A 66,024-nucleotide genomic window follows, 5' to 3' on the forward strand; every position below is an offset into this window, starting at 1 on the left:
CCATCCGTACCAGTGCATTCCTGTACAGTGGAATAACAAGAGGAGTGCATTTGGGTAACATAGCTACAACTCTGGGGACATTTTCCAGGAATACCATTATTGGATGGTATAATTTTTGGTTTATTGATGCATATCCATTCTTTTTTCTAAAACCTCCTGCATTACTAGGCTCCATCTGAAGGTATGCAGTGCTAGTGCCACAGTCAACAACATTAGTATATCGTTTAGGAATGGTCTTAAATCGTCCTCCCTGACACTCACATGGGGGACCAAAAAGGGCTTTAAGCAATTCTTGTTTGTTTATCGGGGCCCCCAATCCAGCATGAGTTGTGAAGGGCAGGGCCAACAGGATTGTTGTTATAAAGGTCCAGGTCATCATTGTTATTCCTGAAAAAGAAAAAGGTGTTCTCAGGGGATCATGTTTCCCTGGAAGATAGGTTATGATCAACAGGTTTAATCAAGCGTTCAGGAAGCCAGCGTGCTGCACCTTCTTTGTTGTCAAATATACAAGCAGACCCTCGACCCCAGATTAATACAGGGTCCGGGCCTTTCCATTGAAAGGTCAGTGGATCTTTCCACATAACAGTAGCATAATTATGAATTGTTTGTGGATGCCAGAGACGATCGGCTGCAGATTTTCCATTAGCGTCTAAAGTTAAGAAATTAATGACAAACAAGGCATGATGAAGAATATTTTTGGGGGATCCTTTTGTGGGGTAAAATTCCCCCGTTTTTAATTTCTGAAGAGTATTTTTAAGAGCTTGGTGAGCTCGTTCAACAATTCCTTGGCCTTGAGGGTTGTAGGGAATGCCAGTAATATGTTTTATTTGTAATTGGCCACAAAACTGTTGAAAGTTTTTCCCTGTATACCCAGGGCCATTATCAGTCTTAATAAGTTTGGGCCTTCCCATGACTGTTAGACAATTAAGTACATGGGCAATAACGTTTTTAGAGGCCTCTCCAGTGTGGAGGCTGGCAAAAATAAAGCCACTAAAAGTGTCAATAGTGACGTGAAGATATTTAAGATTACCAAAAGAAGGGACGTGGGTAACGTCCATTTGCCAAATTTCATTAGGGACCAATCCTCTGGGGTTGACACCTAAGTGAGGGATTGGTAAAAAGGTGACACAATTGTGACATTGTTTGACAATTTGTCGTGCCTGCTCCCTGGTAATGTTATAGAGGAGGCGCAGGGTTTGGGCATTAAGGTGATGCAGAGAGTGAGCTTCTTTTGCTCGAGCTATAGGGTCACATTCGATCAAAAGGGCAAGTTGAGTTGCTTGATCAGTTACTTTATTGCCTGCTGTCAAGGGCCCTGGGAGACCAGAGTGAGCACGAATATGTCCTATATAAAAGGGACAATGTCTAATTAAAATATGTTGTTGGATTAAGGAAAACAATGGAGTGGCATTTGTAGTTGGTTTAATATAGGATACTGTTTCAAGTAAGGGGATGGAGTGGGCAATATAAGAGCTATCTGTATACAAATTAAAAGGAGTATTAGGTAACTGAATAAACACTTGTAAAACAGCAAAAAGCTCAACCATTTGTGCAGAGCGATAAGGGGATTGTAGGGAAGTGGTTTGGTTGTCAATAGTAAAGGCTGCCATTCCATTTGAGGACCCATCAGTAAACACCAGGGAAGCGTGGGAAAGAGGTTGACGAGAAGTTTGAGTGGGGAAAACAAGGGATTGGTATTTTAAAAATTGGAGGAGTTTATCAGCAGGGTAATGATTATCAAAGATTCCTTGAAAAGAAATGCAAGACACCGTCCAAGTGTCATCATTTTGCATTAGCCACTGAATCTGAGTGGGGGAATATGGCAATATTATTTTATCAGGGTCTCTGCCAAACATTTTTCTGCTATGTTCTCTTCCAACTTTAATTAGTTCTGCCACCCAGGTGGCATAAGGGGTGAGAACTTTAAGCGGGGAGGCAGGTAAATGTACCCAAAAGAGGGGTCCGTCTTGCCAGAAAACTCCAGTAGGTGTAAAGCTGGTGGCACAAATAATAAGTTGGAGGGGTTTATTGTAAGAAATAAAAGTTACTTGTTGATTTGTGATGGCCGTTTCCACTATCTTTAATGCCTCTTGGGCAGGGGCAGTTAGTGACCGACTAGAGGTTGGATTTGGGTCTCCTTTAAGGATGTCAAATAAAGGCTTAAGTTCACCAGTGGTTAGTTTAAAGTATGGCCGAAGCCAATTAATGTCTCCTAAAAGTTTTTGAAAATCATGCAAGGTACACAAATGAGAAGTCTTAATCTGTAATTTTTGACTAGTAAAATAACAATGACCTAAATAAGACCAACAAATACTTGCCAGAGTTCTGCTGTAACACTTAGAAAACAGCAGACTGAATGAGATCCATGTGCCATTAAATCAAATCAAATTATTTAACCTTACCTTACCAGCAGGTGGAAGAGAACACAAATGAATAACAATCAAGAGGGCAAAGGATCAGGACAATGTAAAAGTCTCAGCTTCAGTGGATCCCAAGTGGCTTATGTCTTACATCCGGAATCAGTAGGCCAGCAGGAGGGATGGGTTGGATCTGGGCAAGGCTGTAGTGGCATCTCTCTGAGTCCCCTGAATAGGGTTTCCTGCAAATTTCTACACAGACTGGTTAAAGACATTTGAAACCTTCCAGTATTCCTTGGTTGTTTACCCTGAGTACTCTGGCTTTTGTTGGCTGGTGCCCTACTGGTTTAAGCAGGGTGACAACTTTAAAAGATTTTAGAAGGCTTGGGCCTTTAACCATCTTTTTAGTCACAAAATCCACAAAGGCCAAATGCCAACAAAGTCTGCTCTCTGCAGCAGCCACGACAGTTTCTGAGACATGGAGGGGGGGGAAGATACCAATGCTTCCCCAATGCAACCCTGTGGCCACCAAACACAACTCTGATGCTTTTAACCTTGGAGTAAATCTTGGTTGCAACTCTGTCATGATAGGCCTGCTATAAATCCAACTCTAATCTTGGGAGGGGGTGGGGCAGAGCTGGGCCTGTCAAAATCTTTACAGGACTCATAGATTTCCTGAACAGTTTTCCATGAAAGAGAGAGAGAGTAAGGAATCAGTAAAACCAGGCAGTTTGGGAGCAGACTGTGGAGGCAGCTTCCTGTAGCCATGGACTGCCACAGTCCACACAGCTAGCACATGTGCATCTAGCACATATGTCGACCTGAATCCTATAAAGCAAAATATTAATCCTGGGTCAGGAAAATATAGGTTAGCAGCCACATTTGTATACTTGTTTTAAAATGACTCTTGTCCCTTGATCTTAAAGAGTTTATGAGAGCACAGAAAAAAAAATGGAGAAGCAAAATCTTAATCTATACCAAAGAATTGTCAGTATTAGATGTACACTTGACTTTTAACATAGATAGAAATAAAGAATAAAACACTGGCTTTACATCAAGGTACTTATATCACGTGCTGTATATTAGAACTTTTTGGAGTTTTTTTATAGATACACTTGCTTGCACCCAAACATGGGTTTAAAACCTGTTTTGTTGTTGTTGTTGTTGTTTTACTTTTACCAACAGACATACAGACAGACAGACAAACAGACATACAGACAGTTGTGCACAAGCTTTGGGGCGCGCTTAGAATTGTTTTTTAATTGGCCATGTAAATTTTCTGGAATTCCAGTAGCAAAATGATATTATTTTGCCCATATTTTAGAACCACGTGGTTAGAAAACAAAAAACTTTTTCAGCAAACAAAAATTTTCACAGATTATCTGAGAAGCCACATTTTGAGAAACCAGTTTAGCTCCAATGGGGAGCTGAAATGGGACACTGTGACCAGAGAAGGTCCAGGAGATGGGAGACAGGGCATGAACAGAAAGAACACAGACATGTGGCAAGGCATAATGGCAAAGGAGCTGGTCAGAGCCTTAGCAGGCTCACAGCAAGACAGCTTCACCTCCCAGCATTTGAATTGCAAGGCACCTTTGAATTGCAAGGCCACAGTTCCAGAGTTCAGGGTGGGCTTCCACCTCCAACCAATTCTATTGTCCACCATGTGCTGAATGCTAGAGAAAACTTAGGATTTAGCCAAACAAGCAGAATTTAATGCAATCTCCAAACTTAACAAACATCAATAACAAGAATAAAAAACCTTTCTTTGTGTCTTTCAAAACAGATGCTAAACAAACATTGGTACCTTTGGAAGCTAGCACCAGCCCATCACATATCACAAGCAGGCAGGCAGGCAGAGTTTAGAGAGAGGCAGAAAAAGAGAGAGACAGAGAGAACTTCGTCTGCCCAAGCACTCATAGAAGTTAAATAAAATATTCCAAATTTGTAAGGCTGGGCTCAAACTTGAGCAGCTTTTAGATTGTGCTCCTCCCATTGTAGAGCACTCGGTCAGGAGAAGTTACCTCAGTGGTGTTAGCACTTCCCTAGCCTCAGTAAGATGTCTGATAAAATCACTATACAGCTCATGGGGCACTTGTCGAATCTTGCCAAGGGAGGTGATAGCAGATCCCTGAGAGGGAAGGCTTTTTTAGGCTTTAAGGGCTGCATGCTGAATTTGAACAAGCAGACCCGGAGGAAATTTAGCCTGTTTTTCATTAGTATTGAATGGTTCATTGCCTAACAATTTTCCTATGGTCCAAGATTTAGAATGACCACCAGCAGACATATTGCGGCGGGCTATGTCCTGACATCTATCAGCATAATCCGCTTTCCATAGGAGGAAATCGCCTGTGTTAGGGTGGCTTTGGTCAGCATGGCCCAGTCATTAACTGTAAGCCATTCATCACTTAGCAATTCTAGAAGGGAGATGGTAAAAGGAGCAGTAGGGCCATATAAAGAAACTGCATTTTTTAGTTCCTTAACATGTCTGAATTTGAGCTCTGATCAAAGCCTCACTGTCCCGTCCCTCCTCTGAACTTTCTGACTAGGCAGGCTCTCCTGTCTCTGATACCTCTTTTTCACCCTCCTCTTCACCCTCTGCCTCAGCCTCCTCTTCCTCCCCCTCTTCAGGTTCCTGAGTTGGAGTCTCACTGGGGGTATTCTTTGTTGATTTAATTTGGGAGTGAGTCACAGGGAAGGCGTGAAGAGTTTGTTTAGATTTTGGCTTAGTTTTGCTTAAAGAGGTGGGAGGAGATGTTAACTCTAAGTCAAGGTCTCGCAACTGTTTAAGTAGCTGAGACCTTTCCTTTTTGGCTTGAAGAAGGGCTTTTAAGGACTGAGCCTCCCAGGAGAGTTTAGCTGTTGCTTGTCTGGTTATTTCCTCAAGATCGGGGGAATCGGCAAGAGTGGGAGCACAAAAGGAAGGTGCTGTATTGTAAGGAGGTGGCCGTGTGCTGGAAGCGGCCAAGGGGGGCCAGTCAGGATTATGGTATTTGGCTGCCTCCTCCCCTAAAGTGGCCCTATCTCCCGGTGGCTAAATCAGAGAGGACCAGGTAAATGGACTTTGGGCCCCTAGGCTGGGGATCACTGCTGACTTCAGGCATGGGAATGGAAACAGAAGGACAAGGAGACATAACAGAGGGAGGGCGGGGCCTTTTAGCAGGCTCCTTGTGGAGAGAAGCCTGGCTTCCTTTGAATTTTTCTTTTAGGAAAGTTTCACTATCCTCAACTACCTTGGAAACATCCGCCTGATAATGGCGGACTTGTAGAACCTCATGTATAAGATTCCAATAGGAGAAGGCCTGCACAGGTACCTTCTTGGGACCAAAAGTCTGATAATAATCTTTAAGGCAATCTCCAACACGACACCATCTTTTTTCTTCTGTCGTCCCTTCTTGTGGGAACCATGGACAAACATCTTCCAAAAATATAAAGAATTCTACTAAGTCCTTTTTCTTAACCCGTACTCCTCGTGCCTTGATAGAGGCCTTTAGCCCCCGGAGAAACAGCTCATGCTTGCTGAGTGTTTGTCCCATAATTGGGTCGCCTCTCTTACCTCACGGATCTGTATCGCAGATGGGCGTTTCTGCGGTGATCTCAGTGCGGATCTTCACTCACCGGCTGGGTGGCGATCCAATGAAGGGTGCAGCTGCTCTATGAGGTCGACGTTCAGACCAAACTCCGTTCCTCGAGCCCCACGTTGGGCGCCACTCTGCCCCGGCCTGCGGGGTTTCGTCAACAGGAGCCCGAGGGGGAATTGACCTGAATGAGAGACAAACCAGACACAAGGAGGGAGACCAAGACAGGATTCTGATCAAGGTCTCAAACTTTATTTTCGCAGGGCAGCTTATATAGTAATCAGCAAAGGGTAACTCACACAGACAGGGTCATTAGGTTGCTAGGTTACAGAACCATGGGATGGTCTTTCTCAGGACAGGGACTGGGTAAAGTTTACAAGGTTGTTAATTAAAACTAGACAAGATGTTAGGTTTAACAGGCAAGGTTGTAAAAGCATCAAACATTCTTATCAGCTAAGACATATAGTGTCTTCTTGTTAGAGCATGACAAACAGTGCCAGATTTTCTTATCAGTTAAGTTTTATAGTTTCTTTATGTTACATCCTGACAGCCATTTTGGCTCCCGGCACTCAAGTTTGGTTTGGATTTTCATGTCATATATGTTTTCATTGTGGGTTTCATTTTGCTTTCAGTTTCATGTTTGGTTCCGGGTTTGTGTTTGAGTTTCAATGAGGGTTTGCCTTTTGTTTCCTTTACAAATATGGTTTCAATTTCCGTTTTCGTGATTGCTCTCGGGTTGATTTAGGTTTCCTTTTTGGTTTTGAAACATGGTTTGGCTTTTAGGTTGCTTTGTGATTCGATTTATGTTTGCATTAATGGTTTGATTTTTATTGTGCTTTTGGTGGGTATTTGGGTTTTTACCTCCGATATGGACTTTGAATTCGGTTTTGATTCTGGTTTATGTTTCAATTTTGGCTTCGACTTCCTATTTGGAGTTAGTTTTTGGTTTTGTTTTGTTTTTGTGTGTGTGTGTGTGTGTTTGTTTGTTTTTTTTTTTTTTTTTTTTTTGGTTTGTACTTGCCATTTGGGGTTTGGTGCCAGTTTCGAATTTCTTTTCCTGTGGTAGTTTTCTTATGGTTTTGATTCTTCTTTCGGGTTTGATTGTTGGTTAGAGGTTTGGTTTCGGATTCGATTTCCACTTCCGGTTTGGAGTTTGGTTTCGATTTCCCCTTCTGATTTGGAGTTTGGTTTCAGTTTTGATTTCTGTTTCTGGGTCGGAGGTTGGTTTCTGTTTCGAATCTGGTTTCAGTTTTGACTTTTGGTTTGGAATTTGGTTTCGGTTTAGATTTCCAGTTTTGCTTTGGAATTTGGTATTGCTTTCGAATTCCAGTTAGACTTTGGAGCTTGGTATCTGTTTGGTTTTCCACCTCCAGATTTGAATTTGGATTCGATTCCGATTTTTTTCCCACTTACATTTTAACTCGTTTCAATTTCCATTTCCCATTCAGAGGTTGGTTTCGGTTTCGATTCTGGTTTCAGTTTTGCCTTCTGATTTGAGGTTTGGTTTTGGTTTTGATTTCCACTTCCAGTTTGGTTTAGTTTTAGATTCGACATCCATTTCCCATTTGTATGTTTTTTCCAATTTGATTCTGGTTTCTGTTTTGCCTTTTCATTTGAGGTTTGGTTTCTATTTCGATTTCCACTTCCGATTTGGCATTTGGTTTCAGTTCCGATTTCCATTTCCGGGTCGGACGTAGGTTTCTCTTTGATTCGTGTTTGTTTTGACTTCCGGTTTGGGGTTTGGTTTTGGTTTCGATTTCCAGGTTTGCTTTTGAATTTGGTTTGGGTTTCGAATTCCTGTTATACTTAGGAGCTTGGCTTCAATTTCAATTTCCACTCCCAGTATTGAATTTGGATTCGATTTCGATTTTTTTTCCAACTTGCCGTTTGGAGTTTCATTTCATTTTCTATATCCATTTCTCTTTCAGAGGTTGGTTTCGGTTTTGATTCTGGTTTCGGTTTTGATTTCTGGTTGTTTGGTATCGGTTTCAATTTCGACTTCCATTTTGGACTTTAGTTTCAGTTTCGATTTCCATTTCCCTTTCGGATGTTTTTTTCCATTTCGATTCTGAGTTCGGTTTCGACCTGTGGTTTGAGGTTTGGTTTCGGTTCATATTTCCACTTCTTCTTCTTTTTTTTTTTGCTAGTCCTGGGCCTTGGACTCAGGGCCTGAGCACTGTCCCTGGCTTCTTCCCGCTCAAGGCTAGCACTCTGCCACTTGAGCCACAGCGCCGCTTCTGGCCGTTTTCTGTATATGTGGTGCTGGGGAATCGAACCTAGGGCCTCGTGTATCTGAGGCAGGCACTCTTGCCACTAGGCTATATCCCCAGCCCCTATATTTCCACTTCTGATTTGGAGTTTGGTTTCAGATTCGATTTCCAGTTCCAGTTCCGATGTTGGTTTCGGTTTCAATTTTGGTTTCAGTTTTGATTTTTGGTTTCGGGTTTGGATTTGGTTTCGATTTCCATTTCCCATTTGGAGGGTTTTTTTGTTTCGATTCTGCATTAGGTTTTGACTTTTGCTTTGGCGTTTTGTTTCAGCTTTGATTTTTACTTCTGGTTTGGAGTTTGGTTTTGTATTTGATTTCAATTTTGGTTTCCATTTCCGGTTTCTGTACTGGTTTTACTTTGGATGTTGCTTTCAGATACTATTTAAATTTCTATTTACGGTATGACTTTTATTGTGGTTTCAGTTTGGATTTGGGTTTTCACTTCTGATATGTTCTTCAAATTCCGTTTTGATTCTGGTTTACATTTACAGCTGGGCTTATATAGAACTACATCCCAGCTTCTCAGCTCTGCTTCCTTAAAGAATTTTTTTTCCACCTTTAATCACCACAAAGACAATTCTTTGACTTTTTTAGAGTAGGTTATCAATTCCATAATGTAATTACCTTAAGAAGCTATAGGTGTTCTCATTCACCGCCGGGATATTCCCTTATATAGACCTAATTACCTGTTCTCGCGTATACTTTTTGAAGAAGTTTTTATCGTCTTTAATCACCACAAAGACAATTCTTTTGACTTTAATAGAGTAGTATATCATTTCCCTGAACTTATTACCTTAACAAGCTATAGCTGTTCTCCATCACCACCAGTATATTCCCTTATATAGAACTACTTACCACGTTCTCAGCTATGCTTCCTTAATTAAGGTTTTTCCATATTTAATCCCCACAAAGACAATTCTTTTGAATTTTTTAGAGTAGTTTGTCAATGCCCCAAACGAAGTCCCTTAACAAGCTACAGCTGTTCTCAATCACCGCCGGGATATTCCCTTATACAGAACTACTTACTACGTTCTCGACTATACTTACCTAAAGACGTTTTTTCCATCTATAATCACCACAAAGATAATTCTTTGACTTTTATAGTGTAGGTTATCAATTTGTGAACTAATTACCTTCACAAGCTACAGCTGTTCTCAATCACCGCCAGGATATTCCCTTATATAGTACAACTTAGCACGTTCTCGGGTATGCTTCCTTTAAGAAGTTTCTTCCGTCTTCTGATTTGAGGTTTTGTTTTGGTTTTGATTTCCACTTGCGGTTTGGATTTGGGTTTCTGTTACGATTTCCACTTCTCTTTCGGAGTTTTGTTTCAGTTCCAATTGTGGTTTCGGTTTTGACTTCTGCTTTGAGGTTTGGTAGCGGTTTCTATTTCCACTTCTGGTTTGGAGTATGCTTTCGGTTTTGATATCCATTTCCCATTCGTACGTTTTTTTCCCATATTCATTCTAGTTTCAGTTTGGACTTTTATTTTTTTATTGGACATAAATTTTTTTACAAGGTGTTGTGCAAAGAGGGTGCAGTTACATAGTAGGGCAGTATGTACATTTCTTATGATATCTTACGACCTGTTTTTCTATCCCTTGTCTAGGTCAGGTTGACATATATGCAATATACAATGTATCAAGAACATATACAGTATTCACAGACTTGGTCTCTACTGTCTCTCCGTCTCCCTTTGTTAACAGTCATATATCAGGGAGATCATGCCCCTTAGTTTTCTGTGTTCTAGGCTTGTCTCACTCAACATTATTTGTTCAAGTTCTGACCATTTCCCTGCGAATAACAGTATTTCACCATTCCTAATCGCTATGTAGTATTCCATTGTGTATAAGTACCATATTTTTTGGATCCATTCGTCTGTGGAGGGATATCTGGGTTGTTTCCATATTTTAGCTATTGTGAATTGTGCCGCGATAAACATGGAAGTACAAATGCCTTTTTGATATCTTGGATTTTGCTGTTTAGGATAGATGCCTAGGAGTGGTATGGCTGGGTCATAGGGTAGGTCTATATTGAACTTTTTGAGAAACCTCCATACTGTTCTCCAAAGTGGTTGTACTAATTTGCACTCCCACCAACAATGGAGAAGGGTTCCTCTTTCCCCACAGCCCCTCCAGCATTGGTTGTTTCCTGAGTTCAGAGTATAGGCCATTCTAACTGGGGTGAGGTGGTATCTCAGGGTTGTTTTTATTTGCATTTCCTTTACTAGCAGGGATGTTGAGCATTTCCTCATATGTTTCTTTGCCATTTTTATATCTTCTCTTGTGAAGTCTCTCTTTAGCTCTTTTGCCCATTTCCTAATAGGTTTATTGGGCTTGGAGGGGCTTAGTTTTTTGAGTTCTCTGTAGATGACAGATATCAGGCCTTTGTCTGTTGCTGTGCTGGTAAATATCCTTTCCCATATCGTTGGCTGTCATTCTATTTTGGTGGCTATGTCCTTAGCTGTGCAGAAACTTTTTATTTTGTAGTAGTCCCATTTGTCAAGTCTTTCCCCTATTTGTTGTGCCCCTGGGACTCTATTCAGGAAGTTCCTTCCTGTGCCTATAAGTTCTAGTGTCTTTCCTACTCTGTCCTTCAGTAGTTTCAAGGATTCAGGTCTGATGTTGAGGTCCTTGATCCATTTTGAGTTGATCTTGGTGCATGGTGATAGGCTAGGGTCTACTTTGAGTTTTCTGCATATGGCTGCCCAGTTCTCCCAGCACCAGTAGTTGAAGAGGCTATGTTTATTCCATTGTATGTCTTTAGCTCCTTTGTCGAATATCAGTTGGCTGTAAGAGTGCGGTTTTATTTCTGGGTCTTCAGTTCTAATCCATTGGTCTTCCGATCTGTTTTTATACCAATACCATGATGTTTTTGTTATGGTGGCCTTGTAGTAGAGCTTGAAGTCAGGTATTGTGATACCTCCTGCACTGCTTTTTTTGCCTAGAATTGCTTTGGCTATTCTAGGTTTTTTTCTGTTCCATATGAATTTATGGATTGGTTTCTCTATTACAGTGAAGAATGTGGCTGGGATTTTGATAGGTATTGCATTGAATTTGTATAACAATTTGGGCAATATGGCCATTTTCACTATATTGATTCTGCCTACCCATGAGCATGGGAGGTCTTTCCATCTCCTTGTGTCTTCTTTGATTTCCCTTATTAGATTTTTGTAGTTTTCATTGAATAGGTCCGTCACATCCTTGGTTAAGTTGATCCCTAGGTACTTTATTCTTTTTTTGGCTACTGTAAATGGAATTGTTTCCATAATTTCCTTTTCTGTTTGTCTATTGCTGGTGTACAGAAAAGCTGCTGACTTTTGTGGGTTGATTTTGTATCCTGCTACTTTGCCAAATTGGTTTATTAGGTGTAGGAGTTTGGGTACTGAGTTTGTTGGGTCCATCAGATATAAGATCATGTCGTCTGCGAATAGGGATAACTTGATTTCTTCCTTGCCGATGTGGATCCCTTTGATGTCCTCCTCTTGCCTTATTGCTATGGCTAGGGATTCCAGCACTATGTTGAACAGAAGTGGGGAGAGTGGGCATCCTTGTCTTGTTCCTGAGTTTAGGGGAAATGATTTAAGTTTCTCTCCATTTAATATGATATTAGCAGTTGGTCTGTTGTATATGGCTTTTGTTGTTTTGAGGAATGTTCCATCTATTCCTGTTCTCTCCAAAGCTTTTAATAGCTATGGATGTTGTATTTTGTCAAAGGCTTTTTGGGCATCGACTGAGATAACAATGTGATTCTTGATTTTAGTTCTGTTTATGTGGTGAATTACGTTGATTGATTTACGGATGTTGAACCATCCTTGTGACTGAGGGATGAAGCCTACTTGGTCATGATGTATGATATTCTTGATCAGTTTCTGGATCCTATTAGCTAATATTTTCTTGAGGAGCTTTGCATCTGTGTTCATTAGTGATATTGGTCTGTAGTTCTCTTTTTTTGTTGGATATTTGCCTGGTTTGGGAATGAGTATGATATTAGCTTCGTAGAATGAGTTTGGGATTTCTCCCTCCGTTTCTATTTCGCGGAAGAGTTTGAGGAGTATTGGAATTAGCTCCTCACTAGAGGTTTTGTAGAATTCGTTGGTGAATCCATCTGGGCCTTGGCTTTTCTTAGTAGGGAGGTTCTTGATTACCTCCTGTATCTCACCGTAAGTTATTGGTTTATTTAGTTGATTTATTTCTTCTTGGTTCAGTTTGGGCAGTTTGTACTTCTGTAAGAATTGATCCATTTCTGTAAAATTATTGTTTTTTGCTGAGTAGAGGTTTTGGAAATAGCTCCTTATGATTGTTTGAATATCGTGTGTACTTGTTGTAATTTTTCCTGTGAGTCCCTGATTTTACGAATATGAGTCTCATCTCTTCTTTTTTTTGTAAGTCTTGCAAGGGGTCTGTCAATTTTGTTTATTTTCTCAAAGAACCAGCTTTTAGTCTTATTTATTTGTTGAATGGTCTTTCTATTTTCAATCAGATTTATCTCTTCTTTAATCTTTGTGATCTCTCCCCTCCTAGTCGTTTTAGATTCTGTCATTTCTTGTTTCTCCAGTTGTTTTAGTTTCATCATGAGGGTATTCACCTGCTCTGCTTCCATTCTTTTAATGTGGGTGCTGAGTGCAATGATCTTGCCCCTCAGTACTGCCTTAGCTGTGTCCCATAGGTTTCTTTGTGATGTGTTTTCTTTGTCATTGTGGCTTATGAATTCGTTGATTTCATCTTTAATTTGATCTGTGGCCCAAGTGTTGGATAGCAGCGTGGGGTTTAGCCTCCAAGAGTGTGTATAGGCTCTGTGGTATCCTTTGTTGTTGAGGGTTACCTTTAATCCACTGTGATCAGATATAATACATGGGATGACGTCAATACTTTTGTATTTGCTGAGGTTCTTTGTGTGGGCTATGACGTGGTCTATTTTGGAATATGATCCATGGGATGCTGAAAAGAAGGTGTATTGGGTCTCTGTAGGGTGAAAGGTTCTATATAGGTCTGTTAGATCCATTTGGGAAATGGTGTTATTTAGGTCCTCAGCTCCCTTACTAATCCTCTGGGTGTTGGATCAGTCTCTTGGAGAGAGAGGAGTATTAAAGTCACCCACTATGATTGTGTTTGCGTCTATCTTGCTCTGTAATTCTTTGAGAATTTGCTTGACATATGTCGGGCCTCTTTTGTTTGGTGAGTATACATTTATCACCGTGATTTCTTGATTCTGGCTTTTTCCTTGTATTAATATGTAGTGTCCTTCTTTGTCTTTTTGAGTGGACTTTAAAGAGAAGTCCAGCTTGTCTGAGATCAGAATGGCTACACCTGCCATTTTGGTGGGTGCATTTCCTCGGTAGATCTTGCTCCATCCTTTCACTCGAAGCCTGTTTTTGTCCCTTGCTGTAAGGTGGGTCTCTTGTAGACAGCAGATGTCAACTTTTTGTTTGCAAATCCATTCTGCCAGTCTGCTCCTCTTTATCGGGGAGTTTAAACCATTTATATTTAAAGAGATCAAGGATAAGGGTGTTTTTTCTCCTTCCATTTTCTTGGTGGGCTGTTTTTTCTTCTTTTTTTTTTCTTGTCTTTAGTGAGCTTGTGTTTCTGCTGGACTTTGGCTATTGAAGTTTCTTTCTGATTCTGTCTGTGTGTCTTTTACGATCTCTGTTGGGTGGCGTTCCCCTCTTAATATTCGCTGTAGGGCTGGTTTTTTATTCACATACTCCTTTAGCTCCTCTTTGCTGTGGAAAAATCTGGTTCTCCCTTCGAATGTGAACTCCAATTTCGCTGGATATTTGATCCGAGGTTGTAAATTGTTATTCTGGAGTACTTGGATGGTGTTCTTCCACTCACTTCGAGCTTGGTAAGTTTGTGTGGATAAGTCGGATGTTATTCGAATCCTCTTCCCATTGAAAAAAGTTTCCTTCTTCGCTTTGGCTGAATTCAGAATTTGCTCTTTAATCTTGAGGTCTGTAGTCTTGAATATTATGTGCCTTGGGGTGGCTTTCCTGGGGTCTGGCCTGCCAGGTGTCCTATAGGCTTCGGTTACCTGGATGGGGTCCCCTGTGAGATTGGGGAAGTTTTCTGCAATAACTTTATTGAGAACATGATTAAGCCCTCTGCTCTGGTACTCGGCTCCTTCTTCTATTCCAATTATGAGCAGATTATATCTCTTGTCTTTGTCCATTAGTTCCTGGATTAGTCTTCCCTGAAGCTTCAGCTTTTCTTGGAGTGTGGTCATTTTCTGGTTGTTGTCAGCTGCTTCATCGTCCAGGCGAGAGATTCTGGATTCTATATGGTCTACTCTTTGTGTTATGGTTTCAATTGCGGAGTTTATGGATGTCAGAGAGCTATTTATGGTTGTCATATCAGCTCTGATCGTGGAGATTTCTTCCTTTAAAGAGTTGTATTTTAAATCTATTTTTTCATGCATTTCAATTCTCAGGATGTGGAGATTTTCTTTAAAGGAGTCTTGCATTGTATCCATTTTTGCTTCCATTTCTTTAAAGCAGGCTTGCATTGTATCCAGTTTTGCTTCCATTTCTTTCTTGGCTTCCTGGGTGTCCTTCCAGATTTCTGCTCTAAATTCCTGGAATTGTTTTCTGATTTCATTTCTGACGCTTTCGATCATTCCTGTTAACATGGCCTCATTTTCTTTTTTAGTCTCCATCTCCTCTTCAGTCGTGCTGCTTTTTGGAGCTGGCGAGTTGGCTTGCCCTTTGATGAACTGAGTTATGTTTCTTTGTGATTTGCGCATCTAGAGATCTGGATGGCTTCTCAGGTTTGGTTTGTAGCTCTTCCCTCTCTCCCGTGTAGACGTGTCTACGGCAGCAGGTGTGGCCGCTGTGGCCCCGCCCACCAGCGCAGAGCGGGCGCTGTCGCTGGGGGCCCCGCCCTCCTGTGCACTGTGCGTCCACTGCAACAGGCACTTTGGCGGGATATGCCTCCCAGAGCAAGTCCTGGGTTGTTGGGTTGTGCTTGCGCCCTCCCACGAGTCCGTTGTGGGGGGCGGTATGTGTGGGGTCCAGTGGGATCGACTGTCCGGGTGTGGCTTGGCACCTTCAGACCTCACCTCTGCTGTGAGTGGGGGACGTGATCAGGCTCAGGTGACCCTGCTGTGCTGGTATTGCCCACCAGCGCCTGTGGTTTTAGTTGTAAGAGTCTGCGAGGTCCAGGCGCCTCGGGTGGGGTTTGCACAACCGGCCGTCTCCCGGCCCCTGTTGGGAAGGGGGCGGGGCCGGTTCTGCCAGTTCAGGAACCTGTGGGGTGTTGGTGCTGCTGGGCCCTTCCCCTGCTAAACTGACTTCCCAGCGCCTGATGGGAGTTTCCCCGCCTGATTTGGGGGTTCTTTGTTCCCTCAGGGGTGGGGGAGGGGGAGGGAAGGCACTCACTTTTGCTGCTTTGTGTGTGTGTCCCGCGCCGCCGTTGGCCCTCCAGGGGTTGGCTAAGTGTCGTGGTGGCTTCCCTGGTTCCCGATTTCTGCCGTGTTGTGTTCCCTTGTCCGAACCCGGTGTGGACCAGAACTTCTCGTCGCTGCCGGTGTGTGTGTCTTGGTCCGCACCCTGCCTTGTGTCCGTGGGGTCTCCCCCTATATGACTTCTGCGCTTCTGGCAGCCTGTCTGCCGATCGCCGGGTTCCCCTTTCCCAGCCTGACCCTGTTTGGGCCAGGGTCAGCTGGTGGGGGGAGGGTGCCCCGGTGAATCTCCGGCTCCGTGTAGGTTTTCGGTTCTTTTTTGCTCCTTTTTGTTTTCCTGCGTTTCTCCACTGCTTCTGACTGCTGGTTTTTCTGGGTTCTTGATGGGGTGTTGGGTGTTGGAGTTCCCAGCTCACTATGCCGTTGGAGCGAGTCGGGGTGCCTCCCTATTCTATCAGCGCCATCTTTCCTCACTTCTCAGTTTGGACTTTTCGTTTGAGGTTTGGTTTCTGTTTCGATTTCCACTTCCGGTTTGGAATTTGGATTCAATTTCGATTTTGCTTTCCACTTCCGGTTTGGAGTTTGGGTTCAGTTTCCATTTCCATTTCACTTTCAGAGGTTCGTTTCGGTTTCGATTCTGATTTCGGTTGTGACTTCTGGTTTGATGTTTGGTTTCGGTTTCGATTTCCACTTCTGGATTAGAGTTTGGTTTCAGATTCGATTTGCATTTGCAGTTAGGATGTAGGTTTCGGTTTCCAATTTGGTTTCAGTTTGACTTCTGGTTTGGGGTTCGGTTCTAGTTTCGATTTCCATTTCCCATTTGGAGGTTTTTTTGGTTTTGATTCTGGGTTAGGTTTCCACTTTGGCTTTGGCATTTTGTTTCGACATCGATTTGCACTTCTGGTTTGGAATTTGGTTTTGTTTTTGATTTTGGTTTTGGTTTCCATTTTTGGTTTGGATGTTGGTTTTGCTTTGGAGGTCGCTTTCGGATAAGATTTAAATTTCCATTAACGGTTTGACTTTTATTGTGGTTTCGGTTTGGATTTGGGTTTTCATTTCCGATATTTTCTCTGAATTCCGTTTTGATTCTGGTTTACAGTTTCAATTTGGCATCAACTTCTGGTTCAGAGTTTGTTTTCTGTTTCGATTCTTGTCTCCTATTTCAATTCTTGTTTCCATTTCCACTTTCTGTTTGGACTTTGGTTTCTGTTTTGATTTCAATTTCTCATTCGGAGGTTGGTTTCGCTTTCAATTCTGGTTTTGCTTTAGACTTCCAGTTTGGGGTTAGTTTTGGTTTCAATTTCCACTTCCCTTTTGTAGTTTGCTTTTGGTTTCGATTTGCACTTCTGGTTTGGAATTTGGTTTCAGTATCGATTTCGATTTTGGTTTCCACTTCCGGTTATTAGCTTGGTTTCGGTTTTGATTCTGGTCTCAGTTTCAATTTGGGTGTCCACTTCCAGTTTCGTTTTCCATATGGGGATTCAGTGTCAATTTCAGTTTGGGTTCAGGTTCACATTCAGCTCTAAGTTCCTGCTTGCGTTTGAGGTTAGCACATGGCTTTGGTTAGAGGGACTTGTTCAGGATTGATTTCACGCTTTTGTTTGGGTTCAATTAAGGGATCAGGTTTAGTTTAGGGTTTGTGCTAGAGTGAGGTTTACTGTTTGTGTTAGGGCTAGGGTTAAGCTTAGGCTTGTGTCTGGTGTTAGGGTTAAGGTTAAGGGTTAGGTTTAGGGTTACAGTTGGGGCTTAATTTAGGTTTAGGCTTAATTTAGGTTTAGGCTTAAGGTTAAGTGTAAAGTTGGGGTTAGAGTTATTGTTAGGGTTGTGACCCACTAATTAGGCCAAGGTGGTGCAGGTAAAACAGGAATCACCTTCTAGTTATTTAGAAAGATTAATGGAAGCTCTTAACCCTGTGATTCTACTGCCAGACCCCAACCTGGAGAAGCCCTTACATGATTGTACAGAAAATTTGGCACAGGTACACAGCATCCTTGAGGTTCTCAAAGACCAACCTCTGCCTGACACTGACCTCGTATGGTTTATAGATGGGAGCACCTTCATTCAAGACAGAGGTATGCAGGGGTGGCAGTAGTGACTGAGACTGAGGTGGTTGGGCAGAGCCCCTACCTGTTGGGGCCTCTGCCCAAAGGGCCGAGTTAGTAGCACTGACCCAAGCATTAATGCTGGGGAAGGATAAGAGACTGTGTACAGTGATAGCCGCTGTGCATTTGCCACAGCCCAGGTATGTGGAGCCATCTACAAAGAGAAAGGGCTGCTAACAGTGGATGGAAAGCTTATCAAAAACAAAGAAGAAATATTAGCCCTAATTGCTGCCATATGGATACCTAAGAAATTGGCCATGGTCCACTGCCCAGGACACCCAAATCCAAAGATCCTGTAGCAACAGGCAACAACTTGGCAGAAGCACAGCTAGGGAGGTCACCCTAAAGAGAGATGGCATTTTAGCCCTCGAATTCCCGGATCCTGAACCTTGGGCATTCCCTGACGCTCCAAAATACACAAAACAAGACCTTGAGTGGATACAAAGGCTGCCTTGATGGATGCTGGCAAAACTCTAGATGTCATGTAATAGAGCCTGAAGAATTGGGAAACAGGATTCTGAGGAAAATACACTGTTCCACCCATATGGGTATGAGAAAAATGCAGGACTTACTTAGACATGCAAAAATAAGAATTAAGGATGCCAATTCAAAAATCCAACAAATTGCTACCACTTATAAGGCTTGCCAACTAACAAATACAGGTCACAACTCTGTCAACCCAGGAAACTGAATACGAGGAGACCGGCCGGGAGCCTACTGGGAAGTGGACTTTACTGAGGTAAAACCTGCAAATATGGATATAAATATTTGCTAGTTTTTGTAGGTACCTTTTCAGGATGGGTAGAAGCCTTCCCGACCAAGTGTGAGACAGCTCAGGTGGTGGCTAAGAAGCTACTTGAGGCCATTTTACCCACGTATGACTTTCCAGTTATGATAGGGTCAGACAACTGACCAGCCTTTGTGTCTAAGGTAAGTCAGGGACTAATGTCTATACTTGGGGAAAATTGGAAACTGCATTGTGTTTACAGACCCCAAACTTCAAGACAGGTAGAAAGAATGAATAGAACTCTAAAAGAGACCCTAACCAAATTGACTATGGAGACTGGTGGGGACTGGATAGCCCTCCTTCCCTACGCCCTGTATAGAGTACGGGATTTCCCTTATAAGTTAGGAGCCACTCCCTTTGAAATTATGTTTGGTATTCCCCTGCCTATCATCCCAAGCTCCTCTGAGCATTTGCTGGCAGAATTTGATGATTCTGATCTTTTACGTTCCCTACAAGCCCTGCAACAAGCCCACCAGGACGTGTGGCCCCGTTTCAAAGCCCTGTTCGAGGCAGGACCCCCTCCTCAGCCGCACAGCTTCCAGGAGATTGGGTCTACGTGAAGAGATATCAGCAGGAGTCTCTACAGCCTCGCTGGAAGGGACCATACTTGGCTATTCTCACGATGCCAACCGCTCTCAAAGTCCACAGAGTGGCCACCTGGATCCACCACGCCAAGCCAGCAGACCCTTTCGCCATGAGAAACGACTTCCTCCAGAACCCGGACTATGAGTGGAGAGTCTCGGGAGCACCGGACAACCCGCTGAAGCTAAAGCTGCACCGCAAAATCCTGTAATTATGAGTTGGGCTTTTGCCCTATTTGCTAGCTGCATGCTCTGCACTGAGACTAATGCTAAAAACTCTCATTACCCTTACAATTGGACATGGGTTATTAGTAGCCTAGAAACGGGAAAATGGCACATCCTCAAGTCACAGATCGGCCAGGACATGGGGTGGTTTCCAGACCTTGAGTTTGATCTCTGTAAAGTGTCAGGAGAAGGATGGGCAGGTAAATGTGATGGACAGACTTGGTGTACATGCCCCTCCAAGGATAGAGATTCCGGCTATGGAGGCTCAAGTGATTATTTCTGTGCCTCCTGGAGTTGTATGTCATCAATTAAGTTCTGGCCAAGATGGACCCCTCCTAAGCAAGACTTAATTAAATTCTCAAGAGTAATATATACCAATGAGCATGGGGTCCAAAAAGTTCACCCTTCCAAAATTAAAATAACCGTTACAAGTACGGAAAAAATAGGCCTGGGTGGGACAGCGGGAAGATGTGGGGACTCCAGTTTTATGAGCCCAATGGCTACCATCCTGGCCTCCTCCTTCAGTTAAGGCAATTGTGAGGTTTTTCACTACCCCTGTGGCTGTGGCCCAAATGAAGCATTAAATCCACCCCAGAAGGCGACCCTACCCCTCCCCCCCAATCCCACTTTAAGGACCCCTAATGGAAAGAAGCTAAACTCTACTCAGGCACCACCTGAGCTGCCTGCCCTGCAGTATCAACCCCTAGACCTAGAACTCATCCTAAGGGATCCATGATTGGCTCCCAAGGTACCTAAGAGAAGGGGAAAATGAAGAACCAGAGTGGTTTCATTTTGTGCATAGACTCCATTTTGTGAGAGCCCGACTAACTCCCACTTCCTTGATTTCCAGTAAAAACCGCAAAATGCTCCGGGGACAAAGAGTTCTCCCAAAGACCATAAATACTCACCAGGTCGCCAGGTGGCTGCCCCAATTGGGAGTTAGAGGAGAAAAACAATTTCTTCAGATTTGCCCTGAACCCTGAATGTAGCCCACCAATTATCTTCGCCCAACTCAATATGCTGTAAATGTTATCCAATCCTGTAACTGCCTGCTTGGAAAGCCCCTAAAATTCCTGACTTGTTTGTTTCATAGTATAAAAATGCTGTTGAACCTAGGCTTGGGGCCTCTTAGCGTCACTGGCTACTGAGTGCGCGGAGGACCGAGCTCAAACAAACGACCTTTTTGCTGCTTACACTGGTCTTGGTCTCTGGTGGTCTTGCAGGGGTCCTGAGCATATCAGAGAACACTCCATCTGATGGTGATGGGTAGGTGAATGGGCAGTGTTGTTCACAACTGAAGCACGTAAGAGAGTCTGTGAATGTGAATGTGCACCTGAGGGCAGTGGCGGGGTGCGCGGGTGGTTTCCTTCTCGCACCCCTGCCCCTGGCCTGGGAGCTTGGTGCCAAGGTCCGTGAGCGGTAGTGGGGTGCAGAGTTGAGAGGCTCCTTTGGCCCCGCTGGCGTTGGCCCTCCGCTCTCCCTCCGTGCCACTATGCACTATTCTGGGGACGCGTCTGGGTTCCCCGGCGACGTGACGGCCGCCAATGTCATGCGGAGTCATGCGGGCCGGACATGGCGGCCGGGGGACGGGAGCCCTCCCGCCTGGACCTTCCGGGCGCCCCTGCTAACCCGAGCAAGGCATCAGCGAGGCAAGCAGCTCCTCTCGGAGCCTCATCTCACAGGATGAGTGAGGACTTCGATTCTGAGGATCTGGACAGCGACTGGGGTTCAGACACCTCTGCTGGCAGTGACTCTGCAGTGGTTCTGCGGGCCAGGGCCTGGGGTTCCGCCTACCCGGGCGCACCGAGTTGCCGGGGCCAGGGGCTCCCCATCACCTGGCCAGGGCCACGGGCTGCCTGCCCCTATCCCTGTGCCCGGGCTGCAGGGCAGTGGGGCCCTGGCCCGGGGCCAGGGCTGGGGACGGGGCCAGGCGGGGTCCACCGAGCGCTGGAGCACCGGCCTGGTTGAGACTGGTTCTGTAGTAAGAGCCTTGCTTTCATAATTTTCGTCCTGTCCCTGAGCATTTTTTTTTTCCATCAAAGCTGGCGCTCCACCACTTGAACCGCAGCACCACTTCTGGCTTTTCTGGTGGTTAATTGGAGATAAGAGTCAGGGACTCCCCTGCCCAGCCAGGTTTCAAGCTGCGGTCCTCAGATTTCAGCCTTGTGAAGTTTGTTGAGTGTTTCTTTCTTGTGCTGGGGATTAAATCCAGTATTTCACATATATTAGATAGGTGCTCCACCAAAAAGCCACAAAACCCAGCCCACAGACCTTAGATTGTTTTATCTACTACAGACATGTGAAATTGATTGGAATACAGTGTGGTGGCCACACTGTGTGGTGAAAGAACCATGAAATCCCCCCTAAAACTAATAGAAGCCAATTTTAAAAATAAAGATTTGCACAGAATGAAATTCTAAATGTTTTTATTTCATGTAAAATGGAGAACAAAAAAGATCTTAACATTCCAAATATTTAAGTCACAAATATACAGGCAGAACATACATAACAGTAAAATGGTTTGAGGACATCAGCATCTTCCACAATAATCCGGAAATACAGGTTTCTAGATTATTGACATTAACACTGATTATTTTCTTAAGGAATATATCAATATATCTTCCAGCAATACATTACAGCAATCACTATCAGATTTTCCAAAATATCTTCTTTTTATAGAGAATGTAGGCAATGAGCACCCAGAAAGCAGTAGCAACTATGTTCTGAGTCAGATGCTCTTTGTGTGACTCCTTATCCTCCAGCTTCCACTGGAAGGGAAAATAATTCGCAAAAACCTCATGGCCAACATACACCAGAATAGAGTTCATTCCTTAAAGAGAGAAACAGAGTATTTTTCCTGAGGCATACTGGATTATCTATTTAAATACAGAAATGAGTTCAGTAAAGAAAACCAAAAAGCATGAACTTGCATTATTAGCAACTGCCAAAAAATAAGGAGGGTATATCTTAGATATTTAAGTGTAAACTCTATTCTTATTATCTCTTAGGATTTCATTTATACATGTCAGTTTATGAGTACAATGCATCTCAATCCATGACACCCATGACACCCCTTAGAGGGTTTGTTAGGTTGTTTTTTTGAGGGGGCCTGAGCACTCTCTCTGTCTTCTTTTTGCTCACTCTGCCACTTCAGCCACAGCACCACTTCTAGACATTTTCTATATATGTGGTGCTGAGGAATCAAACTCAGGGCTTCATGTACATGAGGCAAGCACTCTTGCCACTAGCCCGTATTCCTAGCCCGTGTCCCTGACTTCTTTTTGCTCAGTGCTAGCACTCTATCACGAGAGCAACAGTGCCACTTCTGACTTTTTCTATATATGTGGTGCTGAAGAATTGAACCCAGGGATTCATGTATGCTAGGCAAGCACTCTACCACTAGGCTACACTGTCAGCCCAGAGGTTTTATTATTTATCCTGTATCCAGACTTGAATTGTCTGATGCTTCCTCTCAAAGGCTAGTACTTACCTTCAACCCCAGTATTCTTAAACTATTAGAAAATATTCATCTACTAATGGGTTTTTGTGGTGCTGGGTATCAAATCCAGGGCTTCGTGCATGTAATGTACATGCTCTATCATTGAGATACAGTCCCATCCCAATAAATCAGAAAAGAAGATTACAACGCTTAACTCATAGTTTTTAGACAGAAAATTTAAGGTCCAAAGAATGAAACTAATATTAGACTCAAAGAGCTATAATGAGTTACTGAAAGGATCTACTCTCTCTTAGTCCTTTAGAACTGTGTCTAAACCATTCAGTTTAAACCCCAATATGATCTTTTTATTTCAAGTAGTTGTACAAAGGAGTTGCTGTTCAACAAATCAGTTTATAAACACATTATTTCTTTTTGTTTGTTGGTTGGTTTTCGTCAGTCCTGGGCCTTGAACTCAGAGCCTGAGCACTGTCTCTGGCTTCTTTTTTTTTTCTTTTTCTCAAGGCTAGCACTCTATCACATGAGATACAGCGCCCCTTCTGGCCATTTTCTATATATGTGGTGCTGAGGAATCAAACCCAGGGCTTCATGTATAGGAGGCAAGCACTCTTGCCACTAGGCCACATTCCCAGCCCGAGGCCACATTCCCAGCCCTATTATTTCTTATAAATACATTATTAAAAAATACAGTATGGGGCTAGGGATATGGCCTAGTGGCAAGAGTGCTTGCCTCGTGTACATGAGGCCAGGGACAGTGCTCAGGCCCTGAGTCCAAGGCCCAGGACTGGCCAAAACAAAAACAAAAACTGGTATTGGCCTAAAGAAGCTCATGGATATAATGATCAGGGAAACTAAATGGATAAAAAATGGGGTGGAAGGTGGGCACTGGTAGAGCATATTTATAATCTTAGCTACTCAGGAAGCTGAGATCTGTTGATTGTTGTTCAAAGCCAACCAGGCAGGAAAGTTCATGATACTCTTATCGCCAATTAACCACCAAAAAGCTGAAAGTGGAGCTGTGACTCATGTGGTAGAACACTAGCCTTGAGCAAAAAAAAAAAGAAAAACCTGAGGGACATGCCTAGACCCTGAGTTCAAGCTCAGGACTGGTACACACACACACACACACACACACACACACACACACACACACAGTTGCTTTCTGACTCAGCTTGTTCCTGGAAACATGCCACCTGTGCAGGAGCTCAAGGCCACAGCACTATGGAAGTTCAGGAGGTCTCTGGACCAGTTCACCAGGCCTCTATCACCAACTCTGCCTAAGTTTTCTAACTTACCTGGATAAATGAATGGGGCTCCTGTCCACAGTCCCCATACTTCAACAACAGGGTAGAGCACCAAGAAGATAAAGAAGGCAAAGGAGCTCAGTGTGGTGACATATGAAATGGACCTGCAAGAAGTTGAGTAAGAAGGGGTTGAAGGGCTCATAAGGAACATAGCCAATGTCAACATGAGAAACCATCAACATTAATATGATGCTGTTTAGAAAAACATCGAAATGCTTACCAAAGATTTTTGTTTATTGGAATGAAGCCTTCATTTGCAGAAACTTTTGTCAAAGCAACAGAAATAAGCCCCTGTAATGGGGAAGAGAAATATGTTAAAGTTTTACACTATAATTCCAAAACATAATTGTGTTTCAAAACGAAAAGTTAATTTCTTAGTGAGGACTGAAATTACTGCCTTTTATCTTTTAACTGGAAACGTATTTTGAGATGTGCAACTAAAATATATTCTCAGTATTCTTCTGAAGTGAAGAAGACAAATAAAATAATAAATTATAGTGAATCCAAAGAGAAAACATGATTACAAAGTTAGGGATAAAATTAAGAACTGGCCAAACTTACAATCATGTTTTATATATAAACCTGAAGTTGTTTTTATAAAGACATTATTTGCCTAGTTTTTCTAATAACGTTTCCCATTCAGAATTCATACTTCTTGAGGCATTCCTTCTTCCAATGTCCAATGCCAAACACTATCCTATTTAAAATTTGAGAACTTAGGTGTGAAGTTTTTCTTCCTTGGAGCAATGGCAGAATGAGTGTTTTGCATACATGAATTGCTGGCTTCCACCCCAGCATGCATACACATACACACATACATGCACATGCACACACACACACACACACACACACTTCTAAGACTTATTCTTCTCTGGTATTCAGTGAAAAACATTGCCTGTCACATTAGTCTTAGTGAGAAGTTACTTACTAGAATACAACACCATGCAGCAAATCTAATGAGGATGCTTTTGGTCTGATCCTTATAATACAACAGTATTTTTCCTGCCTGAAGAAGAAAACAACATGACCAAAAAAAAAAAGGTACCAGGACATACTCTTATTTCACATTCATCCATCATCCTAATCACTCAGAAATCATTTACTAGATATACTCGATTAATGGAGATTGAGAAAGAAATAGGGAACTAATGAGCTAGAATATTTACTTAGAAAAGTAGGAAGACATCAGAGAGCCACAGCATGGATAGTCAAAAGTGGAAGGGCATTCTGAACAGAATGGAACTGCACAGAAGCATATGTGAAAGGCACCACAGCACCTTGTGCTAGAGGATACGAAAGTGCCATAAAGATAGTAGACAGGTAGGCCCAATAGGTCTCATTTCATGTGAGGAATCCTTCTAAAAATGATGGGAGCCAAGGAAATTTCCCTTTAAAACCACCTCACTCTAGCCTTATAGGTCTCAGTCTGATAGCCCTATGGAAGAGGCATAGAGGCAGAATGGAACTGTCCATAAAAACACTAAAACAAGGTGTTGAATGAAATCCCACTGAAATTATGAATCCATTTTTGAAGTTATAAAACGTTAAGAAAGTATTAATAATTTATGAAAATAGCTACAATTTTGAATGTTTTCTGTGTGGTAGTATTTAAAACATTATATAAATTAATCTATTTGACCCTTACAAGGTGCTACTAAGGTGAAGAGAAGTCAAGTAGAATGCCTGAAGTCACCAAGCCAGTAAGTAAGTTAGATTCAAACGTTGGCAGTACAGATCCAGGCCTCTATCTCAACCTCTATCCTAGACTGGCCACTGCAGCAAGAAAAAATCTGAATATACATAAAAGCAGAATATAAAGTATCAAGTGTTATAAAGGCAAGATTTCTAACTAAAATAAATACTTCGTCACCAAAATGTATATGCTTTATATCTGTTCTAAATCAAGAAAACTTAAAGATTCCTCAGTCATACTATTGCCACATTCAAGTACTCAAGAGTTATCCTGGCTAGTTGATGCCTAATGACTAGAATGGATACTTTCATCATCACAGAAAATTCTATAAATACTACTGTACAAGTCTTTCCCCTTCTCAGTTTACTTCTTTCAACAGTTTCAAGCACCAATGAGAACTCTGGGAAGGAAAATACAAACCAAGATTAACCAGTATTGACTGTGGCATAAAATATGCATATCCTGAAGCCATATACAGTGTTGGTTATAATTTGAATGTCTGTGTCCCCCAAAAAAGTATAACCTAGTTGCCAAGGTGATGGTATCAGAAGCCTCTGGGATATGATAATTACATAAGGTCTATGCCCTTTGAACACATTTTATGCCCTTATAGAGAGCTGAGACAGCAAGTCTGGTATCTTTGCCCTTTCACACTTTAGTATGTAAGAACACAGCACTCCTTCCTTCTGGAAAATGAGAACTCAAGTTGCTATTTTGGAAATAGAGACTATACACTTATGAGGCAACAAACTTCCTACAATTTTGATCTTGGACTTCCCAATCTCCAGAACTATGAGAAATAAATTTCCATCTTTATAAATTACCCAGCCTCAGGTAGTTTGTCATAGCAACACAAACATACTAAAACAAGTATATGAAAAGCATGAGACAAGAGACAAGGTAAGTTTCCACAGCTACCAATATCCAAACACTGCCACCTCCAGCAGAATTTTGTTTGTTCATTTGTTCACCTGCTTGCTTGTTTGTGACAGTATCTCAAAAAAACAAAACAACAACAACAACTAAAAAAAAAAAAGCCAGGCTGACTTCAAACTCAGCACTCTTCTACCTCAGTCTTTCAATGATACAGATTATAGGTGAATCATAGGTTCACCACCATACCCATCTGGTGAAAATATTTATCCAGAAACTACTCAGTTAAAATATGTCACACAATTAGTCTTTTAATAGAGTTTGACACTGATAGTTCATGCCTGTAATCCTAAATGGAGACTGAAACCAGGAGGATGGTTCAAGACCAGCCTAGGAAGAAAAGTCCACAAGACTCCATCTCAACAGAAGAAGCTGGATCAAGTAGAACATACTTGTCATCTAAGCTACAATGGGAAACAGAAAACAGGCATGTGTAATCCTAGCTTCAGGAGGCTGAGATCTGAGGATCATCATTTGAAGGAGCCCAAGTCCGTGAGACTCTTATGTCCAAGTAACCACCAAAAAGACAGAACTAGACCTATGGATCAAGTAGTACAGCACTAGCCTGAGCAAAAATGGCTCAGGAATAGTTTCCAGGCACTGGGCACTGAGTTCAAGCTCCAAGATGGGACCAAAAATAAAATCCCCAAAACAACCATAAGAGGACTACAGTTGAGACATGCACCCAAGTAGAAAGCAAGACCTTATCTCAAAAATAACTAGCACAAATGCAGGCTAGAGATGTGGTTAAGAAGCAGAGTTCCTGTCTAGGAAGTATCATGAAACCCTGAGTTCAAACTCCAGTACTGCAAAAAACTTTTTAATAATGTAAGAATTTCATCTAATTATTTGAATGTGCTAAATTGTAGGAACTTCTATATTTGCACAGTCTGCTGAACTTAGAATTTTTATACCTAAACAGGACATACTTATTGTTTTAATGACATAGTTTTTTAATTGGCCATAAACCAATAATCACAAACTGTCAAGAAAATGCATCTTGAAGAAATGAACAAATACCTGAGCTCCTAAAAATGCCATCACAATGGAATTTATGGTCCCTAAGATTCCTTCTGGATCATAGGCCACCTCAGTGTGATAAAGCACCTTAATGAGAGAACAAAAAAGCAGCAGTCACTCAATGACCACACAAATGAACACTAGGAACTCAGAATGAATACAAATTTAAATAGATTCCATACTCAATGCGTTCTTAGTTTTTTTTGTTTTGTAGATTGCTTCTACAGATATTTATTACCAATGCATAAGACTCACAGGTAAAATACTTCTCACCACAAATGGTGAAGCATGTACAGAAAATGCAGAGCCCCAGGAATAAGCTACCATCAATCACCAGCCATTTAAACTGCAGATAGCTTAGTTAACAGTGCTGAGCCCAAAGTGCAACCAATTTTAAATACATTGCAAAATGTCTCTGTAACCTTATTCGTTCATTTTGGTCAGCCCTATTATAAGCAATAATTTCCTACCTTCTATTCAGGCAAATAACACTTAAAGATACATTTAGGATAAAAGTGTAGCTCAGTGGTAGAGCACATACTTAGCATGTACAAAGCTCATGGCTTAGTCCAAATATCCAAATAAAAATACATATGTAAATTTTTGAATTATCAAAAAATGTTAAAACTGCAGAAGTGTGGATGTTCCAATACACCATCCAGACACCCATAACACTTTCAAGAGTGACGCATTCATTCCGCCAACTGATAAAAATACGAAATACCAAAAGCACACAGCCAAATACGTATTGTAGATTGTCTTTGACTTTAGAGAACTAATAAGCTGGGGTGTGGGTCAGTAACCTCTCCTCAACTGCAAAGTAGCTATAAGTGCCACTTCCCAACAGTGACTAATCCAACAAGGACTCTGCTGTGTGCCCTGCATGTAAATTACTATCTCCAAATCTGCTGCCTAGACACTTATCTGACATACAGAAACACTGTAAATTTACTCATTTTATATGCTGGATTCTCACTTGATTATCCAAAGTAAAATTTTTGAGTGATGAACACTTAAGTTATTAACCATGTTTCCAAATAAAAACTATTTACCATAACATTCTGCTAAAAGAACATAGTTCAAAATTGACCAGGTTTCCCGCCCCCCCTCACTATATCTAAACTTCCACTTCCAAGTAAAAGCCAATCTGACTCACAGTGGAGGATGGGTGGCGGTAAAGATGATCATCTCCCAGAAGCAAGCGGTCAATGTAGCCAGCAGCTCCTCCAGTGCAATTGGGATATTTCCCCAGGTCTCCAATGCCTCCGGGACCAAGATATCCACTAGGAAAGGAGAACATATGTCAATGGCCCAACCCAAAGAACCTCAAAATGCACAAACTAAAAACAAAATATACTAGGTCATGATAAATTACACAGGTCTTTAGGCATTGTGAGACCAAAGGAGGGTATTCTTAGGAGAGGTTCACAGAGGCACAACAGCTATGTGCATCTGACCACATAAAATAATATTTATTGAAATGCTCTCCAGGAAATGGAAACAAGAGGTTTCTTTTTTCCTTTGTTGCCATTTTTGCTTTCCTTTTGTCTTGTCTTTGGGAAGGTTAAAGGGGGGATACAGAAACTGTGGAACAAAGGGTGAAAACATGCAGCAATGCTACTCACTAGATACAATGCTCACTAGATACAACTTGTGGGTGGGTACATGAGGAAAAAACTGGGAGAGAGGGAGGGAAAAGGTAACTGTTCAAAAAGAAGTGTGCTCATTGAAAATAGAAGGTAGAGCAAATATATTGAAATTGTGTGAAAAAGCAGAAGAGAGAATGAAGGATAGAGGTAAGGTTGATTTGTGTATGGAAACGTAAAAGTTCCTTTCTAAAATTAATGTGTACCAATTACAAATCTTAATTAAAAAAGGAAAAAAGATATGTACTCTTTATCTGACTATGTAACCATAACCCCTGTACATCAGCTTTACAATAACAATTATTAAAATGCAAATGTATGTATATATTACCATCAACAATTTAGACTAGAATTAATATATTGTAACGTCTTCAATAAATTAAAAAATAAAAGAACTTTTCTCACAAAAAGAAATCCCTTTATCTCCATTTACTCTTATCACTTCTTTTGACATGGCAATTTTCCCTTTACTATTAAGACAGGTGGCCCGATTTGTACTCAGACTGATTCTGAGACAACACCAAATTTCTCTCCCAATACAAAGGACACCGTAAAGGAGAATAAAAGAGAAGTCTTCTGACGTAAGAAATATGAGAGTGTTAGGCCCCCCAGAACCTCTGACTTGGCAGAAAGAGGCACGCAAAAGGCATTACTTGTTGAAGGTTCACTTACATGGGGCACCCAGGGACAGGTAATAGAAAGGTTATACCCAGCCAAACACTTTCCAGCATCAGAATGAGAAGCCACTGAAGCCAGCTGGAAGTGATGTCTTGAAAAGAAGAGCAAGTTCTCTCCTGAGTCAGGGGCAAGAAAAAAAATACAAACTAAATGCAAACAGAATGTGACTCAAATGCAATATAGTGATTAGAAAATGCCGAGTGATTATTTTGTTAAAATTTATATTGTAATTCAAAATCTTATACGGTGTTATGATGTTATCTGATTTCAATTTCTCCAAAATACTGCAGCAAAATATTAGAAATATTAGAAAGGAATCAGAAAATATTAAAAACAACTCAGAGTCAAGTGCCAGTGGCTTACACTTGTAATTCTTGTAGTTAGAATGCTGAAATCTGAGGATAATGACTTGAAGACAGCCCAGACAGCAAAGTCCATGAGACTCATATTTCCAACTAACCATCAAAAAGCCAGAAGTGAAGCTGTGGATCAAGTGGTAGAGTGCAAACCTTGAGCAAAAAAGTTCACAAATAGTGCCCAGGCCCTGAGTTAAAAGCATAGTACCAGGGGCACGGAATATGGCCTAGTGGTAGAGTGTTTGCCTAGCATATATGAAGCCCTAGGTTGGATTACCCAGCACCACATATACAGAAAAGGCCAGAAGTGGCACTGTGGTTCAAGTGGTAGAGTGCTAACCTTGAGCAAAAAGAAGCCAGGGACAGTGCTCAGGCCCTGAGTTCAAGCCCCAGGACTGGCAAAAAACAAAAACAAACAAAAGCATAGTACCAGCACAAAAAGAAAAGAAAACTACAGCATTATATTCGGAACTGAAAAAGTTCTGGTAACTTTATAGTCAAATTTTCCTCTCTCATTTTTACCAAACATAATTTCTCACCGAGGCATAATTTTCAGGTACAGGTTTAGCAAAGAGGAGCTCCAATACAGCAACCACAAAATAAGTCAACCCCAACCGTTGCAGAACACCAGGAATTCGCATCTTATCCCAGGATACTGCAGAAGATAGTTAGGTAAGACATTAGACATCATTTCACATCTTATTCCAAGGCAATAATTTCTCTGAAGGGAAATGAATACCCATATTACAAGTTTATTTGTTACTTTGTATCTTTGGAGATGGAAATAGATATGGTCAGGAGACAAGGACAAAACCCAGGCTCAAAGAACAGATCAATCCTACTCTCCAATCAGGAGACTAAAAATAAAAGTAGGGCTGGGAATAAGGCCTAGTGGCAAGAGTGCTTGCCTCCTACACATGAAGCTCTCGGTTCAATTCCCCAGCACCACATATATGGAAAACGTCCAGAAGGGGCGCTGTGGCTCAGGTGGCAGAGGGCTAGCCTTGAGCGGGAAGAAGCCAGGGACAGTGCTCAGGCCCTGAGTCCAAGGCCAAGGACTGGCAATAAATAAATAAATAATTAGATAAATAAATAAATAAATAATAAATAAAATAAAAGTATCTTTCTCAGGTATGGAGATAAAGCAAGGACATTATCCCCTCTTTTCACTGAATTCATTTCCTGGCCTCTTCCTCTCAAGAATGTAGACATAACTGACATGCCCACCAGCAACTTGTAAGACAACACAAGACACCAACTCACTCACTCTACTCTACAGGTTCCATGACTGCATCACTAAAAAATGTAATCCTCTAGCAAACCCTACATTGTCCTACAGGGACAAAGTCTAACAAATCCAATTTTATGTGACACATAGAAGTGACTGTTCTCTCCTCTTAGTGTCTTAAGTCTTTAGTAAAAGCAAGTTTGCCTGAAGCCTTGATTTGGCTATCATATAGATAATCAATCCTCTTTTGGCAATAACAGAATAAGCTTTACTGACTTCTCTAATCCTAATACTGTTACAAAGCTCAGAGTTTACACCCTTCCCTCAACTGTCCTGACTCACTACCTACAACATAAATAGTAACAAATATCTTTTCCAATCTGGCTGGCATACAGGTAATAAAAGAAGTGGATTTTTAAACTACTAGCCAATATAAAAAGGTCAATGAAACCAAATGTCAGGAGAGAAAGGTTTGAGAACAAAGTAGTGATCTGGTCAAGTCTACTCTCTCTCCCTCTCTCAATACATGTACATGATTAAGAAAAACAAACAAATAACAAAGAAACATTTCAGCCTCTCTAGGCCTAATTTCTCTTTCATATGACAGGGAAAGTCTGAATATTCACAGAGACTCTTCCCAGTTCTAAAATTCTAAGGCAATAAATGAATGCCCCAAATCATTGGTCATAATTCACAAGCATTTCTAATAATAGAGGAACTGCATTTCTTTCAAGTTATAACAAATTGTGCTGGAGTATAACTCAATAGCAGAGGGTTTTGTGAACATGTGTTCTTGCTTTGGTCTCAAGCATCACACACACACACACACACACACACACACACACACACAGTCTTTTACAGATTCCAATCTGATTATAAGCTCTAACAAAGAGTAGAAATACTTACAGGGACCAAGGCAATAATTGGGGTTCACAATGAAAATTCCTATGCAAATTAATAGGAAACTCCTCCATGTAATTTTCCCAAGCAATCTGAATTTTGAACATCCCCGTTGTAATACAGAAGTCAATGATAGAAAAATTGAAGCTCCCATAATAAATACAAACCTAAAAAAAGAAAGCAGTTAGGTGAATACTGCCAATATTTTGTCTATGTATCTTTAATATCTTACAATTATCCACTTAAAGTTGCCTATTACTGCAATAACAACAGGTAGGGATTCAACCATACTTTATTAAGCCTGAGGGGCTTGACAGTAAATCTTTGAGTCATATCTTAAGAGGAAGCTCTTTTTTATTAAATGAAACTTCCAAGGATAACCTCCCCAAACAGTTGTCAATGAGAATGATGAAAATACCACAACACAAATAACTAGACTTTAATATGTATGCCTTCAAAGCACTTGAGAAACAAAACATGTCACTCATTTATACATTTACTCCTGTTCCTGAAGGAAAAATAACAGCACATGTTTTGCTTTCCACTTAGTTGAAGACACACAGTTTGCCTCCCTGTACACATTTCACAGATACACCCAACTCCCTGGCAGAACTGACAGATCAGTAGATTTGACTCCACCAGCATCCTTGAAGCTAGCTGGCAAGTGTCAGTGAGAAAAGATCTAAAGACAAAAGGCAAAGAGCAAGTGTAAGTACAGTCTCCAAAAAGGTAGGAACAGAAGTTAGAGACGAAAGCTACAGATTGCAGAGATTTCTTGTCCAGCCAGGCTGGTCCTGTGGCAGAAATCAATAAAATCAGAGCAACCACATCACAAAAACCCCACAAAACTTAGTCCTGAAGATCAGTATATCTCTGCCACTAGTCTCACCTTCATCTAGAAATGGAGAGAGGCAGCAAATCAAGAAAACAATATAGTAGTTTCTAACACAGAATGTAACAATAGCAATCCAGAAAACAGTAAACTATAAGTTGGCAGAGGCCTGGGATGTACAGAATACAGCACATTAGGTGGGGAATATTTGGGAACTTGAGAGTTAAGAATTGAGACCCCTAAAGTCATCACAGAAGTTTGCAATCAGAAGCACAAGTCTGCTTTCATGTGCTACAGATTAGCAAAGGGCTTGGCGACACTATACTCCCCCTGAGCTAAGCATCCAACCAATTCATTCTCCACAAATGGAAGTGTCGGTCTGAAGTGGTAGAAAACCAGCCAAGCAAGAAAGCCAAGTGAGTGCAAGGCCTGGAGTTGAGAGAGAGAGAGAGAGAGAGAGAGAGAGAGAGAGAGAGAGAGAGAGAGAGAGAGAAAGAGAGAGAGAGAGAGAGAGGGACAGGGAGGGATGGGAGGGAGGAAGAAAGAAGAAAGGACAGTTTGAGAAAAAGAAAAGGGGAAAGGGAAATGGAAAGGAAAAAAGGAAAGAAAAAGAAAGATGTGCATCCTTTTTCTTTTTGCTTTTGTAGGGCATGGGGCTCGAGCTCAGTACCTGGGCTCTGTCCCTGAGCTCTTTACTCAAGACTTGCTCTCTACCACTTTGAGCCCACAATCCTCAGATCTCCAACTCCTGGGTAGCTAGGATCACAGGCATGAGCCACCAGTGCCCAGCTTTCTCAAAGTTTTTAACTCTCAAACTAATCTTCATTCAGACACCAGCAATTCATCAGTTAGCTACAAGTGTTCCTACGATGTTGGCTATAGCTACTGGCCTCTGTTCTTAGTAAGCTATAATTCTGTTTCTGCCTGTCTCTCCAGTTTTAGGGGTAGGAGTTTACTCTATTACAATTCTTCATGGATCTAAGAAGAATTGTTGTTTGTTTTGATTTTTCTTATTGTGAAGACTTTCTGTATTTTAAAGTACTCCATAGTCAGTCTTTTTCTTTTCCTTTTCTTTCTTTTCTTTTTTTGGTCATGAGACTTGAATTCAGGGCCTGGATACTGTCCCTGAGCTCTTTCTGCTCAAGGAGAGCACTCTACTAATAAGCCACAGTATCACTTCCATCAGTTTTGTTTTTAAAGAGAGGTTACTTATTAATTAATAATTGTTACACTATAAATATTTACATATTCATTTTTTACCTACCCTAAAAGCTTCAAAAAGCAAGAACTCATCTCCCATTCTACTAGGGGGTATTTCCTTACATCAGTTTGCCCAAGAAGGGTGAATCTAATTGATAAACATCATTGAATGCTTACATTATCTCAGATCTGAATCACATTGAATTCGTGTACTAATTGTGTTTGGTCACTCTACAACTGACTTCAGAAATAAACATGAGCGAATAATTTTAATTACAAAATTAAAAAAAAAATGCCAGGTGCTGGTGGCTCATGCCCATAATCTTAGCTATTCGGGAGGCTGAGATAGAAGGATCACAGTTCAAAGTCAGCCTGAGCAGGAAAGTCCATGAAATTCTTTCAATTAGCCAGCAAAAAGCCAGAAGTGGAGCTATGTCTTAACTGGCATAACACTTGCCTTGAGCAAAACAGCTCAGAGACAACAACCAGGCCCTGAGTTCAAGTACCAAGACCAGCACAAAAAAATGAAAAAGATTTCCAAGCTATACTAATATATGATACAATAAAATAAATTTCAAACAAAATTAGTCAAAAGAAAAAATCTATTTTATATTCATAAATATGAATGGTTAATATGAATAATTAATAAATAAAATTTCATATTACTAATTCAATCTTGCAGGGAAAAAACAAAATTAGCAGGCACAAAAAAATAATCAAGTTTATGGCAAAGTATGTGGCTCACATCTGTAATCCTAGCTACTTGTAAGGGTAAATCAGGAGACTCAGGATTCAACTGCCACAGGCAGAAAGTTTGTAAAACCTCTTTCTCAACCAATAGCTGGGCACAGAGAAGCATGTCTGCTATGTGAGATGCTATTCGGAAAATCATAGGGCTGGACATTCAAGTCGGTAAAACTCTATCTCAATTCAAGAAGCTGGGATGGTTGACATGCAGCTGTCATCTCAGCTGTGATGAGAAGCCTAAAACAGACAGAATGCAGTCCAGGTATTCATCTGGGGAAGTAATGGGATTTTATCTAAAAAAAAAAAAAAAGAAAATGAACACACTAGAAGTATGGCTCAGCAATAGAACACCTGCCTAATAGGTGTGAAGTCCTAAGTAAAATGTTACCACACACAGAGACAGAGGGGGGGGGGGATGGGAAGAACAAGAAGAACAAGAAGAAGAACAAGAAGAAGAAGAAGAAGAAGAAGAAGAAGAAGAAGAAGAAGAAGAAGAAGAAGAAGAAGAAGAACAAGAACAAGAAGAAGAACAAGAAGAAGAACAAGAAGAAGAACAAGAAGAAGAACAAGAAGAAGAACAAGAAGAAGAAGAAGAAGAAGAAGAAGAAGAAGAAGAAGAAGAAGAAGAAGAAGAAGAAGAAGAAGAAGAAGAACAAGAAGAAGAAGAAGAACAAGAAGAAGAAGAAGAAGAAGAAGAAGAAGAAGAAGAAGAAGAAGAAGAAGAAGAAGAAGAAGAACAAGAAGAAGAAGAAGAAGAAGAAGAAGAAGAAGAAGAAGAAGAAGAAGAAGAAGAAGAACAAGAACAAGAAGAAGAAGAGGAAGAGGAAGAGGAGAGAGGAGGAGGAGGAGGAGGAGGAGGAGGAGGAGGAGGAGGAGGAGGAGGAGGAGGAGGAGGAGGAGGAGGAGGAGGAAGAGGAAGAAGAAGAAGAAGAAGAAGAAGAAGAAGAAGAAGAAGAAGAAGAAGAAGAAGAAGAAGAAGAAGAACTGGAAACTTAGAAACAAAAACAAAGAACCAAGGAAGCAAAAAGTTGATTCTCTAAAATGACAATTATTATTGCTAAATCCAAATGAACTAAGCAAAGGGGAAATATGGTAAAATTAGAGAAGGTAAAGGTGATTATTTCAGTAAGTACTGGTATCATCATTAAGAAATATATAAATTTCTAGGGACATTTGGACAAAATTAAACAAGGAGGCTATCATTCATTTAAGCAGATCTGTTACAAGTGATTAATATTTAAGTACTAACAAAATCACCCCCAAAATAAGAGCTGAAGACCAGATGGCTTCACTGTCAAATTCTTTATGATCTATAAGGAAGAAAACCAATGTTCCTAAAACCAATCAATAAAAGAAAAGAGAATTAATGCTACCAAAGTAAATCTATAATCCAGTATTGCTACCAAAAGCAAATGACACAACAAAAAAGAAAAATATAGACCAGTTTCCATGATGAACATAGATACAAAAATTCTCAATAAAATAACTGCAAGCCAAATTCAATAACGTATTTTAAAAATCACAAACTATGACAAAGTTGATTTCACTACTGAGATGCAAAGTGAGTTCAGCATACACAAATAAATAAATGAAATACAGTAGCATATAAGCAGAACCAAGGATAAAACAATACAAATCCCACCCAGTTAGAATGGCAATCATCAAGAGAACAAACAACAGATACTGGTGAGAATACAGGGTAAAAAGAGACTTTCATACACTGCTGATGGAAATATAAAATAGTACAACTGCTATGGAAATTTGTATGAAGGTTCATAAAAATAATAGACCTATCTTGTGACCCTAAAATACCATCCTTGGACATATATCAAATAGAGTGTAAATCAATATACAAAAGACACACTTGCACACCCATGTTTATTACTGCATTATTTGTGGATAACTGATTTTGAATCATCCTAGGTGGCCAAAACCCAATGAACTGATTATAAAAATATTATGTATATGATGTATGTGTGTATGTATGTGTATATATATATATATATCCCCATGATGAAATATTATTCATCCATAAAAAATGAAATTGTATCCTTTGCAAGAAAATTCATGGAACAGGTGATCATTATGTTGAGCATAAAGCCAAGCTCAAAAACCAAATCAAATGTCTCTGATCAAAAATCAAATGTCTGGGCTGGGGATATAGCCTAGTGGCAAGAGTGCCTGCCTCGGATACACGAGGCCCTAGGTTCGATTCCCCAGCACCACATATACAGAAAACGGCCAGAAGCGGCGCTGTGGCTCAAGTGGCAGAGTGCTAGCCTTGAGCGGGAAGAAGCCAGGGACAGTCAGGCCCTGAGTCCAAGGCCCAGGACTGGCCAAAAAAAAAAAAAAAAAAAAAAAAAAAATCAAATGTCTTTGTTCATATGAATAATCTAGACCCAACATTTTTCATGATGCTGGGTGCTGGATCTTAAAATCCTAGCAACTCTTAAGGTAAGATCTCAGGATCACAGTTCAAAGCCAGCTCAGAAAGAAAAGTCCATGAGACTCCAATTAACCACCAAAAAAGCCAAAAATGTAGCTATAACTCAAGCGGTAGCATTCCAGTCTTGAGCAAATACAGTTCAGGCATAGCTCCAAGGCCCTGAGTTCAAGTTGCCAGGACCAGCATAAAAAGAAAATTTTTGATGAAGATGATGATGATGATGATGATGATGATAATGATTGATGATAGGACATGAATATAAAAGGGGGCCTGTGTGGAAATAAAGGGAGAAGGGGAAGATGAAAAGAGAGGGTACTGAGGGGTTAACAGGACCTAGGTTGTTACTTCATGAAACCCATTTTATACCATTTTACAAATGGAGAAGGAAGCTCATGCTTATAATCCTAGCTACTCAACAAGTTGAAATTTTAGGATCACAGTTCAAAGCCAGCCTCAACAGAAAAGTTTATGAGACTCTTATCTCCAATTAACTACCAAAAGCCAGTAGCTCAAGTGGTAGAGTGTTATCCTTGAGCAAATAACCTCAGAAACAACATCCAGGCCCTGAGTTCAAACCCCTGAGCAGACATTAAGATAGATAGATAGATAGATAAGGGGAGGAGAGAGAGTTGTTAAAAAGTATAATAAATCTAAAGATAAACTTGTTCAAAATACATTGTACATGTACATGGAAATATCACAATGAAGCTCTCTTGTACAACTATTATATGCTAATAAAATAAATACATGAATTTTAGAAAATAATTCATCATTAATATAAACAAACATAAACTTTATGCCAAATATAAAAACATCCAGTAACATAACTTTTGGATGGACTTCATAAATACAGGCTGTGTTCAAAAGCTCAATGCTTGTCCTAATAAGGGTTCCAGACACCATAATTGTATGGTGGAAAAAAAGGCAGCCTCTGCAGTAAGTTGTGTTGGAAAAACTGGACATCTATATGTAGAAAACTAAAATTAGATCCCTGATTGTCACCAGATACCATCAACTCCAGTGGCTCAAAGACCTCCCGATCAGACCATAAACACTGCAACTATTGCAAGATGGATCAGGAGAAACATCAGGACTTACAGGCAGGAACTTTTGGAAGATTCCCAGAGGCACATCAGAGAGAAGGACTTGACAAATGGGATCACATCATAATAAAACATTTCTGCCATTAAGTACAATGTTGCTATGGGTTTGTCATAGACAGCTTTTATTATATTCAAGAATGTTCCCTAGAATCCTAGTTTTCCAAAGCTTTCATCATAAATGGGTGCTGGATTTTTTTTCAAATGCTTTTTCCGCATCTAAAGAAATAATCATGTGATTCTTGACCTTGCTCCTATTGATGTGATGAATTGTTAATTTGTGTATATCAAACCAGCTTTGCATCCCTGGAATGAATGCGGTTTGATCATAGTGTATATTTTTTTTGATGACTTGTTGAAGTAATTTGGCCAGAATTTTGTCAAGAAGTTTTGCATTGATATTCATCAAAGAAATTGGTCTATAGTACCCTTTCTTTGATGAGTCCCTGTCTGGTCTGGGGATAAGGGTTATACTGGCTTTATAGAATGTGTTTGGTAGCAAACTTTCACTTTCAATTTTGTTGAAGAGTTTGAGGAGTATTGTTGAGTTCTGCTTTGAAGGCCTTATAGAATTCAGCTGTGAATCCATCTGGACCTGGGCTTTTCTTGGATGGGAAATCTTTTATTGCCGTTTCTATTTCATTGCTTGCTATGGGTCTGTTTAGTAGGTTTAAATCTTCTTGGTTAAGTTTGGGCATATGGATGTTTGGTAGGAATTCATCCATTTCTTCCAGGTTCTCAAATTTGTTAGCACATATGAACTCATGATGATGCTAAGTGAAATCAACTCCAAGTTATGGAAATCAGTGGTTTAACACTGTTGTTGTTATTTTCAATGTAGTATCTGAAATTATGCCACTTTCTTTTGTCTTTATTCCCCAGGGTTTTACCCCTGATGTCACTGTTCCTGATTTTGGCACCTTGGGTACTGTATATACATTTATTGGAACTAGGGAAGGGAAGGAGAACATCAAAATGGAGAGACAAAGGATAAAAGGTGAACCAATGCAATAGCAATACTTACAAAACTATATGCCCTAATCCAACTGTACAACACATGGGAGGGAAGGAACTGGAAGGGGGTTAGGAGGAAGAAAAATGAAGGAGGAGGTAACAAGTTTGATATGAAATGTACTCACTGCCTTACATATGAAACTGTAACTCCCTGTACATCACTTTAACAATAAGTAAAATTTAAAAGTTTCTGCACTGCAAAGTCACTAAACTAGAAAGACAGCCAACAGACTGAAAGATTTTTACCTGCAATACATCCAACAAAGGCCTAATGTCCAAAATATATAAAGAACTCCAAAATTACCCTCCCCCTCAAAAAAACACTAACCAACCACAAATGGGCAAAGGAGCTAGCTAAAGAGACTTCTCAGAAGAAGTAAGAATGGCAAATAAGCACATGAGAAAATGCTCAACCATCCTGGCCATAAGGTAAATGCAAATCAAAACTATAGAGATTCCATCTCACTCCAGTTAGATTGGCCACCATCAAGAATTCAAAACAACAAATGCTGGCAGGGATGTAGGGAAAAGAAATCCTAGTGCACTGCTAGTGGGGATGTAAACTATTACACGCATTCTTAAAGACATTTTGGAGGTTCCTCAAAAAACTTAACATAGAACTTCACTGTAACCCAACCATACCACACCCAGAATGTTACAAGTCACTTGCACATCCATGGTTACTGCTGTACTATTCACAATAGCCAAGTTATGGAAATAGCTCATATGCTTTACAATAGATGAATGGATCCAAAAAATATGGTGAATATTCACAATGGAATTTTACTCATACATTAGAAAGAATATTATGTCATTTGCAGGGAAATGGATGGACCTAGAATACATCATGTTAAGTGAGGAAAGCCAAGCTCAAAGAGACAAAGTGAGCATGTTTTTTCTCACATGTAGAAGCTAGATATAAAATATAACTGGACCTACTTAAACAGAAATCTAGGCATTCACACACACAGAGCGAAGGAGGTTATTCTTAGAGGAAGAGCCCAAAGGCATAACTCTACTGAACATTTAAAATACTATTTTTCAAAATGAATTATAGGAAAAAGAAACATGGGTTATTTATGTTGTTTTCTAATAAGTATCAAGCACTAACCAACTGCACCACTAGAGCACCAATGTTGTTGTTATTGGTGGTGGTGGTGATGTTTGTGTGTGATTTTGTTTTGTTTTGTTTTGGCTTTTGGGGGGTGCACAGAAAGGAAAGGAGGAAGGGTGAACAAAAGCAATCACTATCACAATATACACTATGAGGAAAAGGAACTATATAACTTGTGGGCAAGGACAGGAAGGGAAAACTAGGAGAAAGCAAAGAAAGGGGTGATATTGTCCAAAAGAAAAAGGTACACATTACCTGAATTATGAAATTTTAACACCTCTGTACACAACTTAATAATAATGTATTGTTTTAATTAAGGCTCTAGCATCATTTCATAGTCAAAGACAAGGGACTACAGATGACCCATGGAAAAACTAATGGTAAACTGCCAACTCACCATGGAAATACAAGGTCAGCCACTGTCAGTCCTGCAGAACAGCACATGTACAAAGTAAGAAAGAAGATTCTAGGATATTAATACTTCCCATATTCCAAATGTATTCTATTATATACTGAGACATAAGGTAAAACTCTGTGGAGACTCTGGTCTGGGGCACTTCCTGACTTGTCTTCATTTGTTGTTTTGCAATGAAGTGCAACAATATAGAACATATTTAGCTGTACAAAAGAGAAGGTGGTGCTTAAGTACAAATGGGATATACAATTCTTGTCAAATAAATACTTAGACATTATAGTTCCTATAGTCAATCTGGACTCTTAGGTCTGAATTGCGAAGCTGCTTTACTTTTCCACCAGTAATCAGTGTGTGGAACAGGGTGCCAATGATCAAATATGACCCCTAAAAGCCCCTTTTAAAAGCCTTCCTGGGCTGGGAATGTGGCTTAGGGGTAAAGTGCTTGCCTAGCATGCATGAAACCCTGGGTTCAATTCCTCAGTACCACATAAACAGAAAAAGCTGGAAGTGGCACTGTGGCTCACGTAGTAGAACACTAGCCTTGAGCAAAAGAAGCTCAGAAACAGCCCCAGGACCGGCAAACAACAACCAAAAAAAACTTCCCAGTCTTCTATAGAAATGATCTGTACAGGACAAGGAAAACTAGAATGTCTCAAAAGTCAATCATGTCTAACAGTCAAATATACTACATTATTTTCTTGGTTCCCACAAAATGTACTCCTAAACCAACTACCAGCCATACTATTCAGCACCATTCATTGACGGCACCAAGAAAAATTAAGTTTTTCAAGTCAGAATCTCCAAGATATGGTGGCTGCCCTACCTATACTGTGACAAGGATAATTTGAAACTAAATTTTTTACATCTGAGTCACACAGACTCACAGCAGAAATTTTCAGTCTTCATGTTATTATAGAAAAGTAATCTAGAACCACATATTATAGATTCATAGCACACAAGGGGGCAGGAGCTCAGTGGGACAGGCCAGTAAGGCCTCATCTGTGGAGTTCCTGGAGAAAGTGCTGAGGGATTCTCTTGTCCTCTAGTTGCTTTGAGAAGAATTATGATCAACACACTACCTTTGGGAAATATCTTACCATTCCAACTTGAATGTTTGAAGTACCAATATTTTCCTCCTCCGTAATTAACAAAGACCATGAGGGTAAGAGCTATCCTGAAAGCCAATGGAGGGAGTACTTTTAGTGTTTGCAATATGACAAGAAATGATTGAACAACAACAGAGGTATTCACACCCACAAAGTACATTATACTATAACATGATTCTACATGATTTTACAACACAAAAAGAGATTTAAAGACAAGACGTTATGATCTTCTAATCACCTCAATTGGGACCATACACTAAAATTCAGTTGCTATTCTAATATAGCTTAAGGAAAATGTATACTGCTTTATTAAATTATATAAATTAAAAACAGTAATATTTGCGATAACTCAATTTTATACTAATTACATAGATGTCTCCTTTTAGGGAACTGTAATAGAAGGTAGACAGTCATTGGAATCAGAGAGCTAAAGATCTGTATCCTGAGTCTTTTTCCTGTAGCAAATTAACTCAGCAATAATTTACCACATGTAATTAAGTGCTTGGTATATGTTAGGCACTTGATGTTGGCTTCTATTTGTGAACAGCTTATCTCCAGAAGTGGAAATGAGAGTAGGAAAGAAAGAGGAATACAACAAAATACACTGGAATATACTGTTTGATGAAAACTGTGCAGAACACTGAGAAGGAAGACTTTAGTACAACAAAGGAGCAATGTAAGATCTTTGTAACCCAACAGTCTAGAATCAAATTCTGGCTTCCTCATTTAGAACCTTAGTGATTGGGAAAGTTATTTAACTTAGTGAGTCAATTTTTTCTTCATCTTTGAAAAAGGTAAATTAAAAGGACTTAACTACAGAATTGTTAAGAGACTAGGTAAATTAAGACAAGAGGAGTGACTGACACAGAGAGAACTCCAAAACCGTTAGCAATTTAAAATTGTGTTTATTAAGTATCTCTAAAAATAAAAAAAATGCTCCACAATCTAAAATTTGAGGACTTATATGAGGTCATAAGTCATAATTCTACATCTGACCTCTTATGACAGCTCACATCAAAATACAGGCATGGGTCAGGCAGTGTAACTTAGTTGTAAAGCGTACATGCCCTAGATTCAATCCCCAGTACCAAACAATCACCACTAACAGAATAAGGGGAAAAAAGCATGCTAAAAACATTAAAATTAATTTTTAGATACACATGTGTGTGTCATACATGTATATATGAAACAAAACTGAATCTGTTTAGACTTGATTTTAAGATGTCCTACTAAGTATATTCCAAAATCTGAAATAAGTTTATTTCCAACAATTTTGGATAAGAGAAACTCTACCAATATTACTTAGCTTCAAATACCCTTAACAGGAGAACTCAAAACTCACTCTGTAAAGACTAGAAAAAAACTTAAGGTTATTACTGGAGTGTTAAAGCCCTCAGTGGGTAAAAATGGAACACCTAATAACCTATATATATTTACTATCAGATATGTAGTTTTATATTTTATTTTCAGTTTGGTTCTGCCCTCCATTCAACTACCAGATCTAAAACCAATTAGCAACAATTTGCAATATAACATTAGATCTGCTATCAAAAGGGCCTGACATTCAGGTTGTTCTACTGGTACTGAAAGATAAACACTTTCTGAATGCTGAATGTTGGTATTTTCTTTGTAGAGTGCTGCATTTTCTAAGTTGTCAGATCACTGACAGGAGGTGGTGGCACAGTTTATCACACCACGTCTATCTACTTCCTCAAATGTAAATGACCTTACCTCAACAGATTGCATTCTCATGCCTCTATCCCAACATATTATATTAGGTATGAAGAACCTGCACCACTGTGTTTACAAGAGAGTCCACATACCCTCTGAATGTGTCCACAGAGCGCAGACGGTGCGGCAAGGTAGGTAAGTGTTGAGTTTCTGGTTGGCAGACAGCACTGAGGGGATCTCCCCTGCTTGGGGACCCCAGGTCCTTGAAAAAAAAAAGAGATGCCATTCAATAATGCCAATAATATAATGTATTTATTATTTGATATTTGAGGGAAGATACTAGAGTAAAAAGACAAAGATAATTTTCTGGACAACACTTCCATTTGCATTTACAAAGTGCCCATTCAGAAATACATTTTGCTGAGCTTGCCAGTGTTCATGTGTAATGACACTAAGAACTGGTTCCTAAGAGCATCTTGTAAAAGTACAGAAGTAAACATGCTGGTAATTTAGTAGCTCAAATTTAATGACATACTTAAACATTAAATTATCAGTGATTAGATATTTAAAATTCATGTTCTTGATTTATTTTCTTCTTGAGACTCACCTTAATTGGAAAGACTGAAAGAATGAAAAATGTAATGCAGCCCAGACTTCCAACATCATTGAAGAAAAGAATGGAACCTTCTAAGGAGTTGAGGACAAAGTTGTTCTTTATTAAGAATATATGCCTTTGGCTGGAGGCATGGCTTAAATGGTAGAGTGCCTGCGCAACATGCACAAGGCCCAGTACCTTCTCCCCCACAAAAAAAGATATATATCGGTAGCAAATACCTACAATCCCAGCATTCATGAGGCTAAGGCGAGAGAATGCCAAGTTTCAGACAAGATTGAAAACTAGCCTGAAATGAGACCCTGTCTCAAAAAAAAAAAAAAGAATATAGGACCCAAGTCAAGAATATAACTCAGCAGTAGGAGGCTTGCCTAGTAATAATAATTTTTCAATTGCACATTCCAAGTGCAGAAAGCTGCATAAATAATACATAATGCATTCTAATAACTCACACTGTTGATGAGATGATCAGTTTCTTGAGAATTGATTGCCTTAGAAATCCAATTATTAAAGTCATACAAACTGTAAATAAAAGATAATGGATTTTCTTTATTAGAATTTTCAAAATATTTATAAATCATATGGATATAAAATTAAGGTTCATGTTCTACAATAATTAACAAATTAGACATTAGCATTCTGTAATATTTTTATTAAAATAAAAATATAATCTAAGAACCAACATTTCATGTCTATAATCCTAACCTACTTGGGAGGATGAGATAGGAAAGATTAGAGTTAAAGGCCAGCCCTGGCAGGAAAGTTCTTGAAATTCCTTCTCAATCTACAGCTGAATCTAGTGGCATGCACCATCATTTTAGCTATGTGGAAAGCTGAGATTGAGAAGAAAGAAGTTCTAGGCTATCCTAGGCAGAAAAGTCCAGGAGACTTCAATGGAAGATGAGTGTGGTCATCCTAGCTACAAGCCAGGAAGACTAAAATAGGAGGATCCCAGTCCTGATATGTATCAGAGAAGGAAGCAACACCCTATCTTAGAAATAGCCAGGGCTGAGAATGTGGCTTAGTGTTAAAGTGCTTGCCTAGCATACATGAAGCCCTGGGTTCCATTCCTCAGTGCCACATAAACAGAAAAGGCCAAAATAACACTGTGGCTCAAGTGGTGGAGTACTTGAGCAAAAAGAAGCCAGGGACAGTGCTCAGGCCCTGAGTTCAAGCCCTAGAGTAAAGGGAGGGAAGGAGGGAGGGAGGGAGGGAGGGAGGGAGAGAGGGAAGTGAGTGTGCCAGGCCAACACCCATGCTCACTAGCCATTTGGGGAAGGATGCCTGGGGTAGACACTACTGCTTTCTGCAGAGCTCTCAGAAGAATAAAAGATTTGCTCAATTGCACCATAAATCTGTCTTAATGGTCAAAAGATTAAGGAGCATGTTTTTTGTAATCAGAACAAAACAAAAAAATAGAGTTTATCAAAGAAATGGATCTGACTACTTCAGGTCTAGCATCCACATGAGAGAAAACATGTTAACTCTTTCCTGAACCTCACTTATTTCATTTAATATGATATCTACTTTTACCCATTTCCTTGCAAATGATAAAATTCCCTTCTTATTGCTGAATTTTATGCATATATACATATATGTATGCATGTATCAAGTTTTCTTGATCCATTCATGTTTTCAGTTCTGAGTATTTGTCTAGGTGGGAATTACTGAGTCATATGGTAACACTATGTGTAATTTCTTTTTCTTCTTTCCTTTTTTTTTCCCCTTAGAGACAGGGCTTCAATGTATTGCTCAGGGTAGGCCTGAAACTCAGTCTTTCTGCCTTATCACTGTAGTTCTGGGATTGCAAGCATGCACTACCAAGCAAAGCTGTGTTGAACTTTTTGAGAAACTGCCAAATTTTCTTTCTTTTTTTTTCTTCTTTTTTTTGCTCTGCTTTTGTGGGGCTGGGGATTGCAGTGAGGGTCTTGTTCATGCTAGACAAGTACACTACCATGTTCTGTAGTTTTTAATGATCTTATACTTGGAAAGGAAAAAAGTGCATTAAATGTTGGGCTGAGAATATTCATTCCTAAAACAGCCCTTTTGGCAAGCCAGACAGAAAGTCTTACTTTGCTTCATAGAATGAAAACATTAAAATATAAGCCTAAAATACAGAAATAGTGGCAAATTGTTTATGTTACACTCTTATTCCATCCACCTAATTCTAGAAGTTACGAGTATGCTTGTAATGATGGCATTTACTTTCATGAGGGTGTTATTTTCATTATTCAAAAATGACACACAATAATGCCTGATTTCTGAGTTTCATGAGTTTATATGAGTTCATGAGCTCTTAAAAATTCTCGAGTCAGGTATTAGAACTAGGAAATTGAAAGGGAATACCAAAATTGAGAGACACAGGGTAAAAAAAAAGACAAATAACTACAAAAGCAATACTTGCAAAACTGTTTGGTGTAGTGAACTGAATACCTCATGGGGGGAAAGGGAAAGGGGGAGGAAGGAGGGGGGTATGAGGGACAAGGTAACAAACAGTACAAAAAATGTATCCAATGCCTAACGTATGAAACTGTAACCTCTCTGTACATCAGTTTGATAATAAAAATTTGAAAAAAAAATTCTCGAGTCAGGGCTGGGAATATGGCTTAGTGGTAGAGTGCTTGCCTCGCATACATGAAGCTCTGAGTTCAATTCCTCAGCACCACATATATAGAAAAAGCTGGAAATGGCGCTGTGGCTCAAATGGTAGAGTGCTAGCCTTGAGCGGGAAGAAGCCAGGGCCGGTGCTTAGACCCTGAGTCCAAGGCCCAGGACTGGCAAAAAAAAAAAAAAAAAATTCTGGAGTCAAATTTTAATTGCAGATTTGCATTGGTGAGAAGATTACATCTTATAATATAAATTTTGAGGGAACAATGGAATTCTAGGAAGTGGCACTGTGGCTTAAAGTGGTACAACATTAGCCTTAAGCAAAAAATCCTGAGGGACACCACCCAGGCTCTAAGCTCAAGCCCCACAAATGACAAAAAGTATTTTTATTCTACTATAATGTGTCAGATAATATTTGAATCTTTTATGAGTAAAATTGAAATAATGTAAAAAGTAAAGCATAGAAAGGGTGGCAACTGATCAAGATACATTGTATTCATAAACATGTTCAATGATACATCTTTTGTACACTACTTAAAGATAATTTTTAAAAATTAAATAATAATACCCAGCACAAAAAAAAAAAAAGGCGTGGAGGTATGACTCAGGGCTAGAATACCTTCCTAGTGAGCATGAGACTCTGATTTCAAATCTGTCTCACCAAAACAAAAAAGTAAAGCCATACTTACAAATATTTGACTTAGAAGTACTTAGTTTCCTCATCAATTAAATAGGACAGATAATTAAGAGTTGTGAAAATCATACGAAATAGTTTTTTCTGTGATTTCCTAGTAATAACATTTTTAAAATTAATTATTGCATTATACTAATATATAACTATTGTTGTGTTGATGTTATTATTCAATTACAATTAAAAAGTATAAAAAAGAGCAGCAACCAAATGTACACAATAGAGAAATGACTTCGCACAAGGGCTGAGAGACCTGTAACTGGATGAGGTACAGCTGCAAAAATAGTGAGAACAGGGGCTCCATATACACAGATACAAAGACAAACTATTATTTTTATAGAGAATCCCAGGCATCATATTTTATATATATATATATATCAGAATATATACCAGTATTATTAAAAGATAAAACTAATTTTACTTATAATCCTGACATCAAATCAGTTTAAATATTAGCAGTAATTCCTTATCATCACCACATAGCCAGTTCAGTTTCCTTGTCTCTGACATTTTTCATAGTTTCATTGCAAAAGTTAGTATTCAAACAAGATCCATACAGTCAATCCTTCCATTTGTAATTTTTTCCCTCACAACATAATTCTCATTTCAAGTTTATTCAGCATTGTTTATGTTACTGTCACGTGAAAAATTTTAAGGCTAAGGAAAGGCATAAATAGAAGGTGAGATAACTAAGAAAAAAAATAAAACACTAATTCTCTTGTGTATATTGTTCTCCAAATGAAAGGGAGCTTCCTTATTCTTTTTTTTTTTTCCCTTATTCAGATAGCACACACATACTTCCCTGGGCTTTCTACAGGTATTCTGGAAAGCATTAGCAAGAAATAGAAAATAACAATAGCACTGTTGTCAGCAACAGCATACCGCCCATAAGCAGAAGAGGCAAAATCAGGTGCAAAGATTCTGCAGAGGGAGAGATGGAATTTCTCCTGGACCTCAGTGCTTGACTTCAGTTTGATGCCAGCATGGGCAAGAAAGACCATGAGATTCTTATCTCTTAATTAACCACCATAAAGTCAGAAGTGCAGCTATGGCTCAAATGGTAGAGTGTTAGCCTTAACCAAAAAAGTTCAGGGACAGTGCAAAGACCCTGAATTCAAGTCCCAGGAATGACACACACACAAAAGTCATTAGGTACTCCACTTGGATGGAATAATGTTCATTTGGTGGGTCAGACTACCCAGGACATAGTCTTCCCAATCACTTACCTCATTAAGAGCCTGAGGAAGGATATTGCAATGATGAGTGCTAAACCAACAAGGAATGCAATACTTACAGCTATGAAAAAGAAAAAAAATTATCACCAAAAATATCATACACATCAAAGTTCTTAGGTCATTACATTTAACATACATTCAATGAAAATGAGGACAAATGTCAGAAAAGCTTAGATTTTCATGTTAAATTTCCTATGAACAATTAAGAATGCTCTTTGTGGGATTTTATTGTTGCTGTTATCTTAATGTACTATGTGAATTTCCTATGGCTTATCCCCTGTTGTTACTGTATATGATTCTGGTACACTGGGTATTGTATATATGTTTATCTGAACTAGGGAAAGGCAAGGGAACATCAGAAGAGTGAGACAAAGAATAAAGGGCAAACCAATACAACTGATACTCATAAGACAATATGTTGGAAAGGAACTGTACAACTAGCAGGCTGGGAGGGAGGGAAGGTGAAAGAAAAATGAGGGAGGGTGTAACAAGTATGACAAGAAAATTATGTAACTGTAAACCCTCTGTACATCACCTTCACAATAAAAGTAAATTAAAAATAAAATAAAATGAAAGAATGCTCTCATGAAGCAATCTATATCACTTTTATTGTGAAATATACAAAACATACAAAAAGTACAGGGAAGTATATAGTAAGCCTACATATACCCATGACCCAGATTCCATATCTATCAAGATATTGTCACACTTGGCACTGGGTTTTAGTTCATGGCATAGCATTTTGCAAAGTTCTGGGTTTGTTCTCCAGCCTGCAAAAACAAAATTAATATCACTCTTGTTTCACCTATTACTAGCCCTCCTCACTTTTGGCTGACTTAATATGTGTGTGTGTGTGTGTGTGTGTGTGTGTGTGTGTGTGTGTTAGAATTTGCCTATAAATCTAGAAGTAAACACAATGGATAGTAAAAGATGAAAAAAACATTATACTTGGACATAAATTAAACAGAATTCTAAACATTCACACAATGAAACCAATGGAAGAAATCCTTAGGAGAGGATCGCAAAGGCTCAATAGCTATGTGCATGTGATCATAGAAAATGATGTTTATTGAAACGAACTCCAAGAAATGGAAACAAGAGGCTTTTTTTCTTTTTTTTTTTTCATTTTGGCTGATTGTGGGCTTGAACTCAGGGCCTAGGCATTGTCCTTGAGCCTCTTTGTGCTCAAGGATAGTGTTCTACCCCTTGAGCCACAGCATCACTTCTGTTTTTTGAGTGGTTAATTGGAGATAAGAGTCTCAAGACTTTATTGCCCAGGTTGGCTTTGAACTGTGATCCTCAGATCTCAGCCGCCTGAGTAGCTAGGATTACAGGCCTAGCAAAAAGGGGCTGTTTGTTTTACTTTTTGTGTTTTGTTTTCTTTTGTTTTTCCCCTTTTATCACTGTTTATGATTTCTGAACTTTTTGTTTTGTATCTGTTTGGGGAGGGTAAGGAGAAGCACAGAAATAGTGAGAAAAAGGGTGAAATAATTCAACAGTGATACAAACTAGACACTACATTGAAAATGAAAAACACAACTTGTGGGGAAGCAGGGTCAGGAGGGAAAAGCATGGGAGAAAACCTTTGTGATACTGTTCAAAAAGAAATGTACTCATTACCTGACCTATGTACCTATAACCCCTCTCTACATCACCTTTACAATAAAATAACCTTTTTAAAAATCCTATGGGTTTTACATATTCTTTTCCTCAGTAATACTAATTCTTTTTCTAATGATTAAATTGCCCCCTGTTGTGGCCCTTTATATTGACACCTACATTTCTTGGGAATAACCTCAGGCTCTACGTGAAGTCTTTTTAACCACGCCCCCCCCATTCACTACTAATCTCTGAAAGGCAACACACACAGTATTACCTGAAGGATGGTGCAGAGTGACAAATTCTGCTCAATGGACTTCTAAGAGAAAAAAGGACCCTCTTTAACATAAAGGAATTTCTTGGCTGGCTGTTGGTATATGCCCCTCAGGAAATACTACATCTTAAGACCTAAATCGAGGATAGTCAATCACTCTAATTCTAGTTTCTTTACAGTGCATTAACCTTTTGATTTATTTGTGCTTCACAATTGAATTGATCAGAATTAGACTTATTAAAATATGTGAATATATCATATTGTTTTAGTATATGATAAAATTTTCTTAGTATTTATCTATGACACAATAAAAACTATAACTGGGGCCAGGTTCTATCACCTAAGTGATAGAATATGTGTTTAGCATGTACAAGGCCTTGAATTTGATCCTCACCATCAAAAGAAAATAATAATCAGTATTATGACATACTAAGTGATATAAATAATCTATAATCTGCATTTTAAACTATTTAAAATTTTACAAGTTGCTTCATTTTGTAATACTTTACAACAAAGAACAGAAATAAAGAGCATATACATACGAAGGTTACTGTCAACCGGATTCTTATTCACTACAAGGTCACAGGTAATTTCACCTACTCCATTGCTGGTGTGCTTTACCAAGACAGAATAGTTCCCAAACTCTCCAAATATGTATTCTACCCTACAAAGATGGGGTAAAATTAAGACAAATGGTTAGATCAAAAAATAAAAAATTGAAGTGGTTTGGAATTGATAGTAGGGAGTTAACAGGAAGGAGTCAGACCATCTGGAATGATCATGAGAAATTAGTTGGTTTGAGAACACTTGTTTGGTTTGGTTTGGTTAGTTGGTTGATCAGTTATCTGTGATACTGAGGTTTTAACTTGGTCCTTCCTCCTTGCTCAGCTAACACCGTACCACTTGATCCATACATCCAGTCTCCAGCTTTGGGCTTGTTATTTTGGAGACAGAGTTTCATGGACTTTACTAAAACTGTGATCCTCTGAATCTCAGCCTCCTGAGTAATTAGCTGGTTTAATTACATTCTTGGGTGGCATTTTCAGCAAATAAAGTTAGAATTGTAATCTTAGAAACAAACCTAGAAAATACATAATAACCTTTTATTATTCAGCAAGCATTCTACATATGTCCAGTACCTATAAGAACTAAAATAATTCAAGAGTGTATCTCTAAGAATGGATTATTAATAAAAAATAAAAAATTGTCTTTGCTAATTATCATACAAAATATTCATTCTTTGCTACAGACCAGGAAAGGTAAAGACAAATGTTTTAAGGAGGGAAAAAAATGTAGGAAAAAAAAAAGCGAAGAGAAAAATACAGACTTCAATTAATTCAAATCAAACCAGGCACAAACCTACAAATTTCTTTCTCTTCCAAGCTATCATTAATTTGCAGAATAGATCCATGCTGGGTACTGAGAGAGATAGCTGCAATGCTTGGCTTCTCAGGTTTCCCACCATGAGAAACATTTACCAGAAACTGAAACAAGCACTGTAAGATAAAAACACAACATGTAAACTCTTAGGAGTTTTCATTTGTTTTGTTTTCTAGAAGGTTTTAAGTGATGCTAGGGATCTAACCTAGGGCCTTACACATTCTAAGCCATATCTCCAGCCCGGTTAGACATTTCTAAGTCTTTCAGTAAGGACATGAACATCCACTTGAATATCCTAACATGATTTTTTCTTCATACTTATAAAACTTTAGATCTCAATAACAGGTAAAATTTACCAACTATTTTTTATTAAAATGACTGTCAGAATATAACTGAACTATTTTTATTCACATTTTACTAATAGACTATATTAAATCTTGAATCTTTATGCTTTACTAAAAATTAACAAGTAAACTTATAGAACACTAATGTGCATATTTACAATATTTAATTGGATGCATTATATATCATCAACTATTTAATATATTTAGGATAAATTTCAAGGCTTTTGTTTTACCTTCTTGCTTTTTGTATTATAAAATTATTACTTTAAAAGATCAATACATTTGGTGTAAATGAACTGAACAATTCATGAGGGGGAAAGGGGAAAGGGGAAGGGGGGAGGGGGGAGGGGGAATGAGGGACGAGGTAACAAACAGTATAAGAAATGTATCCAATGCCTAACGTATGAAACTGTAACCTCTCTGTACAACAGTTTGATAATAAAAAAGTTTTTAAAAAATCAACACATGAGATTCTTACTCCTTTAATTCTTTCTCAATGGCAAACTTCCCAAAGTGAGATTACTAGAAAAAAATAAGCATTTCAGTAATTTCCATTATAAATGGCCAAACAGTACTAAAGAAAAATTACAAGTTAATTCATCATTAGCCTTGCCAGGACTTTAAATCATTTCCCTTGGGGCTGGGAATATGGCCTAGTGGCAAGAATGCTTGCCTCGTATACATGAAGCCCTGGATTCGATTCCCCAGCACCACATATATAGAAAATGACCAGAAGTGGCTCTGTGGCTCAAGTGGCAGAGTGCTAGCCTTGAGCATAAAGAAGCCAGGGACAGTACTCAGGCCCTTAGTCCAAGGCCCAGGACTGGCAAAAAAATAAAATTAAATAAATAATTCATTTACTAGGTATTTATTTATGTCACAGAACTAAAATCACAGTTTGAGTCAATATACTATATAAAGTCAGTATCAATATAAAATTATTTCCTACAGTGTATGAACCATCAATTACATCTCAAGTTTTCTTGAACATATTATTAAAAATATTTTTTTTCTACTGTGATATTTTAACTATCTCAAATATTTCTCCATTCTAGTCTTTTCCTTTTCCTTTTCTTATGTTTTGTTGTTTTAGAATTTTTTATTTAAACATACTAATCTGACTAATTTCTCTTATTTCTTGTTACTTCATTAACTTTAAAATATTTTCAGCCTTTTTCAGTTGTTTTTAAGTTGATAGGTTCTATTTTTCAAGTTGAATATTCTTGGAGTGTGTGACAGATGATTTATAAACCCTTAAAATATTACATACATTCAGCTTAGTGCCAGTGGTTCATGCCTATAATCCTAGCTACTCAGGAGGCTAAGCTCTGAGGACTGTGGTTCTAAATCAGCCTGCAAAGGAAAAGGCAGGAATGTCTGCAAGATTCTTGTCTCCAATTAATCACAGAAAAGGTCAGACATGGCACTGTGGCTCAAGTGGTATAGTGCTGGCCTGGAGCAAAAGAGTTCAGAGACAGTGCCCAGGCCCAGAGTTCAAGCCAGAGACTGGCAAACAAAAAAAAAAAAAATCAATTTTACTTTTTTTGTGTGTGCCAGTCCTGAGGCTACCTTAGGGCCTGGGTGCTGTCCTTGGGTTTTAGTGCTCTAGCTCTTCAGCCACAGCTCTGTTTGTGGCTTTTTAGTGGCTAATTGAATAGAAGAGTCTCATGAACTTTCCTGTGTGTGATGGCTTTAAACCAGGATGCTCACAGTTCAGCCTCTTGAGTAGATCAACTCTACTTTTTATATTTACTTTGGTATGTTGGGTAAAAAGATCAAGTTCTTTTTTTGCTACAAAGTAAATGTAGCTTCATTATATATCTTATGTAATACACCAATGTGTACATTGCCCAGTTTCCTTTTGGGCCACCAGTAATTCTTTGGCTCATTTACTCTTTCATGTGAAATCTGGAATTATTTATGCAGATTCTACAAAGCAGTCCATAGCAATTGTGCTTTATTATATGAATAAACATAGGAAGTGCTACCATCTTTCCTATGCTAATCTTCACATCAGTACATTATCTCTTCATTTAGCCTATATGTTTCGTGTCAAAATTTTGTCACTTCCTTCACACATGATGTCTACTGAAATTGTCATTAGTAAAACTTTACATATGCTATTTGATCTACCTGATATAATTTTAAAGACTTTTGCATTGCTATTAATTAGAAAGATTGGTCTGCATTTATTTCTCTCCAGGCCTCTGCCAGTTTTGTTTTTTTTTGTTCAGTCATGGGGCTTGAACTCTGGGTCTGGGTGCTGTCCCTGAGCTCATCAGCCTGAGGCTAGTGTTCTACCACTTTGAGAAACAGTGCCACTTTAGGTTTTCTGGTGGTTAATTGGAGATAAGAGTCTTATGGAGTTTCCTGCCTGGGCTGGTTTTGAATCATAATCCTCCAATCTCAGCCTCCTGAATACCTAGGATTCCAGGCAATGAGCCTCTGGTGCCCAGCTTTGCCAGGTTTTAAAATGAACACCCTACCTATATTGCAGAAGAAATCAGACATCAAATCAATTTCTTTTTTTTTCTAGGCAGGGGGTAGGATAAGAATGATTTATTGAAAGCACAAAAAAATTAGATGAAGAAATTAGATGATTACTTTTCAGATTTCATAATCTAGCTTTTAGGCTCTCACTTTCTTGAGAAAATTTTCATCTTATATTTTAAGAAAATGGAAAAAAATAATTTAATAGCTATCATAGAAGTGTATGACTGTAATTCCAGCTATTCAGGAGACAGAGGCAGAAGGATCCTGAGTTCAAGGCCAGCCCTAGAAATTTTAGCAAGACCATATCTCAAAAAAACAAAAGAAAAAAAAAAGCTGCATATGATAGCACAAGGCCATGTCCTAACTACTTGAGAAGCAGAGATCATGGTTCAAGTCCAACTCAGACAAAAAATGTTCACAGCTGGATGCAGGTTGCTCACGTCTACAATCCTAGCTACTCAGGAGGCCAAGATCTGAGGATTGTTCAAATCCAACCCAGGCAGGAAAGTCTGTGAGACTCTTATCTCCAATTAACCACCAGAAAACCAAAAGTGGAGCTGTGGCTCAAGTGGTACAGCACTAGCCATGAGCTGAAGAGCTAAGGGACAGCACCCAGGCCCAGAGTTCAAGCCCAACAATAGACAAAAAAAACAAAAAACTAAAACAACAACAACAAAAAACAAAAAACCACACAAAAAACCATTCACAACACTCAATCTCAATCAATGCATGGGCACACTATAGCGTGCCTGTCATCACAGTGACATGGAAAAGCACAAGTAGGAGAATCACAATCAGGCTGAGTTCAGGCATTAAGCAATACTAATAACCAACCCAGAAAAGGGGCTGGAAGAATGGTTCAAGTGGTGGAGCACCTGTCTAGCAAGCATGTGGTCCTAAGTTTAAACCTAGAAAATGACAAAAAATAAAATCAAATAAAGAAATGACAGAGAAATTGGCCTAAGTTAATCCTCAGGCCCACCAATAAACAACAACAAAAAAAAAGAGAGAAATTGCTGAAGACTGAAATCTAGGTCTCAATCTCAAGTTCTCCTTCCTCAGCCTCCCAAATGCTGCAATTGCAGATGTCTGCCATCATATGTAGTATATTTTCAATCTCAAATTTATCACCTACTAAATTTCATTAAGTTATTCACAACATAATTCTTTTAATTTCAGGTCATATTTATCTTAATTTCAAAGTTTCTTAAATTTTATTGTTCCCTTAAATTTGTCAACTGAGTTAATTTAAATTATTATATCTCATATCACTTATTTCAGTTCTCTTATTGTGTTAATTTGTTTTCTATTTGGCAGAGAAATGAGCTTGCAAGATGTATAATTCTGTTTTTTACATCTATTTATTTTCATTGGAAATGATTGATGTTACTGTAAATATACACAGGTATCTTTAAAGTTATCTACTTTTCTATTTAATTCCTATTAAATAGAAAGTATTACTTACAGCTACTGCCAGTAAGACTGGCACTTATAATAGGTGTTACTCTGCTTCAATTTATATATACTACATCCTTAAATGTTCACAAGAAGCTAGTAAGTGGATTCTATTATTCTTTTAGATATACAGGTAAAGATACCGAGGAACAGAACACAAAAATATTATATTCAAAGTTACAAAGTGACAAAGGCAGTACTCCAACCTGGAACTTTGACTACAAAATCCAAGCATTTTAACTTTACCACTATTACTCTGTCACAATCTGATAAAAGTGTGTTATTATTTGTCTTTACAATTTCATTTTGTACTTTCTACCATTGTTTTCTGTGTGTTTTGGGGACACATATATTTAGAACCTTCTTAGTATATTTTAGTAAAATATTTCTTTATTATTTATGTAAATGCTAAAGCTTTACCAGTTCCTTATATTCCAATATCTACTTCATCATAAAGTGTAACTATCATAAAGTGTAACTATTATAAAGTGTAACTATATCAGTTTATTCTAATGTGTTCTTTATAAGAACAATACTCTGGGCTTTTTGTTGAATTTTTTTTCCACACTGGTTCAAACTGCGAGCTTTGTGCTTACTAGGACGGTGTTCTACCACTTCAGCCCTGTTTTCTCTGGTTAGTTTTTAGATAGGGTCTCACTTTTTATTATATCTCTTCCAATTCTCATTTATTTCCTGTCACATTGCAGGGAAAAGAGTTTTAGATATAAGAGCAATAAGGCCTATATAAATAAACTCCAAAGTAAATAAATACATACACAATAACAATATTCAGACTTCCAGTAGACAGCCAAGTTTGTTCCCAGCAGTTCATTATGAATGAATAGCAAAGCCTGATCCATCTTCAGCTCCACATGCTTTTTTTCCCCTAAATCTAATAAGAATTAGAAAGAAAGGCAACTTAATAGTTTGCATATGACAATGAATACGAGCTCACTTTTTCTTCATTTTACAGATAAACAGATTAAGGCTCCAAGAGTTTTGACCATGCCCATGCAATTGCTTTTTGGTGAAATCACTGATTTGAACCCAAACATTCCTCAGCCATACAAGGCTGTGAGCTCAAAAGCATGAGAAGCTTGTTAGAAATCTGAGTTACAGGGCTGGGGCTATAGCCTAGTGGCAAAAGTGCCTGCCTCGGATACACGAGGCCCTAGGTTCGATTCCCCAGCACCACATATACAGAAAACGGCCAGAAGCGGCGCTGTGGCTCAAGTGGCAGAGTGCTAGCCTTGAGCGGGAAGAAGCCAGGGACAGTGCCCAGGCCCTGAGTCCAAGGCCCAGGACTGGCCAAAAAAAAAAAAAAAAAGAAATCTGAGTTACAGAAGTAGTCCTGTTTTCTATTACATTAACACCAATTTAATGGTGCTGATTTACAATGGTAACTGTGCTGTTTGTAGATACGTAAATAATTCCAAATATGATGCTCTCACTGCATGCCATCACAGCCCTATAAAATAGCTCTTGCCTCAAGTCTTGGGCTCAAGCCTTCTGCCCCCTCCTCCTAAGTAGCAAGGGCTAAAGATACATGCCACTGTGAACCCAAAAAGGATCAAGGAACTTGTTGAAGGTCAGCATCTGCCAGCAGCAGGATATAAACTGAGGATAGCCAGCCAAATCACCTAACCTCTAGGTTACAAGGTTCCCGTAGGATTAGCCTTTTAAATTGTTTCCTTACTTTTTAACCTGATGAATAACCTGAGCTAATCATGAGAAAGTGTAAACACGTTTTCTATGGGTGTTTTCATGTGAATTGCTGGAATACTTATTTGCTTAACCCCAAAGGCCTTCTTAGGTATTTGTATTCGTTTTTTGTGTGTTTGTTTGTGTGTGTGTACAGGACCTGGGCACTATCCCTTAGTTCCCACCTCCCCCACCCCCAAGACAGACACTCTTCCACTTGAGCCACAACTCCACCTCCAGCTTTTTGGTGGTTAACTGGAGATAAGAGTCTCTAGGCCTTTCCTGCATAGACTGGCTTAGAACTGGAATCCTCCAAGCTCAGCCTTCTGAGTAGCTAGGATTCGATTACTGGCATGAGCCAAGAGCACATGGCAAATTCTTTTTTTTTTTTTTAATACAAAGCAATTTTTTTTCTTCTCCTTTATTGTCAGAGTGAATTACAGACGGGTTACAGTTTCATATGTAAGGCAGATATATTTCTAATCCCACTTGTTACCTCCTCCCTCATTCTCCTCTCCTACCCCCTGGCAAGTTCCCTAAGTGAAGTGAGCCAGACCTAAAGAAACATGAACTCCATGGTTTTCCTTACAGGGAATGTACATCTCTAGGATAGTCATGGCAGAGGATCACAATAGTTCACTAGCTATGCCGGTATAAACACATAAGATAATGCTAAGTGAAATGAGCTCCATGTTATGGAAATAAGTGGTATATCATTGTTGCAGTTACTTTCAACATGCCATGTGAAACTATGCCTTTTATCCCCTTGTATTCTTTTCCTATTTTTACTCCTGCTATCACTGTAACTGATCTTAGTACCCTGGATATTGTATATACTTGTATTGGAACTAGGGAAGAGAAAGGGAATACCAAAATCAGGAGACAGGATAAAAAGACAAACCATTGCAATAGCGATACTTACAAAACCATTTGGTGTAAGCTAATTTTTATTTTCCACCTTTTCCCCTGGTGAGCTCCGGGATAAAGCAAGTTAGGGAATCACTGAATGAACTAGTGCTTCTCCTGTCCCAGCTACACAGTATTCACCAGAGGCTGAAGCACCCCAACCGGCCTGCTGCCCCCCGCCCCCTCCACTCCCAGGCCTGGGAGAGTGCCCCTCCTCACCCCACAAAACTCGGCCAGCCAGCAGGCTCAGCCTCGGCTACTTAATTAGAATCCAAGAGGCGAGCACGGTAGCACCCCCAAAATGGAGCCTCAAGCAACCCACGGCCGCCACCTTCCACCGGCCCGGCGTTATTTGCGCGGGGTTTAATCCCAGTGCAGACCCAGGGTCACGAGTTCTGCTCCGCGCCCACCCCCTGCCGGCCGGACCGAGGGGAAAGGCCTGCATTTTTGGGTCGCACAACAGATGAGAGTCAGCTTTGCAGAGGTGGAGTAACTAGGGTCTAGATGAGAGGCTTGTCCCCGCGGAGGATGCCAGCCCCATGCCCCGCGGCCGGGGCGCGCGTCGCCCCGGCACCGTCCCCGTCACACAGCTCGTGGGCTCGGGCCTACGCGGCAGGCGGGGCGGGGGAGGTGCCGCTCCTCCGGCCTAGACTGCGGCAGCCGGAAGCGCCGCGGCCCGGGCCGCCCGGGCAGCCTGGCCGGCGGTGAGGACCTCGCAGTGGTACGGGCCGGAGGAGGGAGGGCTCAGGCACAGCGCTCCAGGGTCTTCCGGAGTAGGGAACTGCCGCGAGACGCACCCGACGCCGGGGAGCCTCGGGCAGCCTGCGCCGGCGCGCGCTCACCCGACGCCAGGGAGCTTCTGGCGGCCCGCGCCCGGCGCGCGCTCACCTGGCTCCGGGGAGTCACCGGGGGCCCGCAGTACCGACGCCAGCAGCAGCAGCACGGCCAGCGCCGGGCCTGCAGCTCGCGCCGCACTCATGTCTGTGTCCGAAGCCTCCTTCGCCTCCGCTGCTGTGTCGCTGCGCCCCACCTTTCGGTGTCTCCTCTCGGCCGTCGGCCGCGCGCTCGACATCGCCTCCCCCGCCTCCCAGGCTGTCACCGCCTCCGCCTGGGCTGCCCGCTGGGGAGGCCCGGGATTCCGCGGCCTGTAGCGAGTGGAGCTGAGTCCCTGGAGGGCGGTGTGGAGCAGAGGAGGGGCCGGTGGCTGCGGAACACTTGGGGGAAGCCGAGCCAGGGCTGGCCACCGGATTTGTGTTTCCTCCCCAGAACCACCCACACACACCCAAAAAATAAAAATAAAAAGGGATGAAGAAGCAAAGAAAAATCTACTCCTGTGTGCAAACGGTATTGCTTCTCTAGAGAAGAGAAATATCTAGAAGAGAGGCCTTTTCTCCCCAATCTCTTTCAGCTTTACTAAGTGTAATATGGAGGTCAGATCTGGCCAGATCATGGCGAGTGGTACTATGTAGCATCTTGTCTTATGGGCGTGCCTGGAGTCTTGCAGGAAGGGAAATCCCTTCCCCAGGTAATGGGTGTTACAGGGGTGGACACCTGTCAGTCAAGTGCTAGTGACTGGGAGTTTCCTGTGACCCAACCCCCTGACCTGACCCTGTTTAGGGTCAGGTCAGCTCAGACCCCCATTATACCAAGCCACTAGTCTCCATGTCCACGTCTTGTGTCTCTCATCCCCATGGTGTCCCAAGTCAGCTCTCCATCGGAGCTGAATTGGTTTGTTGGAACCGTTGTTTGTTCTTTCCTCCCTCTCTGGCCTGTTTCCTGATAGTGTTAAGGGCATGTGTGGGCTGCATGAGTTACTTGGAAATCTTAGGGAAGTAAGTCTCTGTGCCTCTGTCCTCTTTTGTGTCATATGTTTTTCTGAAGCCTGGGGTCGGTCCATCTGGGACTTCCCCAATAAATCCATCTTTTTACTTGAGATTGTCTCTGAGTGGTGGACTCTTGGAGGGATGGGGAATCCCTCCCTGGAACCCCGTAACACTAAGCAACTTTTGCTAAATGCCTGCTCTAGTCATTCATCATACAGAGAAGAGTTTAGAGGCCTCTAATCTAGAAAATACCATGGTAAATAGGACCTGACAATTTGTGGTCTACCAGATCACAGCTCACTGAAAAGACAATCTCATGAGAGGTTGATAGTGGTCGTGTTAGCATACCCCTCCCCCACTTAGGTCCTCAGCTCTTCCCATTAGCCCCCAGATCCACCCATACCTAAACTCCCTGCCCTAGAACTATAATGGGCCACTCCCACTCACCATTAAGACCTACCTACTTCCCCTTTTGCCCCGGAGAAGCTGCCACCTGAATAAGGTGCAGCCACCATGTTGCTCCCTCTCCCGTGGGAGATATGGCTCCACTAATAAACCTCCTTATAAGCCTTCTTCTGTCCATAACTATCTCCGCATGGTCCACTGGGATGGCTGGGACATATCCTTTCAGGTAGGATCTTGGTTCGAGGCCAGCCTACACATAAAAGTTCATTTTACAGAGGGAAGATGAATGTGGTGTTATACAATTGGTGTTTCAGCAATTGTGGGAAGCCTAAAGCAGGTGGAACAGTCCAAGTGCATTCTTAAGTGAGAAGGAATACCCTATTCTAAAAATAACCAGACAAAATCAGGGTTAGGGGGGCTCAACAGTAGTGTGCCAGTCTAGTAAGCACAAAGTCCTGAATTCAAACGCCAGTACTACAATACAAAAAAAACAGGCCAAAATGCCCTGATAAAGGCCTGATAAATACTTTCAGCAAATGTAGCAAGACACAAAATCAGCATACAAAAACCAGCAGCTTTTCTATACACCAATAATAAACAGACTGATAATGAAATGTACTCCTAATAACAGCATCAAATTTTAAATTGAATAGGTTTACCTATGAAGGGGAAAGACCTCTACAATAAGAACTGTAAAGAACTGGAGGAATTACAGAAGAAAGTAAAAATCTGAAGACTCACATCTTCAAGGACTTAAAGAATTTATATTATGAAATGACTATCCTATTGAATGCAACTTATACCTCCAATACCTCCTTATCAAAATCCTAACGTCATTCTTCACAGTAGTAGAAAAATCAATCTTAAAATTCATATAGAAGCCAATGAATATTAATATAAATAGCCAAAGCAATCCTGAACAAAAAACAGTGTTGAACTATATCATAATACCTGACTTCAAGTTATACTACTGTGCCATATTAACAAAAATAGCATTGCACTGGCAAAAAAAAGAAGACATATTTTAAAAAAAGAAAATACAAATTACATTTTTGGATTGAACTACTAGGAGGAGCCCCCAATATAAGAGAAGTAGATTTCATGCATTAAATATTTCAAGCAAGGCCAGATGCTGGTGGCTCATGCCTGAAATCCCAGCAGAGATCTGAGGATTCTGGTTCAAAGCCAGCTCAGGCAGGAAAGTGTGAGACTCTTTATCTCCAATAAATTACAAAAAAAAAAAAAAAATCTGAGAATGAAGCTGTGGCTCAAGTGGTGCAATGTAGCCTTGAGCAAAAGCAGCTCAGGGATAGTGCTGAGGCCCTGAGTTCAAGCCCTAGGACCAAAATATATATAATAGATATACATATACATACATACATATATGTATATGTATGTATACATATGCATGCATATATACATTCAATCAAAACAGACACATAGATCTTCATTAATCCCAGAAACCCATGATCGCTGAGAAAGGAGCCAAAAAACATACATCGTGTCTTCAACAAGTGATATCAGGAAAACTGCCTATCTACAAATAGAAGACTGAATCTAGACTCTTCTCACCCTACACAAAAAATCAGCATGAAGGAGAATGATGTGGTATTCCCATGTTCATTCTTGCTCCCAACACTGCATAAACAGGTGGTAGCCTGTAGCAGACCCTACTTGAGCCGGCCCACCTGCTTAGATGCCCTGTTGCAACAAGTGCTTTGTTTCCCTCTTCTCACCAGCATGATTCCCTGCTCATAATTTTCAAGACATTTTCTCCCTATATGCTATAGTGCTCCTTAAAGCAACATCCAATCATCTCTAATTGTAGAGCTTTCCAGAATGCTTATGGCCTTGCTTCTAGTTAGCTTTGTCTGTTGCAGGCAATTCCAGTGACACTCAGCCACGTCACTACTCCTGCTTTCTGTGTTGCAAAAATTCACTAAGCCTCCTTTTTGCTCTTTATTTCTGATTACGTTTTTCCTTATAATTTGTATTTCTTTATTCCTTTGCTGCCATTCTAATTTGGTTTCAGAAAGGAGTAAGGAGAAATATGTTCCATCATGTTTAACTACCAGTGGCTCATGCCTGTAATCCTAGCTACTTAGAAGGCTGAGATATAAGGATCTCAGTTCAAAGCCAGCCCAGGCAGAAAAGTTCCCATGAGACTTTTATCTCCAATTATTCACTCAAGAACCAGAAGTAGAGCTGTGGCTCACTATCCTTGAGCACAAAGAGGTTTGGGGACAGCACCCAGGCCCTGAGTCCAAACCCAAAAATTGACAAAAGAAAAAGAAAAGATAAAAATCAATTATCTTACTTTTTAAAAGTAAGATAGATCTCATCTGTGTCCCCCTGGAAATCTTAAATAATAATCTACTAGAAAAGAAGTGAAGGTTGCAGAGATATATAATGATCATATAGATACATACTACATACTGTGCCTATTTTTATGATCAAGGTAATATATTAACCTTAACCTTGACTTAAGTAATTAAGTGTTGGAATTATGTTACACAGTACAATTCTGATACAATTCTATGATTTCTTGTCCTTAACCAAGCAAAATATTCCATTGAGTATGTATACCACTATGAGTATAGAAGAGAAAAGAAGAGACTAGGAAAGCTGCTTCATGTTTTAATAGGTACAAGGTGCTTTCCCTAGTAATGAGCCTAAAGAGGTAGAAGTAAAAATGAATATACCTATTTGTGTGAGCCGCCACAAGTTCATCACATGAAGTTACATGTGCATAAACTTAATTTTTTCCCAAGAAGCATTAATCCCAGGTACCAAAATCAACAAAAGGCTATGTGGGCTCAGCTTCTCACCCTACTGGCACCAAAATGTACCTCGTTTGGGGTACTTCTACTTCTGATGAAGGATAACAATCTCTCAAGTGTTTACAATGTCACATGAGAAAATGTTAAGGTACAGTATAAACCATACAGGTAATTATTTGTTTTGAATACACCTGGCAGAAGGTAAGCAGTAATAATGGTTGGTGACACTGATAATGGCCCACTTCCTCTCTCTTCTAATGATTCTCTAGAAGAGAGCAAATGTGGGCAACAAGTAAAATTATTTTTAATTTTTATTGTCAAGGTGATGTACAGAGGTGAGTACATTTCTTGTCAAACTTGTTACCTCCTGCCTCATTTTTCTTCCATCTTCCCCCCTTCCCAATCCCTTCCCCCAGTTGTACAGTTAGTTTTCAGCATATTGTCTTGTAAGTATTGCTGTTCCATTGGTTCACCTTTTACCCTTTGTCTCACCATTTTTATGTTCCTCTTCCCTTCCCTAAATCAAACATATATACAATACCCAGGGTACCAGAATCAAATACAGTAACCAAAGGGGCTAAGTCATAGGGAAGATGGACAGAAGAAAAAAGAAATAATTTCATATAGTACATTAAAAAAATGACGATGAACCACTTGTTTCCTTATCTTGGAGATCATTTTCCTTAGAATCATCTTATGTGATCATATGTACATAGCTACTGTGATCATCTGCTAGGACTATCCTAGACATATATTATTACCAGTGAGGAAAACCATAGAATCTGTTTCTTTGGGTCTGGCTCACCTCACTTGGTAGGATTTTTTCCCCAAGTCTTTCCATTTCCTTACAAATGGGGCAATGTCATTCTTTCTGATACAAAGGATGAAATTCAATTGTGTATATATACCACAACTTCTTGATCTATTCATCTACTGAGGGACATCTGGGTTGGTTCCATATTTTAGCTATGGTAAATAACGCTGCAGTGAACATGGTTATGCTGGTAGCTTTAGCATGGCCTTGTTTGTGATTCTTTGAGTAAATGCCCAAAAGTGGGGTTACTGTATCATAGCCTTTTGAGGAACATCCATACTGCTTTCCAGAGAGGTGGAACAAGTTTACACTCCCACCAACAATATAGTAGGGCTCCCTTTTGGCCACATCTCCACTAGCATCTGTTGGTATTAGTTTCCTTGATAATGGCCATTCTTACTGGAGTGAGGAGGAATCTGTTGTTTTATTTGCATTGGTTTTATGGCCAGGGACATTGACCACTTCATGTGTCTCTGGGCCATTCTCATTTCCTCTTCAGAGTAGTCTCTCTTTGTCTTTAGCCCACTTATTAATGGAGCAGTTGTTTCTTTGGGGATTGGTTTGGGGGAACAGATAACATAATTTCATCTCATGTTTTTCAATGTTGGTGCTGAATTAAATCAAACATAAAATGAAACATTAACCCCCAAAACCAGTACTGCTGCTTGGTGAGTAGCAATGGCTTGGTAAAGCATCAGAGAACCTCAGGAGACAGACAAAACATGGTTATTACTCCCACTAATTCATTCT

At 39.9% G+C, this 66,024-nt stretch overlaps 1 protein-coding gene and 1 long non-coding RNA gene across 3 annotated transcripts; both read right to left on the bottom strand.

The window, feature by feature from the left end:
* Positions 1-21,705: 21,705 nt before the first annotated feature.
* On the bottom strand, positions 21,706-60,592 carry Hgsnat (heparan-alpha-glucosaminide N-acetyltransferase). Of its 2 annotated transcripts, none has more exons than XM_048330345.1 (18): positions 60,341-60,592; positions 57,622-57,737; positions 52,533-52,669; positions 51,716-51,837; positions 49,292-49,361; positions 45,220-45,289; positions 44,307-44,416; positions 42,475-42,551; positions 41,360-41,390; positions 32,516-32,676; positions 30,921-31,036; positions 30,020-30,141; positions 28,858-28,984; positions 27,702-27,788; positions 24,984-25,061; positions 24,276-24,346; positions 24,047-24,159; positions 21,706-22,124 (listed from the first exon to the last, which is right to left on the bottom strand). In XM_048330345.1, the coding sequence occupies exons 1-18, from the start codon at positions 60,522-60,524 to the stop codon at positions 21,943-21,945; spliced, it is 1,974 nt and encodes a 657-aa protein (XP_048186302.1). In that variant the 5' UTR covers positions 60,525-60,592; the 3' UTR covers positions 21,706-21,942. The 2 variants fall into 2 exon arrangements, with proteins under 2 accessions (XP_048186302.1, XP_048186303.1); XM_048330346.1 differs by lacking the exon at positions 60,341-60,592 and adding an exon at positions 59,469-59,817.
* On the bottom strand, positions 31,725-32,424 carry LOC125339268. The gene is made up of 2 exons (XR_007208515.1): positions 32,371-32,424; positions 31,725-32,312 (listed from the first exon to the last, which is right to left on the bottom strand). It is a non-coding gene; the product is annotated as an uncharacterized LOC125339268 (long non-coding RNA).
* Positions 60,593-66,024: the final 5,432 nt, after the last annotated feature.

The sequence above is a fragment of the Perognathus longimembris genome, chromosome 21 (assembly GCF_023159225.1).
Source record: "Perognathus longimembris pacificus isolate PPM17 chromosome 21, ASM2315922v1, whole genome shotgun sequence".
Taxonomy (NCBI): domain Eukaryota; kingdom Metazoa; phylum Chordata; class Mammalia; order Rodentia; family Heteromyidae; genus Perognathus; species Perognathus longimembris.

Coding starts and splice junctions, on each gene's coding strand:
- Hgsnat (XM_048330345.1), bottom strand. CDS start 60,524: ATGTCGAGCGCGCGGCCGACGGCCGAGAGGAGACACCGAAAGGTGGGG. Junction 45,290..49,291: donor TTCCTCAGGCTCTTAATGAG/GTAAGTGATTGG, acceptor TTTTATTTACAG/TTTGTATGACTTTAATAATT. Junction 25,062..27,701: donor TGGCATTTTTAGGAGCTCAG/GTATTTGTTCAT, acceptor TTTCTTCTTCAG/GCAGGAAAAATACTGTTGTA.